The following is a 65,803-nucleotide window of genomic DNA, read 5'->3' on the forward strand; positions in this document are numbered from 1 at the left end:
AACTAAAGTAAACGACACTGCATTTGTCTCAGTGCTTTCATTAAATGCATCAAGTCTGAAAGCCTTTGGAGCTTCTTTCTAGTGTTTTTTTAATGGTTAAGATAGCTTCTGAAAAATATTATAATATTTAGCAAACGCTGTTCCCAAAGCTGCTGTCAGAAAGTTGGAATTATAATTTAAATGTTTAAAATGTTTTTGTGTTAATGCAGCATTAACATTCACCTTTACATGAACAAAGAAGCCCAAACTATAAAAAAACTTCACTGGGTTTTTACACCAGGGTGACAGAGACAGAGCTGGTCATAAATGACTACATATTTTACATATAAATTGGAAATGTGTAAATCGGAAACTCTGCATTTTGGTTCTGATGTGCCATCTAGTGAATTTTACTTTTAAACCTTCTGCAGCTGTGAATTTTGCCGCTTACTTTTACTGCTACTATACCACAAGTCAGGGGCGTAGATTACGCGGTGGATGCAGGGGACATGTCCCCCGCACTTTTTATAAAAAGTTAATTCGTCCCCCTCACTTTTTTAGTGGAGGAAAAAAAAACAGGTAACACTACACATTTCGTCCCCCCACTTTTGAAATGATGGCTACGCCCCTGCCACAAGTGTAAGTTCCTAGATCTATGCAAATTCCTGTACTTTACATCCTGCTGCTTATCACATCATTGCTTTTATTCGTTTTGCAATAAAAATACAACATGGACAATATGGTCTTTAGTCACTTATATTAGACACGTATAATAAAACATGACTAAAGGCAGTTTCACAGCACAGAAACCTGATTTACCTAAAGCTGAAATCAAATAACTTTAAACCTTCTTTCGGCTTCTCCCATTAGGGGGCGCCACAGCGGATTACTAGTATTCATGATCTGCATGTTTGATTTGGCACATTTTTTATGCTGGATGTACTTCCTAACACAACCCTTCCCATTTAAACGGGCTTGGGACCGGCCCTAAGAGTGCACTGGCTTGTGCAACCCTACAAATTGTGAATGTTGTACAAATACACACACACACACACACACACACACACAGTCAGATGTGTGCAGTGCAGAGGTGGGAAGTAACGGAGTACAAATACTTTGTTACTGTAATTAAGTAGATTTTTTTGGTATCAGTATTTTACTCCACTATTTATTTTTCAGACAACTTTTTACTTTTACTCATTACATTTTTACACAAATATCTGTACTTTTTACTTCTTACATTTGCAAAACCGGCTCGGCACAAAAACAATATATATATATATTTATTTATTTATTTGTCAAAATTTAAATTATTGTAAACGGCACTAAATTTTATTAACGCTATCAAATCAGCGCGCATTTCTGTTTTTACCATTTTGAAAAAAAGTATAAATACATAAATAAATAACTAAATATAAAAGAGGCGAAATTAAAACCTCCAGCAAAACATACACTTATTCAGAAATAAAGAAAATAAATAAATAAACTCCACCAAAATTATTTTTAATCAGTAAACTTTTGTTTTATTTCTGCGCCAAGTCTCAAATCAAACACCAAATCCGCCATGTTTTACACAATTTACCCTCTAGGAGGCGTTTTGTGGGTTTTTCCCTCATAATGGCGACACAAACTTAAATTACTGTCTTTATTGATCGTACAGATAAAAACAATACATCATTTAAATCTGTAAAATGTCTATAATTATATATAAAAGCTTCTTGACTTGAAGAGGTGCAGTCTCTCCGGTATAACCTCATTAACTGTCCGTGTGGAAACATAGCAAAGGCTCTTAATGATGTCCACACGTCTCTGCACTGTTATAGCCTTTATATTTAATCACTGTACATATGCTTACATACATATCACATGCTGTAAATATGCTAGATATTTATCTGCACTATTTGCATGAGTGCTACTTTTTGCACTTCTGGTAGATGCCAAACTGCATTTCGTTGATGTACCTGTACAATGCAATGACAATGTTCTATCTATCTATCTATCTATCTATCTATCTATCTATCTATCTATCTATCTATCTATCTATCTATCTATCTATCTATCTATCTATCTATCTATCTATCTATCATCTATCTATCTAATATTAATATGATGTAAGGTCCAGTTAACAGCTAAAACGGGTAGAAGTAATAACTTCTTTTTACTTAAGTACATGTCAGAGCCAAAACTTCTTTACTTTCAGTTAAGTAAAGTATAAAGTATAAAGTAAGTATAATCAGTACTTCAACTTTTACCCGAATATTTTAAAACATGAGGATCTGTACTTCTACTTAAGTAATAGATTTGTGTACTTTTGCCACCTCTGGTGCAATGGGGGTCATCAGTACACCCGCATGCTCACAGCTGTGTGATTGTCTCCATTCAGCTTCTCCTCTTAACTTTCCGTGGTGCCTGATCATCATGTTCTTCTGTTTTGCATTTTCTATGATGTTCAAAATACACTCAAAGCAAAGCTGTGAAGTCACACAGAGAAATGGTGACAGAAGAAGTGAGAAACAATAATAGGAGCAGTAAAAACCAGTAAGGAGCTTGCAGGAAAAGTGAGGAGAAGTGAAGGGAGCAGTGAAGAGAAGTGAGGGGAGCAGTGAGGAGAAGTGAGGGGAGCAGTGAGGAGAAGTGAGAGGAGCAGTAAAGAGCAGCAAGGAGAAGTTAGAGGAGCAAAGAGGAGCAGTGAGGAGAAGTGAGTGAGTGTGTGGGTGGGTGTGATCTGATGGATGTTCATGTCTCTGTGAAACTCTAACTCAAAATAACATTACATCATTAAAGTGTATTATTTTTATGTCATAACAAAGTGTGTTGTGGAACAGTGTAGACACGCACACATACATAAACACACACACACACACACACACACACACACACACACACACACACACACACACACACATGTTTTCCACACTAACAGATGTTTAATCAATCAAACCTCCATAACCTTCTTTTACAGAGAAACAATCCTCTGGTGTTTTTCGGTTCAGGTTTGTGTGACATGTTGTGTGTCGAGTCACAGTGTGTTGTGTCATATCCAGTCCAGTGTTCTGGTGTTATGATGATGTGAAACTCTGATGCAGAAAGAACCTTGTTAAGCTGAACAGTGAAGTTAAACAGTGTTTATTGTACACAAAGTTGACTTCAATAAACATGACAATGAGCAGAGAAGCGCATAAAAAAATCTCAATCTCAAAAATCATTTTATTTTAGCACCTCATATATCAGTCCTCATATCTCTCTCAAATCTCTCTCAAATATTTACTGCTATTTCTCCTCATATCTCTCTCAAATCTTTACTGCTATCTCTCCTCATATCTCTCCTCATATCTCCCTCAAATCTCTCTCAATTCTTTACTCCTATCTATCCTCATATCTCTCCTCATATATATCTCAAATCTCTCTCAAATCTTTACTCCTATCTATCCTCATATCTCTCTCATATCTCTCAAATCTTTACTCCTATCTCTCCTCATATCTCTCTCATATCTCTCTCAAATCTTTACTGCTCTCTCCTCATATCTCTTTCGAATCTCTCTCAAATCTTTACTCCTATCTCTCCTCATATCTCTCTCATATCTCTCTCAAATCTTTACTGCTATCTCTCCTCATATCTCTCTCAAATCTCTCTCAAATCTTTACTCCTATCTCTCCTCATATCTCTATCATATCTCTCTCAAATCTTTACTCCTATCTCTCCTCATATCTCTATCATATCTCTCTCAAATCTTTACTCCTATCTCTCCTCATATTTCTCTCAAATCTTTACTCCTATCTCTCCTCATATCTCTCTCAAATCTTTACTCCTATCTCTCCTCATATTTTTCTCAAATCTTTACTGCTATCTCTCCTCATATCTCTCCTCATATCTCTCTCAAATCTTTACTCCTATCTCTCCTCATATCTCTATCATATCTCTCTCATATCTTTACTCCTATCTCTCCTCATATCTCTCTCATATCTCTCTCAAATCTTTACTCCTATCTCTCCTCATATCTCTCTCATATCTCTCTCAAATCATTACTCCTATCTTTCCTCATATCTCTATCAAATCTTTATTCCTATCATCTCATATATTTCTTTCAAAACTTTGCTTATATCACTCATATATCTCCTCATATCTCTCACATATCTGTACTTATATCTCTCTTACAGTGGGGCAAAAAAGTATTTAGTCAGCCACCAATTGTGCAGGTTCTCCCACTTAAAAAGATGAGAGAGGCCTGTAATTCATCATAGGTACACTTAAACTATGAGAGACAAAATGAGAAAAAAATCTAGAAAATCACTGTCTGATTTTTAAAGAATTTATTTGCTAATTATGGTGGAAAATAAGTATTTGGTCAGTAACAAAAGTTCATCTAAATACTTTGTTATATACCCTTTTGTTGGCAATGACAGAGATCAAACGTTTTCTGTGAGTCTCCACAAGGTTTCTACACACTGTTGCTGGTAGTTTGGCCCATTCCTCGATGCAGTGATGTTTTGGGGCTGTCGCTGGGCAACACAGATTTTCAGCTCCCGCCAAAGATTTTCTATGGGGTTGAGATCTGGAGACTGGCTAGGCCATTCCAGGACCTTAAAATGCTTCTTATGAAACCACTTCTTGGTTGCCCAGGCGGTGTGTATGGGATCATTGTCATGCTGGAAGACCCAGCCACGTTTCATCTTCAATGCCCTTGCTGATGGAAGGAGGTTTTCACTCAAAATCTCACGAAACATGGCCCCATTCATTCTTTCCTTTACACGGATCAGTCGTCCTGGTCCCTTTGCCGAAAAACAGCCCCAAAGCACGATGTGTCCACCCCCATGCTTCACAGTAGGTAGGGTGTTCTTTAGATGCAACTCAGCATTATTTCTCCTCCAAACACGACAAGTTGAGTTTTTCCCAAAAGGTTTTATTTTGGTTTTATCTGACCATATGACATTCTCCCAATCCTCTTCTGGGTCATCCAAATGCACTCTAGCTAACTTCAGACAGGCCCAGACATGTACTGTCTTAAACAGGGGGACAAATTTGGCACTGCAGGATTTGAGTCCCTGGCGGCGTAGTGTGTTACTGATGGTAGCCTTTGTTACTTTGGTCCCAGCTCTCTGCAGGTCATTCACCAGGTCCCCCCGTGTGGTTCTGGGATTTTTGCTCACCGTTCTTGTAATCATTTTGACCCCACGGGGTGAGATCTTGTGTGGAGCCCCAGATCGAGGGAGATTATCAGTGGTCTTGTATGTCTTCCATTTTCTACTAATTGCTCCCACAGTTGATTTGCTCACACCAAGCTGCTTACCTACTGCAGATTCAGTCTCCCAGCCTGGTGCAGGTCTACAGTTTTGTTTCTGGTGTCCTTTGACAGCTCTTTGGTCTTGGCCATAGTGGAGTTTGGAGTCTGATTGTTTGAGGTTGTGGACAGGTTTCTTTTATACTGATAACCAGTTCAAACAGGTGCCATTAATAGAGGAAACAAGTGGAGGACAGAGGCGCCTCTTAAAGAAGAAGTTACAGGTCAGTGAGAGCCAGAAATCTTGCTTTTTTTGTAGGTGATCAAATACTTATTTTCCACCATAATTTGCAAATACATTCTTTAATCAGACAATGTGATTTTCGGGATTTTTTTTCTGTTTTTGTCTCTCAGAGTTGAAGTGTACTGTTGGGTTATGTTCTCATCAGTTATGTTATATTATGTTGCTTAATAATATTATGATTTTTCTATTATGTTAGATTATGATACCGACTGTTGTATACCAAAAAAAAAAAAAAGAAAAAAAAAAAAAATGTGCAAGAGTTCATTGTGCGCATGTGTGAATTGACGGGACTTTTATTTTGACTAAATATATAGAAGAGAGAAAAAATATAACCTGTTTGCTGTTCCTTCGTGCACTGATGTTATGCCAATGCATTGAGATGTAAATGGAAAATAAAACAATACTAAGTAATTATATTTGTAGTAATCTTTAATGGACGACAACAACATATTGCACATAGGCATGATGGAGAGAAATGAAACCTTAACAGGTTATGGGCCCAGGCGTGCCAATGCTAACGTTACAGGAGGAAGATGGCAGAGGCTAGTCTTTGACGGAGACGAAAATAACTACAAACTATGGGAAGTAAAATTTCTTGGTCATTTGAGATTAATGGGTTTAAAAGAAACAATACTGTCTACAGGGGATATAGAAGAGGAAAAGAATGAGGAGTGCTATGCTGAACTAATCCAGTTTCTCGACAATAAAAGCTTGTCACTGGTGATGCGAGAGGTGACTGATGATGGCAGGAAAGCTCTGGAAATACTTCGAAGTCACTACGCCAGTCAGGGTAAGCCGAGAATTATCGCCCTATACACTGAACTAACTTCGTTAAAGAAGGAATCTGATGAGACGATAACAGACTACATTATTCGAGCTGAGAAAGCGGTGACTTCCCTAAGAAACGCAAAAGAAGTAATAAGTGACGGACTGATAATAGCTATGATCCTAAAAGGCCTGCCAGATTCCTACAAACCTTTCGCTATCCATACTACACAGAGTAGTGAAGAATTGACTTTCACCCAGTTCAAAAGCAAACTAAGAAGCTATGAAGAGACAGAAAAATTTGATGATAAACCCAAAACTGACAATGTGATGAAAGTAAACATAGCATCCGTAACCTGCTATGCATGTGGAAACCGCGGTTATGTTGCACGTGATTGCCGCCAAAAAGGCGTACCTAAGTGGTGCAGCTACCATAGAAGCTCAACTCACAGTGATGAGACATGTCGCCGGAGAAAAGACGGGCACAAAGACGGGCACAAAGACGAAGCGAAACAGGCTGCAGAAAAACAAGAGGAGCATGAGAAAGAACAAACATTTGTTTTCAAAGTCAGTCAAACTTTCCTTCCAGATAATATTAAGAAAAATGGACTAATGGTAGACTGTGGAGCAACATCCCACATCTTAACAGAGAAGAACAATTTCACGAAATTTGATGAGAGTTTCGACCCAAAGTCACACTACATGGAGCTGGCGAATGGGGCCAGGATGAACAACGTGGCATTAAAGCGGGGCGACGCAGAGGTGTTACTGCTGGATGTGGAAGGGAAATGCGTCAGGATTACTCTAAAGAAGGCCTTGTTCATACCATCATATCCACAGAGCATCATCTCTGTTCAAGCTGCTACAACAGATGGTGCCAAGGTGATCTTCCAGGATGGACAGAATGAACTGATAAGCAAGGATGGAGCTGTGTTCCGCATAAAAGAGCATGAGAGACTGTACTATCTGAAAACGGTAAATGACAACAAACACTGTGTTGATACATCAGTTACTGATATGATGTCCAGGGACAAAGTGAATCTAACTTGTGATGTTAAAACATGGCATGAGATCATGGGACATTGTAATGTTAGTGATGTGTTAAAATTACCTGAAATGGTAGAGGGTATGAAAATCACAGGTAACACCAAACTAGAATGTAACGTTTGTGTTGAAGGAAAGTTCATCAACAGCAGAAATAGGAAAACTGACACAAAAGCTGGCGAGGCCCTAGAATTAGTACACACTGACTTAGCAGGTCCCATTGAACCAATTTCTCAAGATGGACATAAGTATGCAATTTCATTTACAGATGATTTTTCAGGGGCAATATCTGTTTACTTCCTTAAGAACAAGAGTGACGCTACTCTAGCGACAGAGAAGTTCCTTGCAGACTGTGCACCATACGGTAGAGTCAAATGCATAAGATCAGACAATGGTACAGAATACACAGGCAATGCATTTCAGTCACTTTTACGAGAAAAGGGTATAAGACATGATACGTCATCCCCGTACTCTCCTCATCAAAATGGTACAGCTGAGAGACAATGGCGAACCATCTTTGAAATGGGAAGGTGTCTATTAATAGAGAAGGGATTACCAAAGGTTCTGTGGCCTTATGCTGTCCAAACTGCTACTCATATCCGAAACAGATGCTATAACGACAGAATTAAGAATACTCCATATTTCATGTTGACAGGAAGAAAGCCAGACCTTTCTAAAATGTGGGTTTTCGGATCAGAATGCTATGCGTACAAGCACAATCAAAAGAAATTGGACCCTAGATGTGAGAAGGGAATATTTGTGGGGTATAGTAAAAATAGCCCAGCTTATCTGGTATACAATCCACAGACAGGAAATGTGTCAAAACATAGATTGGTGAAATTCATTAGGAAGAGCAGTGTTGAACAACAGACACAAACAGATGAAGATTACTTAGAAATCCAAAGCTACAGAGACAGGACACAGGATAGTGAGAACAGCGGCGATGCCCCACAAAGTAAGGAAAGCACAGAGAACCAGCTCCTAGATGAGAAAATTGAGAGTGTAGATACAGACAACACAGAGGTGTCAGAACATAATGGAACTATGGAAAAGTAGACACAGAAAACAATACAGGTCCAACAGACACGGCTAGTCAAAAACATTACCACTCGACAAGAGAAAAGAGAGCCCCAAAGTATTTACAGGATTACTTGACAGACTTTAATGACGATGCAACCAATGTGAATGTTGATTATTGTTTCAGAGCAGTGTGTGGAGTTCCCCAAACCTATAAAGAAGCCCTTATATCACCTGATGCTCCCGGATGGGAACGTGCTATGAAGGAAGAGATGGACTCACTTAAAGAAAATGACACATTTGAATTGACAACTCTACCTGAGGGCAGAAAGACAGTAGGGGGAAGATGGGTATATGCCCTTAAAGAAAATGCAGAAAGGAGAAAAATCTTCAAGGCTAGGTATGTTGCAAAAGGATACAACCAAACTGAAGGCATAGACTACCATGAGACATTTGCTCCTACAGCAAATCTCACCTCTGTACGGGCATTAATGCAGATAGCCGCTCAGAATGATTTTTTTGTTCATCAGATGGATGTCAAAACAGCATATCTGCATGCTCCAATAGAGGAAGACATATACTTAGAACAACCAGAGGGTTTTGAAGAAACATCCAACATAGAAGACAAGTTAGTATACAAGTTAAAAAAATCTCTGTATGGTTTAAAACAGTCTGGAAGGAACTGGTACAAATTATTAAATGATCATCTTGAACAAAACAACTTTGAAAGAAATCAGTCTGATCACTGTGTGTATAGAAAGCAGATCGAAAATGAGACAATCACAGTGATCATCTGGGTAGATGATTTGATAATTACAGCAAGCAGTGAAGATCAGCTCAACAATTTTAAAGAAAAAATGAAGTCCAAATTTAACATGAAGGATCTGGGAAGATATCTTATTTTTGGGGATTCAGTTTGAGCAAAAAAGGGGAGAAATTAAAATGAATCAGAAAAGGTACATTCTCAAAATGCTTGAAAGGTTTGGAATGTCAAACTGTAAACCAAAAGCTACCCCAAGTGAATTAAAAGTGGAATGTGATAAGAATAAGGGAGAAAACAACCATGAGATTGAGAACCCCAAAGAATACCGTGAACTTGTTGGAAGCTTGATCTATGCAATGACCTGTACCAGACCAGACATTAGCTGGATAGTCAGTAAACTGTCACAAACCCTTGCAAAACCTAAAACACATGACTTAGTAGCTGCTAAACATGTCCTGAGATACCTAAAAAGTACAGCTGACTACGAGCTTTGTTTCCAGAAAACAGACAAGACTTTAAGTCTAATAGCATTCAGTGATTCTAACTGGGCATCTTCTGAAGAAGATAGGCGTAGCACTTCAGGATACTGTTTCAGCCTGACAGAACAAGGCCCTGTTATTTCATGGAAGTCTAAGAAACAGCCAACAGTGGCACTGTCGACCTGCGAAGCTGAATACATTGGTCTAGCAAACACTACTCAGGAAAGCATGTACTTAACTCAACTGCTTAATGGCATGGACAGTAGTGTTTACACTTGCACCACGATATATGGTGATAATCAGGGGGCCATTGCACTGAGTAGAAATCCAGTGAATAGATCTAGATCTAAGCACATTGATGTGAAATATCACTTTATCCGTGATGCTGTCAGTGAAAGAAAAATACAAATTGTGTACTGCCCAACAGAAGACATGGTGGCAGACGTTTTGACAAAATCTGTATCAAAAATTAAAATTCTAAAGTTCAAATGTTTTCTGTTTGGGAACTAAATATTTGTGATGTCATTATACATGGCTTAAGATGATGAGAACAAGTGGGGGTGTTGGGTTATGTTCTCATCAGTTATGTTATATTATGTTGCTTAATAATATTATGATTTTTTCTATTATGTTAGATTATGATACTGACTGTTGTATACCAAAAAAAAAAAAAAAAAAAAAAAAAAAGGTGCAAGAGTTCATTGTGCGCATGTGTGAATTGACGGGACTTTTATTTTGACTAAATATATAGAAGAGAGAAAAAATATAACCTGTTTGCTGTTCCCTCGTGCACTGATGTTATGCCAATGCATTGAGATGTAAATGGAAAATAAAACATAATTATATTTGTAGTAATCTTTAATGGACGACAACAACATATTGCACATAGGCATGATGGAGAGAAATGAAACCTTAACATGTACCGATGAAAATTACAGGCCTCTCATCTTTTTAAGTGGGAGAACCTGCACAATTGGTGGCTGACTAAATACCTGTTTGCCCCAATGTATATCACCCATATCACTACTCATATCTCTCTTAAATCTTTACTCATATCTCTCCTCATATCACCCCTTATATCTCTCAAATCCTTACTCATATCTCTCTCATACCTCTGATATCTCTACTCTTATCTCTCTCCTGTCTCTACTCATATCTCTTATACCATTACTTATATCTCTCTCATACCTTTACTCAAATCTCTTCCCATATCTCTCCCATATCACTCCTCATAGCTTTCTAATATCTCCTCATATCTCTCATATCTCTACACATCTCTTTTATATTTCTCCTCATACATCTACTCATATCTCTTCTGAAATCTCTCTCATATCTCTCCTAAAACCTTTACTCGTATCACTTCTCATATCTCTCATATCTTTCTCATATCTCTCTTAAATCTTTCCACATATCTCTCTCATATTACTCATATCTCTCTCATACCTTTACTCATATCTCTTCCTGTGTCTCTTAAGTTATAACTTTAGAAATTATCCCATGTGAAAATTAAATCATTTAAACAATATAGTATCACACACACACACACACACACACACACACTGACCTGTGTAATGCTGAAGACAATCTGATGATATAAACATTAAAAATTTAAATTTAATATTTTCACATTTTTGTTTTTTAGTAAATCTCTTTGTTTTTTTAAGTCAAAACCTTTCTGTGTTATTATAACTATCATCGCAAAGAAACGCAAAGAAACACACACACACACACACACACACACACACACACACACACACACACACACACACAGTAACGACAATCAGTTTTCACGCCTCATTAATGGACAATCACTGCATGCTGGGGGCGGGGTTTCACGGTGGTCATATAGTGGGTTCACCAAATTTCAGCCAATCACATAGCAGAGACTTTTACCTCGCCATGAACAGCCTTCCCTAGCGCGAGCGCGCGCGTGCGCGCGCACACATCTACAGTTTTGCTGATCAGTTTCTCACCCTCGATTACTGTAAATTATTGTGTGTGTGTGTGTGTGTGTGTGTGTGTGTGTGTGTGTGTGTTTTTGTCAATATTCTAATACATCTCTTAAACAAACACACACACACACACACACACACACACACACACACACACACATTAGTTTCAGTTTCATTAAATGCATTATCTTATACAATCCTTATAACGAGATGAATGATAGAGCTGCATACACACCTTTACCTTTTGCACGTTTCCCCACTACTTTATTCTCTTACATATATCTTGTACATAAATTATATTACATGCTACATACATACTGCATACATTCTATAACATTCTATTACATTACATACTATCAAGTCACGCTGAACCGGTCAGGGTTTGTAAAAAAATTTTTTAAACTCTTTTAGAACTTTTCATGAACTTTTAGAAATCCAGATTGGTAAAATAATGTGATGATGATGATGATGATGATGATGAAGATGGTGTTTGTGCAGATTTAAAGAGCGCAGCCGCTTTCAAGTTCATGTCACTCGAGAGAAATTTGTGGTGGGCCTATAGCTCCCTCCAGTGGTGATTGGGGAAAACACTCTACTGGTACGCCATGAAATGTAATAATTACAAAGCGCTGTGGATGTCATTAGATTAGATAAGATTAGTTTAGATTAGACTAAACTTTATTGTCATTGTACATGTACGAAGCCAATAAAATGCAGTTAGCATCTAGCCAGAAGTTAGAGGGAAGTGCTGTACAATACTATGTAATAAGTACAAACACTTCGTTACTGCTCTTAAGTAGATTTTTCTGGTATCAGTATTTTACTTCACTATCTATTTTATCTTCACTTTTTATTTTCACTCATTACATTTTTACACAAATATCTGTACTTTTATTTCTTACATTTTTAGAAAACAGACTCGTTACTTTAGTTTTAATCCATTAATTTGGTGAAATGTAAATGTTTTCCTTATTGTGCACCGTTTTCAGACAATTAACCAGTTTCCTGTCATTGTGCTGCTTTTTTTCTCCCACTGGTGGATCATCTCCTGTCTCTCACACCACAGATGTAAACTGGTTTCTGAAGCTCACAATGAGAAGGCAGAAGACAGTAAGAAGTCTGGGGTTAATGTGGATGAGACAGAGGGAGTCAGGGATGAGAACATGACTGAGAACAGAGACATTCCTGATCATCATCATATTTTCTCTGCTTGTGTTCTATATGTGGATCTTCGGATACATTATTTAGAGAACAACATTTGTAATTCGTTAGGGTTAGAAAAATTAATTTAAAATGAATTACTATTATTATTGTTGTTGTTGTTGTTGTTGTTGTTATTATTATTATTATTATTATTATTATTAGGGCTGTCAAAATTCAAACGCAAATTCATTTTAATGACAAAATTTTATTAACGCGCAAATAATGTATTTTTGTTTGATTATTTTTATAAAGAAATCTATAAATACATAAATAAATGAATAAATAAAGAAATATAAAAGAAGCACAATTAGAACCTTCAGCAACAACATCCTTTGAGATATTAAATAAATAAATAAGCTCTACCCAAAAATATTTTTATGATGATAAAAACTATGTTCACAATTTCCCCTCTGAGGGTCAACAAATTCGTCCGCGAGTTTTGTGGCATTTTTGCTCATAACAGCAAAAACGAACTGAAATTACATTTTTTTTTCATTATAAATGAATTACACTCATAATAACAAAACGCTGTTTTTGTAAAATAAAGAAAACAGACAGGGGGCGCTATTTGCCGTCTCTGATATCTCTATTCACAGACACACAAATAAAACAACCTGAATCTCAGTGATTATTTGCCTCACAGAAATAATAAATATAGGTTTAAAAAACTTGAAATGTCTTTTACATAAACCAATTCACATCAAATATGTAAATGATGTAACTCCGTGTTGTGTATGTAGCTTTGTGTTGTGTGATGTAACTCCGTGTTGTGTTTGTAGCTTTATGTTGTGTGATGTAACTCCGTGTTGTGTATGTAGCTTTGTGTTGTGTGATGTAACTCGTGTTGTGTATGTAGCTCTGTGTTGTGTGTGTAACTCTGTGTTGTGTGATGTAACTCTGTGTTGTGTATGTAGCTTTTGTTGTGTGATGTAACTCCGTGTTGTGTATGTAGCTTTTGTTGTGTGATGTAACTCTGTGTTGTGTGTAGCTCTGTGTTGTGTGATGTAACTCCGTGTTGTGTATGTAGCTTTTGTTGTGTGATGTAACTCTGTGTTGTGTATGTAGCTTTGTGTTGTGTGATGTAACTCCGTGTTGTGTATGCAGCTTTGTGTTGTGTGATGTAACTCTGTGTTGTGTGTGTAACTCTGTGTTGTGTATGTAGCTTTGTGTTGTGTGATGTAACTCTGTGTTGTGTATGTAGCTTTTGTTGTGTGATGTAACTCTGTGTTGTGTATGTAGCTTTTGTTGTGTGATGTAACTCTGTGTTGTGTATGTAGCTTTTGTTGTGTGATGTAACTCCGTGTTGTGTATGTAGCTTTGTGTTGTGTGATGTAACTCCGTGTTGTGTATGTAGCTTTGTGTTGTGTGATGTAACTCCGTGTTGTGTATGTAGCTTTGTGTTGTGTGATGTAACTCTGTGTTGTGTTTGTAGCTTTATGTTGTGTGATGTAACTCGTGTTGTGTATGTAGCTTTGTGTTGTGTGATGTAACTCCGTGTTGTGTATGTAGCTTTGTGTTGTGTGATGTAACTCTGTGTTGTGTGATGTAACTCTGTGTTGTGTATGTAGCTTTTTGTTGTGTGATGTAACTCCGTGTTGTGTATGTAGCTTTTTGTTGTGTGATGTAACTCTGTGTTGTGTATGTAGCTTTGTGTTGTGTGATGTAACTCCGTGTTGTGTATGCAGCTTTGTGTTGTGTGATGTAACTCTGTGTTGTGTGATGTAACTCTGTGTTGTGTATGTAGCTTTGTGTTGTGTGATGTAACTGTGTTGTGTATGTAGCTCTGTGTTGTGTGATGTAACTCTGTGTTGTGTATGTAGCTCTTTGTTGTGTGATGTAACTCTGTGTTGTGTGTAGCTTTGTGTTGTGATGTAACTCTGTGTTGTGTATGTAGCTTTTGTTGTGTGATGTAACTCTGTGTTGTGTGATGTAACTCCGTGTTGTGTATGTAGCTTTTGTTGTGTGATGTAACTCTGTGTTGTGTATGTAGCTTTGTGTTGTGTGATGTAACTGTTGTGTATGTAACTCTGTGTTGTGTGATGTAACTCTGTGTTGTGTATGTAGCTCTGTGTTGTGTGATGTAGCTCTGTGTTGTGTATGTAGCTCTGTGTTGTGTGATGTAACTCTGTGTTGTGTGATGTAACTCGTGTTGTGTATGTAGCTTTTGTTGTGTGATGTAACTCTGTGTTGTGTATGTAGCTTTTGTTGTGTGATGTAACTCCGTGTTGTGTATGTAGCTTTGTGTTGTGTGATGTAACTGTGTTGTGTATGTAACTCTGTGTTGTGTGATGTAACTCTGTGTTGTGTATGTAGCTTTTGTTGTGTGATGTAACTCTGTGTTGTGTGTGTAGCTTTGTGTTGTGTGATGTAACTGTGTTGTGTATGTAACTCTGTGTTGTGTATGTAGCTTTTGTTGTGTGATGTAACTCCGTGTTGTGTATGTAGCTTTGTGTTGTGTGATGTAACTCTGTGTTGTGTTTGTAGCTTTATGTTGTGTGATGTAACTCTGTGTTGTGTATGTAGCTCTGTGTTGTGTGATGTAACTCTGTGTTGTGTATGTAGCTTTGTGTTGTGTGATGTAACTCTGTGTTGTGTATGTAACTCTGTGTTGTGTATGTAGCTTTGTGTTGTGTGATGTAACTCTGTGTTGTGTATGTAGCTTTTGTTGTGTGATGTAACTGTGTTGTGTATGTAGCTCTGTGTTGTGTGTGTAGCTCTGTGTTGTGTATGTAGCTTTTGTTGTGTGATGTAACTCTGTGTTGTGTATGTAGCTTTGTGTTGTGTGATGTAACTCTGTGTTGTGTATGTAGCTCTGTGTTGTGTGATGTAACTCCGTGTTGTGTATGTAGCTTTTGTTGTGTGATGTAACTCGTGTTGTGTATGTAGCTTTTGTTGTGTGATGTAACTCTGTGTTGTGTGATGTAACTCCGTGTTGTGTATGTAGCTTTTGTTGTGTGATGTAACTTCGTGTTGTGTATGTAGCTTTTGTTGTGTGATGTAACTCTGTGTTGTGTGATGTAACTCCGTGTTGTGTATGTAGCTTTTGTTGTGTGATGTAACTGTGTTGTGTATGTAGCTTTTGTTGTGTGATGTAACTCTGTGTTGTGTGATGTAACTCTGTTGTGTATGTAGCTTTTGTTGTGTGATGTAACTCCGTGTTGTGTATGTAGCTTTTGTTGTGTGATGTAACTCCGTGTTGTGTGATGTAACTCCGTGTTGTGTATGTAGCTTTTGTTGTGTGATGTAACTGTGTTGTGTGATGTAACTCCGTGTTGTGTATGTAGCTTTTGTTGTGTGATGTAACTCTGTGTTGTGTATGTAGCTTTTTGTTGTGTGATGTAACTCCGTGTTGTGTGATGTAACTCCGTGTTGTGTGATGTAACTCCGTGTTGTGTATGTAGCTTTTTGTTGTGTGATGTAACTCCGTGTTGTGTATGTAGCTTTTTGTTGTGTGATGTAACTCCGTGTTGTGTATGTAGCTTTTGTTGTGTGATGTAACTCCGTGTTGTGTGATGTAACTCCGTGTTGTGTATGTAGCTTTTTGTTGTGTGATGTAACTCCGTGTTGTGTTTGTAGCACCAGGGTTCAGGAGAAACTTTGTTTCATGTTACTGTGTACTGCGGTAAATATGGTAGAAATGACAATAAAACCTTCTTGACTTGACTTGAATGTGTATTTGTGCCTCATACTAAGTGTTTCTGAGATAAACTCTGAATCATCTGTAACCCTGATGAAGATCTTAATGTGAATGAAAGTTTTAGAGTGAAAAGTAACATCAATCTCATAGATCGAGTTCTGCAGCAACAAAGACACAGAAACCAAAAACTAAATCTATGTGCTTAAAGGCAATTACATGAGGGGAGGAGTTTGAATATTGTGTGTGTGTGTGTGTGTGTGTGTGTATGTGTGCTGACTTTAAGTGACTATGAGCTGTGAAACAAGGCACTCAAGGCACTCAGTTGAGACAATAGTGTGTGTGTGAGTGTGTTTTTGTGTGTTTCTGTGCATGACAGAACAATGACACTGAAGATAACACTGTCCATGTTGCTGATGATTTTTAAGTTTGTGTCTTTAAAACACACCGGACTTTTCGCTCCTGGGAACATCATCATCGGAGGCCTTTTTCCGATCCACACTGCAGTGGTGCAACAAGAGAACATTTCTGATCACCAGACCAAGTGCACCATGTAAGTATCACACACACACACACACACACACACACACACACACACACACACACACACACACACACACAGTGAATGTTATAATGATAATGGTGATTTCAGATTTATTTTTTATTTCATATATTTATATATTTTTCTAGGGTTAGGGTTATTGTTGGTTTATTAAAAATATCTAATATAATGTGCTTTATGATTAAGGACATTGCTCAGTACTCACTACTCTCAGCTCCAGAATTATTAGCACTTCTAGTAAAGATTGAAAAACATCATGAGAAATAGAAGGTCAGAGGGTCAGAAGAAACAAAAATATTTAATAGCAACTCAAGGTTGTTGTGGATACTCCCGCAAAAAAGATGAATTTCGACACTCTTATGCCTGAAGGAAGAACCGTGCTGATGTGATCAGGACAAAAAGCTTGCTAGGTTGAATGAGGGTTCACCTCCCCACACCCCATGGCACTTTCTGAGAGGAAGAGATTTTCACACCATCACCCCTGGATTAACCCTAACAAATAATGATCCTCATATACATACATTTATATCCTTTTCAAGGCCACAGAAACATTGTTCTTTAACAATAGAATCAAGCTGCTGATGTCATTAGAATAAATTTACTTAAAGTTTTTGATTTAGTATATTTTAATATGGCATTAATGCTAATTAACCACGTTTTTTATCTTTTTCATGGGTGCCAATAATTGTGGTGCTGACCACAGCAGAGTTTAGATCTTGGTAGTTTATTATCTTTGTGTTCTGCAGCCTGAGTCCAGCCGGTCTGGCTCATACCCTAGCCATGATCCATGCAGTGGAAACTGCAAACATCTCACCTGAATTAACACACCTGGGCATCACTCTGGGATACCACATCCACGACACATGTTCAGATGTTACCACTGCACTCAGAGCCACCAAGGACTTTACTGCTGACTGCACATCTGGAACAAAAACTTCCCAATACACCCGTCCAGTGAAAGCAGTGATTGGAGCGTATCATTCTGAGACGTCCATCGCTGTGGCAAGAATGCTCAACCTGCAGTCCATACCTCAGGTTCACTTCCCCCACTTACATTTATATTTACAGCATTTAGCAGATGCCTTCATCCAGAGCGACGTACACAAGTCTCTATCAATGAATAAATCAACAATGACAGTTTATTTATTGAGACAATTAATATAAACTTTCTGATCTGAAGTTATTTTGTGTCCATTGTGCAGATTAGTTACGCTTCCACAGCAGATATTCTGAGTGACAAGGGTCGTTTCCCAGGGTTTCTGCGCACTGTTCCAAGTGATGTACACCAGACAAGTGCCATGGTTCAGTTTCTGAGTGGGAGAAAATGGACCTGGGTGGGTCTCCTGACCACGGATGGAGACTATGGACATGCTGCTTTAGACAGTTTTGTTTCACAGGCAACTAAAGCTGGAATTTGTGTGGCTTTTACAGAAATACTTCCTGACTCTCTAAATGATAAACAAAAGCTGGAGGTCACAATCTCTCGCACTGTTCAGACCATCTACTCAAACCCAAAGGTGAGAGTCATCGTGTCTTTCACTAAACCAGAGCACATGAAGAAAGTGTTTAGTTTACTGGTGGAGCTCCCTACAGACCGGCGTCTCTGGATTGCAAGTGATAACTGGTCCACAGCTGGAGATGTGCTCAGTCCTCAGCATCTGGAACGTGTTGGATGGGTTCTGGGATTTTCATTCAAAAACAAAAACATCACAGACTTTGAGGAATATATAAAAAGTTTAGAACTTGACAGTGATGCTCAGAAGAACAACTCATTTCTTAAAGAGTTTCATTCCTCATTTGCAAACTTAGTGAATGCAGGTCCAGCTAAAATTTCCACCGCTTCAGATGTGCTGATAACAAGGGCTCAGGTAGGCGTGGTGTTCAGTGTTCAGATGGCGGTGAACGCAGTCGCTCAGGTGGTGGCGTCCATCTGCAAAAACACAGACTGCATGGCTTCAGGGGCTGTAAAATGGCATGAGGTAAATCAGAGTTTAAATTTCACCAATTGTTTTATTTTTGAACTTGTTACTGAACATCAGATAACTTACTGCTCACTACTGTAATACTCAAGTTAAACTAACTAGCCAGCTGGCTAACATCAGTGCAGTGTGCTGACATTATTAGTATTGTCCTGAATACCATGGTAATGTTGCAGCTGCTGTCCACCTTAAAGAACAGAAGGTTCGAGTTGGATGATGTCTCATATGAGTTTAATAAGGATGGAGACATTAACCTCGGCTATGACGTTTCTCTGTGGAATGCTGAAGGAGTAAAAGTGGAGCTGCTGAACATTGTATCTCACTATCAGCCATCAGACAGCAGTCTGAACACCACCACAGTAACACTGGTCATTATTCACACTAAAACCTGTCTATCTATCTGTCTGTGTCTCTGTCTGTCTCTGATTCTGTCTTACTTTAATTTCTTGCTGTGTTTTTAGAGTTTGGTGTCTAAATGCTCAAACAGCTGTGAACCGGGACAGTTTAAAAAAAGTGTTGAAGGTCAGCACACTTGCTGTTATGAGTGTATCGACTGTGCAGAGAACCAATACACCAACAACACAGGTAAAACACACACACACACACAGATCTTTTACCCTGTATTTGTTCCAATGAAATTTCCCTCTAATCTGTGTGTGTGTGGTCCAGATATGGATCAGTGCTACAGTTGTGATGTGAGCAGCGAGTGGGCAGAGGCAGGCAGTTCGGTGTGCAGGATAAAGCTGGTGGATTATTTCTCCTGGACTGACCCCTTGGCAGTGGTGTTGGTTTCTCTCGCGGTTCTTGGTGTGCTTGTGGTTTTTGCTGTATCAGCTCTTTTTTTGCAACACAGAGGTTCTCCGGTGGTGAAGGCGGCTGGTGGGTCCTTGTGTCAGCTCATCCTCATGTCTCTGAGTGGAAGTTTTGCGAGTGCCATACTGTTTGTAGGAAAGCCGACAGCCATGCAGTGTAAAGTGCGTCAGGTTCTTTATGGCCTCAGTTTCACTGTCTGTGTTTCCTGCATCCTGGTAAAGTCTCTGAAGATCCTGCTGGCATTCCACATGAACCTGATGGTAAAGCAGCAACTGCGTCGTCTCTATAAGCCATATGCAATTGTAAGCATGTGTGTGGCGTTGCAGGTTGTGACCTGTTCATGCTGGTTAGTCCTCAAAAGCCCTACAACCTCATCATCTGTGTTTCTCAGGAGTGTCCTAGAGGAGTGTGATGAGGGATCATATGTAGCGTTTGGAGTGATGCTAAGCTACATTGCTCTAATGGCATTAGTCTGTTTTGCCTTTGCTTTTCAAGGACGAAAACTTCCACAGAAATACAATGAGGCAAAATTCATCACCTTTGGTATGTTGATCTACCTCATCGCATGGATCATTTTCATCCCCACATATGTCAACACAAAGGGGAAATACCTTCCGGCCGTGGAAATGATCGTCATCCTGATCTCCAGCTACACTGTCCTGAGCTGCCAATTTCTCCCAAAATGTTACATCATCATATTCAGGAAGACTCAGAACACCAGAGATGCCTTTGTTAGGAGCATTTATGAATATTCCAAAAGGACTGTGGAAAACTTTTGTCCATCACAAAGAGAGAAACAAACGGCACCTCATGCCTCGTCTAACCCGAGCTTTGTTCCTGAGAACCTGACGTAGAATATACAAAATCAAGTTCAAACACCATAAAATAAAAGCTAAAGTAGGTGTATTTTATTCTAAAATTAACTTTAAATACATTTTACTGCTATTGAATAAAAAAAAAAAACAATATTTAAATCAGGCAAAGCAATGAGAATTTATACAGGATCATTTCAGCTCATTCATTCTGAACTTATATGTTTGCTCTAAAATGTCATGTCACATCTTTAAATTATTAATAACAAACACCGGAAAAGTAAAATAGGGAAAGCAACAAATGAGAAAAATGCAAAGTAAAACTTTAACCCCAAATTACAAAATTCTCACAGTGAAACTCCAGATATTACAGCTACAGATCAAACACTGATTATTATAAATCTGTTGTGTGTGAAACTGGATGTTCATGAAGAGCGAGAGGGAAAATCCTGTAACACAATGATCTTCACTGATGAGGTCATGATGATGTTTTAGCTGGAGGCTAAATTCCATTTAATCTCTCAGATTTCAAGCCTCTGACATTGAACATTTCGGAATGTTTTAAAGAGCAGACATTTTATTTTATGCCGAATATAAAAATGAGGGAAAAAAAAAAAAAAAAAAAAAAAAAACACTGGAAAAAGTAAAACCAGAAATCTATTCATTTTATTCCTTGTATTTTGTTACAATTATTTATTTCTCATTGACAATTAAAATAAATATAATAAACACATTTTTTTATATATCAAAGCACTTTTATCTACACATTTCTTTCTATGCATTTAGGATTTAAATGACTATCGTTCTTCACTTTACTTTTGTAGAAGTGCAGGAGGAACCACAACAGGAGAAGAAAAGTTGCTTTCATGCGTTATGAAACGTCATTAGGTCTAGCCTAAAGGGCGTCTCTGGGGGTTTTGGTGATGAATATTTTGTGCTGCTGTTTTTAAGAATGTAACATGACATTTTAGGACAAATCACAGTGATTACTCACTGTCTGGTCTCCAGCAGGTGTTTACCTGGAAATCTCGGAGAAAATCACTGATGTGTTTAGAACAATCGCGCATTCCTCTCTGTACAGAGAGAAGAGTATAGAATTCTCAGAACAAGAAACAATGAATAAAGTGATTTCTAAAAAAAACTAAAAAATATATATATTATCATAAAACTATTAGAATACTAAAAGCTAATTTCTATAAACAAATAATTTCTTGCTGTTACTCAGATTTTAAATATTTATTTGGTACAGTTTTTCCCTGGATGGACAATTCTGCAGTAATAAACAGCACTTTTAAACAAAGCAACCAGAACATTTTATTAGTTCTCATTTTGTACAACATCAACATTCTGATGCCCTTTACACTGCACATCAGTACAGACACCAACTTTATTCAACATGAAAATCATCGTACAAACCATGAGAAATATTTCAGCATTTTACTGCATGTGCTTCTGTAACACTCTCTTCAACTGGACTTGCCTCCATTTCGCCAAATCAAAGAAATTCAATATCATTAATAAGCCACAGATCATGCTGAAGAAACTCGTATAAGGGGAAAAGATTCCACAGCAAAAGAACAAAAAACTCAATTTCTCCGTTAGCATGCTTTCTAAAAAGTCCAGCATTAGTATTCTATAGTGTGGAGAAACTTCATAGTTTATGAATTATTTATTCTGATCCATTTTTCTGGAAACCCACACCGTTAAATCGGGCTGTGTTCCAATGACATTATTAAACGTACGTGTGTCCACTTTCCTCCGCAGCTATGAGACAGCCTGTCCCATCACATTGTCCCGACTGAACAGTATTTAAAATGTTCATTAGCTGTGGAATGGAGTCTTCTCGGTAGAGGCTCTGTAGCTGCACCAGCTCTTTACCAACCCGAGCGTTCAGCAGTGACTTGTGCACGCTTATGGGAAGCGTTGAAGTGGACAAGCGAGTCACAGATGGGAAAAACTATAAAAGCTTAAAGGAACATTATAAACTGCAATCACATCAGCCCTAATAAATACCACTGCAATATAGTGACATTCTGTCTCTTGATCTGATCTTACCATAAACCTCACACACCTACAAACACACTTTCTGATGTAAATCTGATTACTGAAGGAAAATGAACTTTTTCACCTCACTGAATGTGTGATATTTACCTCTTTAAAATCCAGCAATTCAGAAATAAATAAAAGGACAGACGTTTAAAGAGAAAATTAGTGTAAAACAAAACAGCAATAATCTGGGCGTGTCTGACACGGGTGTGTCCCACATGGGTGTGTCCTGTACAGCTGATTGGCTGATGAGAGCAGTTTGTATTTCAGAGAGAGAACTCAAGTGCATTCTGCTGATCAGTACAGGGTTAGAGAGGTAGCTTCACATTATAGAAGGGATGCAAAGTTTTAGGGTCACCAGTGCCAATGTGTTAGAAAATATAATAATAATAATAATAATAATAATAATAATAATAATAATAGATAGGCTTGAAAAAGTCTGTGAAAGTCTGAGCTCAGAACTCAAGAAATCAAGCGACATTTTCTCCTCTGTGTACAAGGATGGAAATAAAGGAAGAGATGGAGAGATGGTGGGGTGGAGATACTTATAGCTGGAAACGGTCCATGGGCCCATGGTGCTGTTGAAAAATGTACTGGTCCTGGTTCTGGTCCACTTGAGGGGCGATGTTGGCATCCTCCTCCTCCACACCAAAGTAATGCTCAATTAAATCAAATGCTTTCTGATAAATCTCCTGATTCTCGTGGCTCTGCAGGAACTCGATCTTATCCAAACCTGCAGCACAAATAACTTTCAAATATATAGTAACCAAAACAGACTATATAGCAATGTGTGTGTGTGTGTGTGTGTGAGTGTGTGTGCGTATACCATAGGCCTCCTCAATGAGTGCACAGTATGGATTGATGCCTGTGCCGTTTTGTTTGGATTCCTGCTCCCCCAGCCGCAGGATATTTTCCAGACCATTCAGAGAAACTTGAACAATTTTTGAATCCATCACAGTCAGCAGGTCACACATCGGCTTAATGCAATTTAGAGACACCAAGTACCTGTCTCACACACACACACACACACACACACACACACACACACACACACACACCCCAAAATCTATTATATTACTTGACGTACACATCGGTGTATTGATGTTAATCAGAGCTGTGATAAACCTGATTTGCTCTGGTGTTCCCCCACTGGTGGCATTAGTGATGGCCCATGCTGCTTCCTTCCTGGTGCGGAATTCTGCTTTTTGTAAGATCTCGATCAGCACAGGAAAAATGTTTGCATCGATCACCGTCTGCATAAAGAAACACAATGAACACATATCAGAACCAAGTACCTTGGAGAACTAAGCACATATCTTCTTTGGATGTAGGCTCCTCAAATCCTTTTGTCTTTTCATGTGTTCCCAGTAAGACACTTTGTTGTTTTTGATTGTGAGAGATTTACCTGGATCTGCGCTCGGTTCCCTGCTGTGATGTTTGAAACGGTCCAACATGCTTCCTTCTTTATTGATTCTTTAGGACTGCTGAGCAGGTGAAGGAGACAGGGTAATGCTGAACAGTTCAGGATCACCTAACACACACAAACACACACACATACATTACTAATGAATCTTTAAATGCACAATGAACAATAACTCTAATCATGTTCAGCACTCGTGACTTGCAGAAGCCAAATCTGAGAATAAGAGAACGAAGAAGTAAGAAACTCGGTTGTGCACCTGAGTCTGAATATCATCTCCAGTCACGATGTTCCCCACAGCCCGCAGTGCAGGAGACACCACTTTATAATCACCGTGCCTGAGGAACCCATAAAGAACTGTGTTGCTGGGGTTTAGAGTTACACTTAGATGTATGTGTGTGTGTGTGTGTGTCTTACATGAGCAGCTCCACTAATCTGCGACACACTCCAGAGTCAATCACAGCCTGGATTTTCTCATTTGGACCATCAGACAGATAGGACAGTGCCCAGCATGCATCTGCTAAAACATCTGGATCACTGCTGAACAGCAGTCTGGAAAGGACACTGAGACATGGAGACACCTGTGAAAACAACACACACACTGCTTTAACTAGAAACACACACACAAACTTTTCTAAGCATTAAATATTATATATTATATAGAAACCATTGCTTATTTTTTATTACATCCTTTGAAAAGAAGTGTGAATTATTCTTTCATTTTTGTTTATTTTGATATTATGCATGTAATGTAGATCAGTAGGTCAGAGGTCAGGCTCCAGACAAACCCCGTCTCAGCCAAGTCTTTACTCGCCCCAGGGGGTGTATGTGCCTTTAGTATAGATGTTGTGTTTTGGGACATTGTGTTAGTACCATGTCTTTTTTTCAGTACATTGAGCCTCTATTACCTCACACGAGTTACATCACCAGCACAGCATGACGATTATTCTTCACATTTCACTCTCTCTTTTTAGATTTGAGATCTCTCTCTAGTGCTTAGTCACCCAATAGTTCTGCTGTCATCATCCACACTACACATGATTTTTAGAACACTAATTAATAATGCTGTTTGCTAGAGGAAACATCAGTGTGTGTACCAGTGTGTGTACCTTGCTGAACTCTGGTGGAGGGTTTTTACCTCTGCACAGGTTGGATAAAGCCCACACAGCATTCCGAGTGGTGGTAAGACGATTTGATTTTGCAAGTAACCTGCAGAAACACACACACACACACACACACACACACACACACACACACACACACACACACAGGCAAATAATTTGTGATGTAATCAGTTCTTTTTAACAGCGTTATAGCCTGTATAATTTAGAGATGAAGATTAAGAAGAAGGTGATCTAAAGTGATGGTGTGTTGAAGTAATGATGGTGGTGATAATGATGGCTGTGTCCCTAATCACACTCACTGCTGTAGTGAAGGAAGTATTCCACAGTTCAGGACAAAATCTCTACACTCTGCATTATCTCCAGCAATGTTTCCGAGCGCCCACACAGCCTGCGCACACACACACACACACACACACACACACAACATACACTGTGGTGCATGATCTTTAAACTTTTAAGCACCTACCTAGTTACCAACTCAATAACTAGTTTCCTTTGTTTTTCTTTTCCCACTTTTTAAACTCAGTTTTCTTTTTTTTTTTACACTTAGTTCTTACACACTCAGTACGATTTCAACAAGTTTTACACATTTTTTATGGTCCTTCTGCTGCTCTTGGCACTTTTTGTGAGAAGTGGAACTCAGTGGAGTGGTGCTGTGTTTAAGTACACTCGCGATCAGCTGCTTGCACTCTCCAAACCAGCGCTTCTTTCTGGATTTCCTGGAGATTAGGAGGAGACGCCGCGGGTGCAGAACCGGTGAGAAGGTCAGAGTGGAGCGGAGGAGATTGAAACCTCCGATCCCGTCTGTCATCATGGGGAACGCACTTTGTGTAATAAGATGGATGAACTGTGCATGCTGAGTTGGACCCAGAATGAATACAGAGAGCATCTTCACGTCCTTTACAGAGACGTGGCTGCATACTTCCTGGATCATAGCGCCTCCATAACCAGTTTTAAACTTATTCGTGTGGACAGAGTCGCAATGCTCAGTGGTAAAAAGAAGGGTGGTAAAATTGTTGTGTATGTGAATGAGGGATGGTGTACCACACACTTTACCAGGAAGGAACATCTTTGCTCTCCGTATATTGAACTTTTATCTGCGAGTATACGCCCATAATATTTACCGAGGACATTCTCCTCTGCCATTTTAATTGGTGCTTACTGTTATTAACTTCTGCCACAACACCTGTATCCCTCAATCATCCCAACAAAAAGCCTTGAATCATTAGCCACCTGAAAGAACTTAAACAAAAAGGAGAGAGCTTTTAGTTCAGGTGATTACAATGAACTGAAGAGGATACAGTGAGAACAGAGGGTGAGACTGAGGAAGTGCAACTGACTCGTATCGACAAAAGCTGGAGAATAAACTTCATCAAAACATCATTAGAGATGTGTGGATGGGAATGAAGCAGATCACCAGCTTCAACATTGAAGACCGTCAGCAGGAGGATTATTGTTGTTTCTGATTGCACTTGAACCCAAAGTGGGTTATAATCCCAGAAGGGTAAATAAACTTTATTTAACAAAGTTAAAACTTTTAAAGGGAAAAATCGATTTAAATCGCAAATCTGATTTTTTGTGAAAAAATCTGGGATTTTTTTTGGGCCATATCGCCCAGCCCAAGATCATGTTTATTTCATTTCTTCAGTGCCTTTAATACAATACAACCATTTCTTCTGAGTGAGGAACTACTCAGGATGGGTTTCAGCACGTCCATTGTGTCCTGGATAACTGACTATCTGTTAGATAAGCCCAGTTTGTAAGGTTGGGGAATTCCCTGTATGATGTGGTGGTCAGTAACACAGGAGCACCTCAGGGGACTGTCTTTTCTCCATTACTGCTCACTCTGTACACCTCAGATTTCCAATACATCTCAGAGTCCTGCCCCCTGCAAAAGTTCTCCGATGGCTCTGCAGTGGTGGGGTGTATAAGGGATGGTCAGGAGTCAAAGTAAACAATACTTTTGGACAGCTTTGTGGAGCAGTGCACCAGGATTTATCTGCTCCTGAACAGTGTTAAAACCAAGGAGATGATAGTGAACTTTAGGTGGGTAAAACTGTGATTAAACACGTTACCATCATGGGTTGTGGACAACTACAAATACTTGGGTGTTCACTTTCACTGCAGATTGGACTGGAGGACCGACACTGACGCTGTGTATAAGAAGAGGTTAAGGAGACTTTATTTCCTGAGAAAACTATGATCCTTTAATGTATTCAGCAGGATGCTGGAAATCGTTTATCAGTCTGTTGTAGCAGGTGCCCTTTATAATACTGTGGTCTGCTGGGGAGCAGCATCAGTGCCAGGGATGCAGGTAAGATAAAAAAAAAAATCATCCACAAGGCCAAATACATGATCAGACACAAACTGAACAGATTAGAGAGAGTGAGAGAGGACAGGTCACTGAACAAACTCCTGTCAATCATGAAATCTCAATCACACCCACTACATGATCCCATACAGGGGCAGTGGAGTTCATTCTCCCACAGACTGATTCAGATTCACTGTTACAAAGAACGAGTCAGCAAATCATTCCTAATGTATGCCATTGCATTGTAAAAAGACTCACATGATTACACGTGATAACATACTGTATATATATATGTGTACATTAAATAATAATGTACAGGCCCTCTGGCCTGCTGAAAGATTGTAAAATTAAATATGTTCTTTCATAAAAACAAAGTGCATTCAGAACAAGTGCAACTGCTTAAAGATACAATACAACACTATCACTGTTAAACTTCCTGCCTTTTAAAAACGTCCCCCACAGACGGAGTGCGCGTGCTCAGAGGGGTTTTGCTTTTCTGTGCCGTGTTCCTCTGATATTCAGCATAGCGATCGGGATGTTTGGATTTCAGGTGATAAATTAAACCCGATGTGAAGAAAGTCTTTGCAGACAAAATTTCGGCATTACATGTTTTGTAAATCGCTCTCCGTGGGTCTTTCTCAGATATACTGAAATACGTCCACACCGCAGACATGTTGTTTTAGACATGCACGTGCAGGACGCGGTTTCTGTTTGCGTCATCACAACAAACTGTTTCGGCCGTGTTTTTTCGGTGATCAACGTCTTTTGGACGAAAACCGAAAATGCACTTTTGGGCCATTTTCGGCCGAACATTTTCGGTGGCCGAATATTCGGTGCATCCCTAATATATATATATATTTATTATTTACGGTCACTTTATATACACACACACACACACAGAATTTGCACACTTCAATCTTTTCTTTTTCTTTCTTTCTGAAATGCCAGTTCTGTTTTTTATGTAGCATTATCTTCCAACATTATATTTATTTATATATTTATAAATAAATGTATCCACTTATTTTTAAGTTGAATTAATTTAATTGTATTTAAATATCTTATTTTATTTGTATTTTACCCCAATCCATATAAACTAAACACCATTCAAACAGTCCACATTACTCGTGCCTAACCCTAGGGGGAAATAGGAGTGATTCATTAAACTGTCAGTAGTCCATTAGTCCAGAACTAGCGCCTGCTGAACTTGCAATGTTGATGCTCACCTGCTCCTGTACATCTTCATACTCAGAGTTGAGTAGCTCGATGAATATAGGAACAGCTCCTGTTTCAATTACCACTTTAGTGTGCAGGAACGTTCCGGAGGCTATGTTAGTCAGAGCCCAGGCTGCTTCAAACTATGCCAAGAGAAAGCACACAAATAAAAGCAATTTATTCATTTTCATCACATGTACTGTGCAGGTCTGTGTGCAGGTCTGTGTGCAGTGTCGATGTTTCTTACCTGCAGAGTGCAGTTATCACTCCTCCTCAGAAACTCTACAAACCTGCTCACTACACCAGGCGTGGCAATGACCTCATCAATGGGCGGATTCGGCTCTGTTCAAAGAGTTTATTTCAATTAATAAACAAACTATGTACTTGAATTGGAAAAGGGAAAAGCGGACGTTTGAGGGTTAAATATGATAAAGGGGTTAAAGTTTTTGTGGTAGTGCATTGGTTAAGGTGTTGAACTTCTGATTAGTAGGTTGGTATTTAAAATCCCACCACCAAGTTACCACTGCTGGGCCCTTGAAGAAGGCCCTTAACCCTTTGTCAAATGCTTTAAATCCTGGTTGTCTACATTTTTAATTGGTCTGAATCAAAGTCTAAAAATGTAATGGTCTATTGGAGCTACAGTCTTAAACAAGCTGTTTTTAAATATTTCGATCCTGTTTCTCTCTCCACCCTTTCAGACATTGTTTCTTTCTTAATGCCAACATCATCTCCGAGATGTAGTACTGACCAAAGTACTAAAATAGGATTTCAGTTTCATGGGCCCCTGCCTTGTAGCCTTTTTTAATGATTGTCTTAGGTCAGGGTATGTGCCAGATGTTTTTATTTAAAAAAAAAAAATAAAATAAAAAATCTTGACCCATCTGTATTAGCTCATTTCAGAACCGTTGCACACTTACCCTTCCTTTCTAAAAAAAAATAAAATAAAAAAATAAATGAAAAAAGACCCACTTATTCACCAAAGCCTTTGCTGTGTAGTAGCCGGTGTGCAGTCTCCTGTTTCTTAACCTTAATTTTACTTGTGTTTTAATGCTTAATTTATTTTTCTTCTGTTTCTGTATTCTTATGATTTACTTCTTTATTTTATGATATTGTTTTTTTATGTTAGCTCTAATTGCATTAATATTTTGCACATTGACTTTTGCACTGTGTTCAGCACCTAGGTTCTACCTACTAGTTTTTAGGTGCTCTATAAATAAAGATTGGTTTAAATTGAACATGGCAGCGTCTCCACAAAGCAAGCAATCGAAGAAAACATTTGCTCAGGGTCACCAGAAATGGCGGAACCAAAGAGATGCAAGATCGCAAGTGAGTGTAGAAAATTTCAGACTTCATGGAAACCAAGGGAAAGCCATCGTAAGAACCAATCGGAGGCTGAGAGAATGACCTGCCAACCAGTCAGTAGAAAATAAAGTGAGAATCTACTAATGGAGACTGTGATGGAGGCTTTTTTCCTTCAAACATGTTCAATTATTAAATCTAATTTACCTGCAAATGATTGATTTTACCAATATTAATGCATCACGTGTAGCGAGAGGCCCAGTCCTTCGTATATTTTTCTGTATGTCGCCCTCAGGAAAAAGATTTGGACACCCCTGTAATAATTGTTAAATATGAATGCAAATTTAGTACCTTTTGAGAGTAATTTCCTGAATTTCTGTGTGGCAAGGAGCTGCTGGTCTGCATCTTCAGAAAAAATCATCTGAACCATGTCTGGTGTTATAACTGCATCCTGCAGGAAACAAAAAAGGCCACCATTTCCACACCTGTGTCTCTGTGACGGGGTGTGGAACCCCACCCCCCCATACGCTCACAATACAGGGAGTATTATGAAGTTTGTGGAACAGGAGCTGAAAGCCACTTACTGAGGACATTGGCACGGTGGAGCTGATGTCTGGGTCCTGGATGGGACACTCGAGCATAGACTCATCACATGATGGTGCACACACATTCCTCCTCTTAAACAGCTGGACACAAGAAAGAACAATTCATCAACATCTGGGCTGTATAAAATATCCCTCAGTGTCATCACATCGTTAATCTTATATTCCATCTCCATTATATAACTCATATCTTATATTTAATCAGGCTGTGTGTCAATAAATATGAGAAATTAGATAACATTTCATTTCAGTCAGTAATTTCTAAATCAGTGCATCACTAGTTGCTGTAGCTGTAGTGTAAAAGTCTTCCTGTATGATAATGATGAACATTGTACAGTGAATGAGGTGTGTACAAAAGGGAGCTGGTAGCTCAGTGTTTAAAGCTCTAGGTTACTGATCAGAAGGTTTGGGGTTCAAGCCCTGGAAATGTCAAGCTTGACACTCTCTGGGCCCTTGCGCACGGCCCTTAACCCTCTGTGGCTCAAGAGGCACTTTATCATGGCCTACACTCTGACCCCAGCTTTCTAAAATCACTGGGATATGTGAAGAAAATAATTTCACTGGGCTGTAATGAACATGTGACAAGTAAAGGCTCTACTTCCACAAAAGAAAAGGGTGGGATTAACATGTTACCACTTCCTGGAGGGGAACAAATAAATCAGCAGCACGATTCAGTGTTTACTCATATTATTAGTGCCTATTGTGTGTGTGTGTTGATGAGAATGATCCACCTGCTCTTCTCTTTTCTGTTTGCGAAGCTGAATGCCCTCCTCCTCTCTGCGCCGTCGCATCTCCTGTGGGTTCAGAGCTTTGTTCTTGTAGCTCTTCATCCGATAATTCTCTTTTCCTGGACTCGCCATCGCACCTTCTAACATCAAACAGTAAACACTATCAGATCCGTCCTTTCATACTGAGACTTATGTGTTTATCTGAAATATTTTCATATTTTTCATATGTTTATATAGAACACACACTAAAAATTAAATTAATGAAGCATTCATTTAATTATTTGCTTCTAATTTGTAGACTGGCAGTATGTTTTTATTAAACTAATAAAGCAAACTCAGTATTTCAGTTGAGAACAGCACATGAATCAAACTCGTGTTTTGTAATGAAAATCTCTATTAGTTATGAAGTGTTTACATTCTATTTAAACTAATCCAACTTTTAACATACAACCGAAACTCCATTAATTTATTAACTCAGTAACTGTTCAATCCACCCCACAACCCTAACCCTAACCCAACCCTAACCCTACCCTAACCTCAACCCTACCCCTAACCTCAACCCCAAACCCAACCCTAACCCCAAACCCAACCCTAACCCCAAACCCAACCCTAACCACAACCTAACCCTACCCCCAACCCAACCCTACCCTACCCCAACCCTAACCCCTGTGACACCCCCCCAAGCAGGTGAATCAGGCAGGAACCCCTGAGTGAATCCCTGAGTGAATCCCTGAGTGAACCCCTGAGTGAACCCCTGAGTGAACCCCTGAGTGAACCCCTGAGTGAACCCCTGAGTGAACCCCTGAGTGAACCCCTGAGTGAACCTCATTAATATCCGCCCGAGTGCTCAACACCCACCGCTAACACTGCTAATGCTAATAAACTGAAGCTAATGAACTAGCCGTGTTAGCTTTAAAACTCCGCCCGAAACCAACACTTCCGATATTTTACTTTCTTCAGATTTAAAGCGGATTTAATTCCTGGACCATAAAAAGTAAATAAACACTCAGCGATTCTCACCCATTTACTGTCAAAAACAAGCCGTATTTAATGTCCTCTCAGACTTCCTCCTGCACTCAGCACAGCAATATGGCGGCCAAAACCCTGACGTTTCCGCTACCTCACTTCCTGTTCTACTTCCGACCTTACTCCCGTTTTTATACTCCACCTGTATTCCGGTCAGCCCAAGACAATTATATTTTTTATACATTGATTTGTATATGCATGTCCATACTTATTTATTAATTCATTAATGTATGTATTTCTCTTCTACCGTTCTACACCGCTCTGCTGTTCTATACTGCTCTATGCTTCTCTGTGCTGCTCGGTGTACTTCTTAGCAGCTGTATCTCACTGTGATATTATTCTTTTTTGTACTGTGTTGTGTAGCATCTCAGTCCTGGAGGAACATTGTGTCATTTCACATTGTGACATTTCATTATTGTACCAACTGTTTTGTATTGTTTTGTATTGTAACCCTAACCCTAGATGTGTTACTTATTTTTTGCCAACATTCTCCACTTAAAGTCATACATGCAGTTAATAAAAGGTTCGCATAAACATCATGTTGATAAGAAACGGTTGCTTCTGTTTAGATCACTCCTCTGACCAATCGTGCTGTGGACTGAGCTTAGGACCGCCCACTTATTTACATACGGACAGAGAAGTACAGAAATAAATGAAGAAATGCCCAGAGGTGGCAAAAATACACACATCCTCCACTTAAGTAGAAGTGCAGATACTCATGTATTAAAATACTCGGGTAAAAGTTAAAATACTGTCTATACTTTTTAACTCAAGTTAAAGTAAAAAGGTTTGGGCTCTGACATGTACTTAAGTAAAAAGTAGCCTTTATTACTATCTGTTTCAGTGTCACACTGGTAACTGGACGTCACATCATATTAACATTCAGGGCTGTCAATCGATTAAAATATTTAACCACAACTTAATCGCACATTTCAGTTTTCTAAATGCACCATATATTAATACTTTGTTTTTAATTCTTTAATCAACATGGGCATGGAGATATATTGATGCTTTATGCAAATGTATGTTTATTATTAGTGAAACCAAACTCATCATAGAGCATGAAGACTAAATATTCTTGTAAATGTTGTAAAGTTATTATGGTGTTTTAAATTACGCAAATCATCAGGACACCAAACGGAACTTTTGCTGTGTTTCCACACGGACGGTTAATGAGGTGAAACCGGAGCACCTCTTCTAACTTTTATAGCGATTTCAGAGCTTTACAGATTAAAATTATGTATTGCTTTTATCTGTACAATAAAAAAAACAACAACAGTAATTTAAGGTTATTTTAGCGTTATGAAAAAAATGCCACAAAACCGTCGACCTTCAGAGGGTAAATTGTGAACATCATGGCAGATTTTGGTGCTGATTTCAGACTCGGCACATTAATTAAACAAATGTTTAAAAATATTTTTTGGTAGAGTTTCCTTATTTGTTTTATATCTGAAAGGACATCGTGAATAAATGTATGATGCGCTGAAGGTTTTATTTGCGCCTCTTTTATATTTAGTTATTTATTAATGTATTTATATTTTTTATCAAAAATGGTCAAACAAATGCACAGTGCTTTAATCGTGCATTTATATATATATATATATATATATATATATATATATATATATATATATATATATATATATATATATATATATATATATATATATATATATATATATATATATATATATATATATATATTAATACAAAACAAATGTAAAATGTTGTTCTCTAATGAATGTATTCTGGCTGAAGATCCACCATATAGAACACAAGCAGAGAAAAGATGATGATCAGGAATGTCTCTGTTCTCAGTCATGTTCTCATCAGTGACTTCCTCTGTCTCATCCACATTAACCCCAGACTTCTTACTGTCTTCTGCCTGCTTATTGTGAGCTTCAGAAATTAGTCTACATCTGTGGTGTGAGAGAGACAGGAGATGATCCACCAGTGGGAGAAAAAAAGCAGCACAATGACAGGAAGGATAAAAATGAATAAGTTCTTTATAAGTGTAAGTTTGTCCCAGATGAACAAGTCGGTGGAGACTGTGGTGAAGGAAAAACTCCCTGAGATGCAGAAGGAAGAAACCTTGAGAGGAACCAGACTTAAAAGGGAACCTAATCCTCATCTGGGTTCCACCGAATGTCTATTTATTACAGATAAACGATGTTGAGGTGCAGTGATGGAGATCAGAGCAAACTGTAGTCCTGAGTCAGTGTAGCAGACTGTAGATATTAACTACAGTCCAAATCCAAAGTGTTAAGGAGAAACCTTGGATAATGGGCTGAAAATGGTGCAATGAGAAGATAAAAGATTGACATTTCACCAAATGAATAGATTAAAACTAAAGTAACGAGTCTGTTTTGAAGATGTAGAAAGTACAGATATTAGTGTAAAAACGTAATGATAAAGTAAAAAGTGAAGTAAAGAACTGATACCAGAAAAATCTACTCAAGAACAGTAACAAAGTATTTGTACTTGCACTTTCCTCCTCTGGAAATAAATAAATAAGTTAAACATTCAGAAATAAAATAAATGTAGAAATATATTAAATTCATTCATTTAATTAAGTTAAAAAATTGACCAAAAATCTATTTATTTGTTTATAGACATCATTTGGGCCAGTGGTGTGTGAGTAATCAAATATATACAGAACAGAAAACGATGTGACTTTAATGAGTGTAAAATTAAATACACAAATGATAAACAGAAAAAAACTGTCTTTTAAATGACTGGTGAAAATCTGCTCTGTGTTCATCTCAGGACCTTCTCATCACTCCTGAGCTCCACCTGAGAAACCAGAAGAGAGAAAACCTTAGGCGACACACACACACACACACACACACACACACACACACACACACACACACACACACACACAGAGTGAGAGAGAGAGAGAGAGAGAGAGAGAGGGGGTGGTTAGTCTGTTAGCCTGTTAGCCTGTTAGCTGGATCTAAACGGAAGTAGATGAGTGATAAAATTGCAGCTCCGCAAATTCGGAAATTACGTCATGATGAAAGCCAGCCGCGGCACGATCTCTGAGTCAAAGCGGAACTTTTATTTTCATTTGTAAAGAAACGCAAAGAGACAAATAGTAACAACATTAATAATATCAGTCTCTGGATGAACGGACCAATCAAATGCGACTTCCTGTGTTTCAGTTCTCCAATCACATACACAGTTTCAGCGCGAGTAAGGACTAAAACTAAAACCGAAATTGTGTGTGTTTTCTCCCTCAGTCATGCCAGTGTGTGATATCTGCAGTGAGGAGCTAAGTTGTGACTCGGAGCTGAAGACTCACCTGCTCCTGACTCACCTGGAGAATGAGGTCACGTGTCCTCTCTGCTCGCTCTCAGGTGTCACTTACTCCGAGCTGAACTTCCACATTTCCACAGCACACAGTGAGATGGGCAGTGAAAACTCACCTGTTACAACAGAACTACAGCATCCAGAGTGTGATTTGGAGACAGGAGCATCTGTGTCCTGGTCCCCAGAATGTAATATTGGAGCAAAAAAGCGGAATTTTAGACCTGCAGGAAAAACCAGCAACCTTGATGGAACACATGAAAAGACACAAGAAGACAAGATGGAGCCCTTCCACAGACACCTAAACTCCCTGAGCAGAGGTGAGCTGCAGAGGAGACTTTAGTGTTTAAATAAAATCCCAGTGTATCTATAATGTGTGTGTGTGTGTGTGTGTGTGTGTGTGTGTGTGTGTGTTTTACAGGCAGGACGTTCTCTTGTCCACTGTGTAATCTGGTCTGCTCCGACTGCTTAATGCTGCAGGAACATGTGGAGCTCCATTTTCAGGACCATGCTGTTTCTGATGGTGTGTAGATTCTGATCCTGAATAGCAGCAGCACCATCACACCTCATGTCCCAAATGCCACAGCTGAGCTAATGTAATGAAGATGTCCACCAAAAGCCCCTCCTAAAACTTCTCCACAAAACACAGGAACTTTCAATCTGATGAAGTGCAGGATCAATTAATTTTCTTAGGAGCTTTGGTGTGTGTGTGTGTGTGTGTGTGTGTGTGTGTGTGTGTGTGTGTGTGTGGCAGGAGCTGTTTTTGTGTGTCCCATGTGTGAGGTGGTGTGTGATGACAGCTGGTCTTTGCAGGAACATGTGGAGCTTCACCTGCAATGTAGTCATGCAGGTACACACACACATACACACACAGTTGATAGCCCCCTGTGCTCCTACCTAAGGTGAATGTTCTTGGGCTGTTTGTGGTTTTAGATATTGATGGAGATCTACAATTTGCTCAGAAGCTGCAGGAGGAAGAGGAGCATCAGAGAAAGCAGGAAGAGGCTAAACGTGAGGCCGAGGAGTTCACACAGCTGCAGGTCAGATGTTTGCACATCATTTACATCAGTATTTATACACAGTTGAACAAGAACCTGAAATTGAGTTTCACTAACCATGAAAACAGAGTGTAATGTGGAGGTGATTTTGATTTTTTTTATTAGGATTGCATTATAGCTTTATCATTTAAAGTTCGTGTTTAATGCAGAGAAGACCAAAGTAATGGTCTTTTCAAACTCAAGGAAAAAAAGAGTTAGACCTGAATATTGTTACTGACCAGGGTAAAACAATTGAGGTAGTTTCATCTTATAAATATTTATGATTTTTAATTGATCAGCACCTTTCTTTTGAGCTCCATATATAGAAATTAGTAAAAAAGTTGAAATTGAAGCTAGGTTTTTTCTTTAAGAACAAATCTTGTTTTACTTTTTCTTCTAGAAAAAGGCTAGTTGATGCCACATTTCTCTCTATTATTGATTATGGTGATCTGTTGTATATGAATGCCCCATCAAAGTGTCTTCAGATGTTGGATGCTGTGTTTCATAGAGCTTTAAGGTTAATTTCAAATTGCAGACCTCTCACGCATCATTGTACACTTTACTCCAAAGTGAATTTGCCCTCTCTGTCAAATCGCCGGCTTACTCACCTTTATATTTTTATATATAAGGGTATTACAGGCAGGCAGGCAGGCTACATATCCAAACTTCTTTCTTTTGTACAGAGTACTTATGGATTACGGTCCCAGAAAATTCTCTCATTAAATGTTCCTCAAGCTAGGACAGAGTTGTTCAAAAAGGCTTTTATGTTTTTTGCACCTTCAACTTGGAATGATCTACAGAAATCACTAAAGCTACAGTGTCTAATTTCCTTAAATGATTTTAAAGATCATGTTAAATCTATAGAACATGAGTCCATCCACACGTGCAAATGTTTTAATTAATGGCACTTTTATTTAAATTGAAATGCACTTGAGTTGTCTTTTGCGTTTTTGTTTGTTATGTGATTGTGTGATTTAATTTTGTTCTGCTATTTTGGCCAGGTCTCTCTTGAAAAAGAGATTCTATATCTCATTGAGACTAACCTGGTTAAATAAAGGTTAAATAAATAAAAAAAATAAATAAAAAATAGTGTAAAGTATTCAGGCTTCGGTGTGTGTGTGTGCGTGTGTGTGTGCGTGTGTGTGTGCGTGTGTGCGTGTGTGTGTGCGTGTGTGTGCGTGTGTGTGCGTGTGTGTGTGCGTGTGTGTGCGTGCGTGTGTGCGTGTGTGCGTGCGTGTGTGCGTGTGTGTGCGTGTGTGCGTGCGTGCGTGCGTGCGTGCGTGCGTGCGTGTGTGTGTGTGTTTAGAGGCAGTTTGGGCTGGATAATGGTGGTGGATATCATAAGCAGATGGAGAGGAGCCTGGAGCGAGCTGTGTCCCGAGGTCACATGAGTCCAGCTGAGTTTCACATGAAGCGAGTGGAGATGATGGAGACTCTGGGCTCAGGATTGGATGAAGGCCAGACTCGAACCACAGGTTCTAAAACCTCGAATAAACTTCAGCTGAAAAGTTTGGTCTAAACTTAATAAAACCTTCACCATGTTTGTGTATGATGCACCATTACACACACTGTACACAGTTTCGCTGTTCTGCTGTAATGAGCTACATAAGGTTTTTTTTTAACCATTTTTGTTTGTTTGTGTGTGTGTGTGTGTGTGTGTGTGTGTTTAAGGTTTGCTGTCAGCGATGTATAATTTTTACCAGCGTGGGATTCAGGAAGGGGCCCGTGTCTGGCTGTGTTCTGAATCAGAACACTTTTCCTCTTCAGATGGAGACCGAGGCTGGGGCTGCGGCTACAGAAACTTCCAAATGCTTCTGTCTTCATTACAGAGATTGGAACAGTACTCCATTCTACACACCTTGCCAGGTAACTAACACACACACAAGCTTACCTTTTTCAGTGTTAAGTATGTGCAATGTATATGAATTTATTATTATTATTATTATTATTATTATTATTATTATTATTATTTTGAACACCAGTGTGTTTTGCTTTAACTTGTAATAAAATAATGTATGTGTATCCTGGTTTATGCTACATATAATTAATAAAGCTCAGTGTGTTATATGAAGTGTGTGTATTAGTGAAAATATTTGTGTAAAACCCTGTCAAAAATAACAAAATGCTACATGTGCATGGCGTGTGTGATTTACCTCCTGCAGTCATTTAAGAGGGAAATTACTTCCTCAGTGCAATTAAAATGCCCATGGGTTTAAAAATGGAGTGAAAACACCTCGTTCTTATACTTTTGCTGCAGTGTTCTGACCTGAGTAGAGTTTCCATTCAAGCAGAATAAGGTGTTTTGTATAAAGTCCTTTTCACTTGACATTATAAACATTTCTGTGTGAAATTGATTATTTGGGTTTGGCCCTAATAATAATCATATCTATAACCAGCAGCTGTACTCTTCTTAACGTTTTCCTGTGCTTTAGACTCATTTCCCAGCATCCCACGGGTGCAGGCTCTCATTGAAGCAGCATGGGCAGAAGGCATTGATCCACAGGGTGCATCTCAATTTAACGGGAGACTGAGGGGCACTCGTGCCTGGATAGGGGCTACAGAGATCTATTCTGTACTCACCTCCCTCCAACTGAGGTGTGTGCATGTTTGTAAACCTGATGTGTGTTGAATTTTCCGTCATTATCAGGATTCATTGTTATTCCTTTGTGTACAATGGGATTATATAATTGGGGTTTCCTGTGTCTAGTTTTTCCCTCAAACAGGTCATGCAGCAAACTGATGCTGAATGTCTCAGGAGTGTATTTATTTAATTCTTCCTAATATTTTGGTTTATAATTAAGACCCTAAAAACGTAGGTAAGCCGAAAGAAGAAGAATTAAGACCCTTAAAAGCTTAATATTATATCCTTTGTGGTTTGCGTTTTTTTTTTTTTTTTTTTGGGCGCACAGAAGTGTAGTCGTCTTCTTCTTTTAGCTTCTCCCATTAGGGGCCTTCACAGCGGATCATCCGTCTCCATACACTCCGTCCTCTTCATCTGCCTCTTCACACCAACTACCTGCATGTCTTCCCTCACCACATCCATAAACCTCCTCCTTGGTCTTCCTCTTTTCCTCCTTCCTGGTGTCTCCATCCTCAGCATTCTCCTACTGATATACCCCATGTCCCTCCTCTGCACATGTCCAAACCATCTCAATCTCACCTCCCTCACCTTGTCTCCAAAACGTCCTACATGCGCTGTCCCTCTAATAAACTCATTTCTAATCCTGTCCATCGTCGTCACTCCCAACGAACATCTCAACATCTTCAGCTCTGATACCTCCAGCTCCACCTCCTGTCTTTTACTCAATGCCACTGTCTCTAATCCATACAACATCTCAGGTCTCACCACAGTCCTATAAACTTTCCCTTTCACTCTCACAGATACTCTTCTATCACAAATCACTCCTGCTATCACTCTTCTCCACCCACTCCACCCTGCCTGCACTCTTTTCTTCACTTCTCTAACACACTCTCCATTACTCTGCACTGTTGACCCCAGGTACCTGAACTCCTCCACCTTCTCCACCTCTTCTTCCTGCAACCGCACCTCTCCACTGCCCTCCCTCTCATTCACACACATGTACTCTGTCTTACTCCTACTGACTTTCATTCCCCTTCTCTCCAGCGTGTACCTCCACCTCTCCAGGATCTTCTCCACCTGCTCCTTACTCTCAACACAAATAACAATATTATCCGCAAACATCATAGTCCACGGAGACTCCTGTCTAACCTTGTCCTCCACCCTGTCCATCACCACTGCAAACAGGAAAGGGCTCAGAGCCGATCCTTGATGCAGTCCAACATCCACCCTGAACCAGTCTGTCGTTCTTACTGCACACTTCACTGCTGTCACACTGTCCTCTTACATGTCCTGCACCACCCTCACATACTTCACAGACACACCAGACACCACACTCCTGCCCACTTTTCTCATCACTCTGTCGATCCCAATTCTGTTTCTCCAACCTCTTTCTCCTTTGGCTCTCCTGCACTTCCTCATTCCACCACCATGTCTCTTTGTCTTCCTTTCAATTTCCAGATGTTACACAAAGTACCTTTCTATCTGTCTCCCTTTTTACTTCTGCAGTAGTTCCACAATCATCCAGCACCTCTTCACCACCACCGAGCCCCTGTCTGACCTCTTCACTGAATCTCACAATACAGTCTTCCACCTTCAGTTTCCATCATCTTATTCTGTTTTTCACTCTTTCCTCCTCTTCTTCTTCAACTCCAAAACCATCCTACAGACCACCATCCGATGCTGTCTAGCTACACTGTCCCCCGCCAACACCTTACAGTCTCCAATCTCCTTCAGGTTGCATCTCCTACATAGAACATAATCCACCTGTGTGCACCTTCCTCCACTCTTGTACATCACCCTATGATCCTTCTTCTTCTTAAAATACGTGTTCACCACTGCCATTTCCATCCTTTTAGCAAAATCTACCACCATCTGCCCTTCCACATTCCTCTCCTTAAAACCATACCTACCATCACCTCCTCATCTCCTCTGTTACCTTCACCTAGATGCCCATTAAAGTCTTTCCCAATCACCAATCTTTCATTCCTAGGTTCACTCTTCAACAATTCATCTAACTCACTACAGAATGTTTCCTTCTCCTCCTTCTCACTACCCACTTGTGGAGCATAAACACTGATGACATTTATCATCATCCCTTCAACTTCCACCTTCACGTTCATCACCCTATCAGAAGCTCTCTTCACCTCCACTACACTCTTACTGTACTCTTCCTTCAGAATCACCCCTACACCATTTCTCTTTCCATCCACACCATGATAGAACAGTTTAAATCCACCTCCAATGTTCCTGCTCTTACTCCCTTTCCACTTGATCTCCTGAACACACATCTCTACCTTTCTCCTCTCCATCATATCAGCTCCCTCTCTCCCATTACCAGTCATAGTACCAACATTTAAAGTACCAACCTGAACCTCCACTTCTCCTCCACTCTCCTCCACTTCTCCTTTCCCTGCTGTCTCTGTAGACATCTTCCTCCTCTCCTTCTCCTCCTTCAGACAACAGTAGCACAATTTACACTGAGTGCACTGACTTGTGTAACTATAATGGCTACGTTTTTTTGCACAGAAGTGTATTACAGCAAATACACTCTTACACTGTACACAGCATCTATTTGAAGATGAGGATTTACAGATGATTAGGTAAAATCTCAATCAGTATAAACAACATCTTTGCTCTCTCCCTTAGGGCACGCATCATAGACTTCCACCAGCCCACCGGTCCAGGTGACACCCACCCTCGACTGTTCCAGTGGGTAAAGAATTATTTCTCCTTTTTGACTACCACAGGTGGCAGAGTTCCACCCAAAGTAGTAAAAACGAACCTGCCACCGATCTACCTTCAACATCAAGGTGCCCTTCATCACTCTCTAACACACCTCTCTTGTGCTTTATCTGTTCCAGGCCTTGTTTGAATCCACAAAATGCAACACTCCTCTGTAAATAGTTTGTGTGTGTGTGTGTACACAGGTCACAGTCGATCCATAGTTGGTCTGGAGGAGAGGAGGAATGGCAGTATATGTATGCTATTGTTTGATCCAGGATGCTCTCCAGCTGACATGAGAAAAATTCTAGGTCCAAACACAAGTTCCAACCACCTTAATAGGCTGCGAAAATTCCCAACCCACCTCAAACACCAACAATACCAAGTAGTGGTGGTGGAAGGAGTGCTGTCCAAAGAGGAGAAACAGGTAAACTCAGTCTGGCATGGCATGCTCTGTTTGGCCAAGAGCAGTATACTGTGCTGTAATTGGTTGAAAGCAACAGGTGTGACTATACATGTAATTTAATAATTATTATTTTAATGCTTTAATAAAACTGATGGGTGGTTTTTAATAAAAATGTATAGAATGTGTAACTTAATCTGAACAAAAAACAACTGTTTTATGTAGCACCGGGGTTCTGGAGAAATTTCTCATTTCACAGTGTACTGCATCAGCTGTATATAGTTGAAACGACAATAAAAGCTTCTTGACTCTTGAAAAACATGAAGTTATATTAAATAGTTATATAATTGTTTATTTGCTTTTTGATTCCAAAGTTGACATGGGATATGCCATTTTCAAATCTAAATTCATGATGCAGTTTTACCTTCCTAATATGCAGAACAAAATCTCAGACCCTGAATACACCCACTGTTTCTCAGTTATATTTTTAATATAATATCATCAGACTCTTGTATGTGACTTTGCAAAACCTTACCCATGTTTACACACGAACATATTTTTCCTTGTGTTTCAGGAGCGTGTTGTTAGTTCAAGGACATTTCATGCTGAAAGAATTCCCTGATGTCTCTGTACAAATAAGTGTGTTTAAATGAACCATTGTGAACTTTGTGTGTTTGTGTGAGTTAATTAGATAAGATAATAAACTTAAACTTTTTTAACATTAGTATTTTTTTTTGTTTTACTTTTTAACAAATATTATTAGAGCGCCACATATAAATCATGGAGCTCTTTAGTGCAGAAATAACAAACAATTCAAAGATGTTTTTGTTAATCTCCTGTTATTTTATATATGGAGAATATCTGTATATTGGGGTGTAACGGTTCACGTCTTCGTAGTGAAATATTCTACCAGATGTTGGAGTATGGTTGTGGGGATTTGGTCTAAACACAGCCCAAATTAGCTGTGGCATGATGAAACAAACCAATTTTTGCTTTTAATGTAAAACATTTTATTATTTGGTTAATCATCATCACTGCCCAAATGCAAGGGGTCAAAATCAGGATCTTCTTCATCCAGCTCCAAATCATCCATGTCCTGGAATAAAGATTCGTCTACTTCCACACTGTTTCCTGCTGAAAAAGACAAAAATTCTTTGTTATGTAAAGGACTCAAGTGAAAAATAAATCCCATTGTAAATATACTGTTCTAAACCACTTCAGCCTCAGATACGTTACATCACTAATGAACTGAGCATGAGGTGGACATGGTACAACCTTTTTCTACTGCAGACACTGTAGCTAATTCAGAACAAAAATTTGTTTTGATATCAAAAGACTTCAGTTCAAAAAAAATATATAATATATATATATATAATATAATAATATATATAATAAAATAAAATTGCTGTTGATTTTAGCCCAATGTGTCAACTGAGAAAACTTGTGGGTGAAAAGTAACTTTTTATTTTTATATATATATATATATATATAAATTATGCTCACATACAATTTGGTGGTACGACACAAAAGCTTTGATGTTTTAAATGTGATGGGGAAAAAAATAAAAGTCTTAAATTAACAGAAGAAACAGAACAGTAGTTTTGTAGCTGTAGTATATAAACAAACTTTACAAGCTGAAAACTTCACATTTTTAACTAAACCATCACCAATTTAAATTACAAAAGTGAACCATAAGACAATGAATAGCAAATGGCACTAAATTAAAATGTACTTTAATACAAATTTAAATGAATACTTAAAATTAGCACTATGCTAACCCTTTCCAAGACAGTTTTTAGACTCATAATAGAAGTAATCTTTCACCTAGTGAACATTGATACCAGGATGTTTATTGAGGGACACGATCGCACTCCTGTAAGTCGCTCTGCATAAAAGACATCTGCAAAAATGTATATGTAAAACTTCTCACCATCCTCCAAGAACTGAATATCTGATGTGTCCAGGTTACGGTCCGTTTCAAACAACTGCTTTCCTGGTATAAATAATAACAAATAAAATATATATAAATATATTGATCTTTAGGATCTTTCACAGATACTGGGTCAGACAGTCAAAAGAAAATCTATAATTTTTTATACTTTTCCTCCACCACTACTCATAAAAAACGAGAAGGTTTGTTTTATTCAAATATGTTTTTTCATTTCCTTTAAACCCAGACAATGATCAGCTAATAATATGATTTATAGCTGTAATATTTTGTTATATTATAGTGCAGGTTTATATCAACACACGTTCTGATATGGTTTCTATAGTAACGTTTCGTTCAAAGGGATGTGTACAGCGTTCCACTCCATGTAAAAGGGTTACAAATGTGGTGAAGTTCTCTATAAGGTGAAATGTGATTAAGTGTCATGTATGGACATCATCTCCAGTGTCAGCACACTGGAACAGTCAGAGGGAACACTAAGATTTCTCACATCTTCATGACAGAAGAATTGTATTATCTTTATCAGAGGGAGAATAAAGAGACCTGGTGAGAGGAGTGTTTATAGCCACTATAATGTAAGTGACGACAGAAAAAGGTAACACTATATTATTATATTATAATATATTTATAATATTACTCCATAATTATCAATGCAAGTAAACTTGTCCATGGCGATTAAAAAAATATCAAAATCGTCTGTTTAGGTATAAGAGCATTTAAACTCAGGTCAGGTGTGTTTGACTATAAATATCTGTCCTTATTATCTTCAAACACTTACCCGTGAGTTTGGTTTTTCCCGCCTGCTCATCCTCTTTCTGTTTTTTCCTCCTCAGCTCAGCCATCTCTCGCTCAAACTGTGCTTTCCATGCCAGGAAGTTCTCAATCGTAACTACAGTTCCCTGGAATGCTTTCTGCAGAACATATGTAGCAAAATAGACTCAAACTCACGACACCATTATTCATTATAAACACTGCTTTTACTTTCCTTTACAAAAACCCTGCAAGTGGAACTGTGACTTTTACTGACGTATCATTTTTTTCTTTATGTGAAATGAAGCTACAGCTTTAGCTTAACATTATAGTCCAATATGTTTCATATGAAGTATGTGAGTTTTATACAGACAATAAAAATCCCTGCTACATCACACACGTTTGTTACCTTCTCAGCCTCTTCAGCTTCTCTTTCTTGTCTCTTCTGTTCTTCTTCTCTTCTGATCTTCATCTGATCTATGATTTCATTTAGTTTTTCCTGCACAGCTGTCACTAATGTGAAGATCATCACCATGCCTAGGTTCTCCTCTGCCTGTACACACACAAATACAAAACTGACTATGCCAAATATTCATTTTCTTTCGCTTACAATACTGTGTTTTATTTCTACATTTAATTCTTTGTACTACTCCAACATAATCAAACAATTTAGAAATTATGACTGTTGAATTAATATTTATGACAAAATAAGCGTGAGCATGGGGAAGACCCCATAGAGACAACATCTAGGACGCTGTATTATCTAAACACCAAATCCAATAAGGGAAGCAGAAAAAAAGGAAAAAGAACATGTCTGACAGCCAAGCAGTAAAAAGTCTAAACAGTATCGCATGACTGAAAATGTGCTGTTTTTGTATTCCCTCAGAAAGAGACCCTCCGAGGAGTTGTACTTTTATCCTTTTTTTTTATTTTGATCTTTAAAATTGACCTTTACAGTGATCCTGAGTGTGAACAAAACTATTTATCTATTTATCTAACTGTTTGTGACCAATAAAAATCTGGAATCTTGCAGTATGATGTCACACTCCAGCAGCGTGATGTCACACTCCAGCAGCGTGATGTCACCCTCCAGCAGCGTGATGTCACACTCCAGCAGCGTGTCCCTCTCTATTAAAACTGATGTCATCCCAGACCTGCTGGTGTAACAGAGAGAGGATGTCTTCAGTGTCTCTGTCTTCCAGGTTTTCCTGGGATTGAATCTCCCACAGCGGCGCCTCGTCTGGGTAATTCTGCACGTAGGTGAACTTCAGTGTCACCTGCACCACTGGGAGAAAGACAGTTTTCACTGGAATGTAGTTGTATGGAGTGTTTTACTGTAATCTGGACTTTTATATAACTTACTCTCATCACTCTCTCCAGCATCTGAGGAAACTGTGATGGTGAAACTTATCGGCTCTTCACACAAAACTGCAAATATTTAATTCATGAAAAATAAAGATGAGAAACGTATTTCAGCCTTTTCTTTACTTTAAATTAATACAGAGGACGAATCTGTGAGTTTAAACTCTATATGTTTCATACTTCTATAAAGTTCTGCAAGGTTCTGTAGGGTAATGTAGGGTTCTGTAGGGTAATGTAATGTTCTGTATGGTAATGTAGAGTTATGTATGGTAATGAAAGGTTCTGTAGGGTAACCTAGGGTTCTGTATAGTTCTGTACGGTAATGTAGAATTATGTAGTGTAATGTAAGGTTATGTAGGGTAATGAAAGGTTCTGTAGGGTAATTTATGGTTCTGAAAGGTTCTGTAGGGTAATGTAAGGTTCTGTAATGTTCTGTAGGGTAATGTAAGGTTCTGTAAGGTTCTGTAGGGTAATGTAAGGTTCTGTAGGGTACTGTAAGGTTCTGTAGTGTAATGTAAGGTTCTGTAATGTTCTGTAGGGTAATGTAATGCTCTGTAGGGTAACGTAAGGTTCTGTAGGGTAATGTAAGGTTCTGTAAGGTTCTGTAGGGTAATGTAAGATTCTGTAGGGTAATGTAAGGTTCTGTAATGTTCTGTAGTGTAATGTAAGGTTCTGTAATGCTCTGTAGTGTAATGTAAGGTTCTGTAGGGTAATGTAAGGTTCTGTAATGTTCTGTAGGGTAATGTAAGGTTCTGTAGGGTAATGTAAGGTTCTGTAAGGTTCTATAGTGTAATGTAAGGTTCTGTAATGCTCTGTAGGGTAATGTAAGGTTCTGTAGTGTAATGTAAGGTTCTGTAATGCTCTGTAGGGTAATGTAAGGTTCTGTAGGGTAATGTAAGGTTCTGTAAGGTTCTGTAGGGTAATGTAAGGTTCTGTAATGTTCTGTAGTGTAATGTAAGGTTCTGTAATGCTCTGTAGTGTAATGTAAGGTTCTGTAATGTTCTGTAGGGTAATGTAAGGTTCTGTAGGGTAATGTAAGGTTCTGTTAGGTTCTATAGTGTAATGTAAGGTTCTGTAATGCTCTGTAGGGTAATGTAAGGTTCTGTAGGGTAATGTAAGGTTCTGTAGGGTAATGTAAGGTTCTGTAAGAATCTGTAGGGTAATGTAAGGTTCTGTAGGGTAATGTAAGGTTCTGTAAGGTTCTATAGGGTAATGTAAGGTTCTGTAATGTTCTGTAGGGTAATGTAAGATTCTGTAAGGTTCTGTAGTGTAATGTAAGGTTCTGTTTGAAAACAGTGCTATGTTGTGAGCTAAGCATGTGATAATTTGTACAATAAAATACAGCTCAGTGTAAACGACTAAATGCATTGGTGTTTTATCTGATTTTAAATTTCATCTAATGTAATGAACGCATTTAATATTTACAATGTTCATATTTCCGACTTGGAAAACAGCGTGTGATTATTAGCTTAGCATGCTAACATTACAATGCTAACTTTCCAACCTGTGAATGAATCGGGATAAATGGACTGAATCGCCTCCAGCTCATTCCGCTGTTCCTCTCCGTAATCGGTCATTTTATAATATTTTGAACACAATTATCCATTGACTAAAGTCTGGAACAGAAACCCGAAAAGCGTGTGAGAAGCTGCTGATACAGTCGATGACCGGGTTGCCAGGTTGAGACTTTTCATTATGGGTTGCCAGATTGAAGCGTTCCTGCAGCTGTTCGATGTTACTGCAGGAACGTTGCCAGTGTGGACCAAAATGTGTGCAAACACTACACATTCTCAAATAAACAGTGTTTGTACGGACTATTTAATAGTGTGTACATGAAATCATATAGCTCACATTGTATATATATTAAAAATTATCTCTTAAATAAAATAAAAACTTTTATTTTAACAAATGAAATTTTGTTAAGGTCATAGCATTCTCATGAAGACCTGTTTTAGAATATGAGGATATCCAGAGCAAAAGATCTTGTAGATTTTACTTCTTACTATAAGGTGAACTAAAACAAAGATTTAGTCCATGAGGTTGTTGTGTCTCTTCAAAAATGTTTGTCAATAACCTTTTAAAAACTCGAATATCCAGAAATCGCTGAAATCAGAAATATATTCTAAAGATCAGTTTTTTCTTTCATTTGAGGCACAGTCTCTGATGTAAAGTTTGTGGACAGAGCGACTGGTTTCCTGGTATACAGCACCCACAGCTCATGAGGGAAATTAGTTAGAAAGATTCCTGAGATAAATAATCAAGTCAAATCAAAAAACTTTTTACTAATCACTGATTGAAGAAGAAGTAAAGGTTAACTGCAGAAATAACCACCTTATAATTACGGCCTCTTGCTTCACAACTCACAGTTTTAGAATATGCTTTTATAAATATTTGTGTAAAACATGCTGTGTACTCTTGAATGAGTATTTTTAAGAGAAATTAATGTGATGTTACAAATGATATTCACACAACAAAGTTTCATCAATAGTAATGATGTGTTTTTTGTTTTATTTTCACTCTTGTGTCTGATTAAACTGTGTTTGCTCAGTGACTGTGGTTTTTTAATCCTGAAATACAGCGTAATACAAAAAGTTTGTTTTGAAAAGGCAATTTTGAGTTCAGGTCAGTTCAGGTCAAACAGTGCCATGTAACAGCATACCGTTTGGGTTTTAATTAAAATCCCAAACAGACTTCTAACAAGATGTTTTACTTATATATACGACACCAGAGGTGTTTTTGAGGTCATTGTCTTGTAGGAAAACAAATTATGGTCAAACTAATTGCAAGCCAGATAGGATGGCATGTCACTGCAAAATGCTGTCAAACGGGTCATCAGCAAAGACCATCCACACCATCACACTTCCTTCTCCATGCATCACATTGGGAACCACACATTCAGGAACCGTTTGTACTCAGTCTGGGATGATGACTGCAGGTAACCTTGCTTAACAGAGGAACACCAATGATTTCCATCACCACCCTACTTTCGAAGCTTCCAGTCTGTAATTCTACTTTTTCCACCCAGTAACAACTGATGTTTTAATTAACTTGAATGAATTACCTATTTGTTTATTTGTAGCTGTTTTGAGAGTATGAAATTTATCTTCAATAGGGAATATTGTTAATAGAGGTTAATGAACACACAACACACACACACCGTAGCCACCTGCTAACCTGACACCAAGGCGTTCTGAGAAAACTTCAGTGTCTGAGGTAAATAACTTGAAACTTTTACATGTTGTTAATTGTATATTTTTTTTACATTTACTGCATTCTATAAAGCTGACTATCAGGAATGGCGTATGTGTCCCCTTGTGATCCGGTTATTTGTACCTCAAAAATATTATTGTTAATGCGTTATAGGTAGGGGGTCATTATTATTGCACCACACTGCCATCAAATGTTCGATTATTTCTACATGTATATTGTGTGATCTATTGTGACATTACTCTCATTAAACAGAGCTCCTCAGAGTTAAAGCATAACACACACACTAGGGTATATGTTCCTGTTTACTGTTATACAGGTTTAAAAAATGATATATGTAATAAAGGTACTATTGGGTATCAGCATTCTGTGAAAAGCCTTATGTAGTGCAGTTCTGAGTAAAGACTGTGAATTAACACGACTCAATCGTACTGCTGCGTATTATTCTTCTGTCAGCATACACAACAATATATATCAGTATAACAACTGAATTATTCAGATTATTTTTATTTCAAACTATATTGCATTTTAGAAGATATTTATATATTGTTTATTTTAAGCTTGTTGAATGTTTAACTAAAGTGCCCAATCCAAGGTTAAGTTTAGGGTCAAGGTAGTATTACTAGTGTTACTAACCCTAACCCTAACACTAACCCTAACCCTAACCGTAGCTCTAACCCTAACCCTAACCGTAACCCTAACCCTAGCTCTGACCCTAACAATAGCTCTAACCCTAACCCTACCCCCAACCCTAGCTCTAACCCTAACAATAGCTCTAACCCCAACCCTAGCTCTGACCCTAACAATAGCTCTAACCCTAACCCTAACCCTAACCCTAGCTCTAACCCTAACAATAGCTCTAACCCTAACCCTAACAATAGCTCTAACCCTAACCCTAACAATAGCTCTAACCCTAACCCTAACCCTAACCCTAACAATAGCTCTAACCCCAACCCTACCTCTAACCCTAGCTCTAACCCTAACAATAGCTCTAACCCCAACCCTAACAATGGCTCTAACCCTAACCCCAACCCTAACCTAGCCCTAACCCTACCTAACAATAGCTCTAACCCCAACCCTACCTCTAACCCTAGCTCTAACCCTAACAATAGCTCTAACCCTAACCCTAACAATAGCTCTAACCTCAACCCTAACCCTAACCCTGGCCTTAACCCTAACAATAGCTCTAACCCCAACCCCAACAATAGCTCTAACCTAACAATAGCTCTAACCTACCCCTAACCCTAGCTCTAACCCTAACAATAGCTCTAACCTAACAATATCTCTAACCCTAACCCTAACCCTAACTCTATTGCATTTTAGAAGATATTTATATACCCCTAACCCTAACCCTAGCCCTAACCCTACCCCTAACAATAGCTCTAACCCCAACCCTACCTCTAACCCTAGCTCTAACCCTAACAATAGCTCTAACCCTAACCCTAACAATAGCTCTAACCCTCTAACCCTAACAATAGCTCTAACCCTAACCCTAACAATAGCTCTAACCCTAACCCTAACCCTAACCCTAACCCTGGCCTTAACCCTAACAATAGCTCTAACCCTAACCCTAACAATAGCTCTAACCCTAACAATAGCTCTAACCCTACCCCTAACCCTAGCTCTAACCCTAACAATAGCTCTAACCCTAACAATATCTCTAACCCTAACCCTAACCCTAACTCTATTGCATTTTAGAAGATATTTATATATTTTTTATTTTAAGCTTGTTGAATGTGTAACTAAAGTGCCCAATTCAAGGTTAAGTTTAGGGTCAAGGTAGAGTTACTAGTGTTACTAACCCTAACCCTAACCCTAACCCTAACCGTAGCTCTAACCCTAACCCTAACAGTAACCCTAACACTAGCTCTAACCCTAACAATAGCTCTAACCCTAACCCTAACCCTAACCCTAGCTTTAACCCTAACAATAGCTCTAACCCTAACCCTAACAATAGCTCTAACCCTAACCCTAACAGTAACCCTAAGACTAGATCTAACCCTAACACTAACCCTAACCTAACCCTAACTGTAGCTCTAACCCTAATAGCTCTAACCCCAACCTAACAATAGCTCTAACCCCAACCCTAACCCTAACCCTAACAATAGCTCAACCCTAACCTAACCCCAACCCTAACAATAGCTCTAACCCCAACCCTAACCCTAACCCTAGCTCTAACCCCAACCCCAACCCTAACCTAACCCCAACCCTAACCCTAACCCTACCCCTAACCCTAACCCTAACCCTAACCTAGCTCTAACCCTAACCCCAACAATAGCTCTAACCCTAACCTAACAGTAACCCTAACCCTAACCTAGCTCTAACCCTAACAATGGCTCTAACCCTAATAGCTCTAACCCTAACCTGGCCTTAACCTAACAATGGCTCTAACCCCAACCCTAGCTCTAACCCTAACAATAGCTCTAACCCCAACCCTAACCCTAACCCTAGCTCTAACCCTAACAATAGCTCTAACCCTAACCCTAACCCTAATCCTAACCGTAGCTCTAACCCTAACCCTAACCCTAGCTCTAACCCTAATAGCTCTAACCTAACCCTAACCCCAACCTAACCCTAGCCTAACCCTAACCCTAACCCTAACCCTTTTCCAACTGATGGAACACGACTTTAACACGACTCAATCGTACTGCTGCGTATTATTCTTCTGTCAGCATACACAACAATATATATCAGTATAACAACTGAATTATTCAGATTATTTTTATTTCAAACTATATTGCATTTTAGAAGATATTTATATATTTTTTATTTTAAGCTTGTTGAATGTTTAACTAAAGTGCCCAATCCAAGGTTAAGTTTAGGGTCAAGGTAGTGTTACTAGTGTTACTAACCCTAACCCTAACCCTAACCCTAACCCTAACCCTAACTGTAGCTCTAACCCTAACCCTAACCGTAACCCTAACCCTAGCTCTAACACTAGAGTTACTAGTGTTACTAACCCTAACCCTAACCCTAACCCTAACCGTAGCTCTAACCCTAACCCTAACAGTAACCCTAACACTAGCTCTAACCTAACAATAGCTCTAACCTCTAACCCTAACACTACCCCTAACCCTAACCGTAGCTCTAACCCTAACCCTAACCGTAACCCTAACCCTGGCTCTAACCCTAACAATAGCTCTAACCTAACCTAACCCCAACCCTAGCTCTGACCCTAACAATAGCTCTAACCCTAACCCTAACAGTAACCCTAACCCTAGCTCTGACCCTAACAATAGCTCTAACCCTAACACTACCCCTAACCCTAGCTTTAACCCTAACAATAGCTCTAACCCTAACCCTAACAATAGCTCTAACCCTAACCTAACAATGGCTCTAACCCTAACCCTAACCCTAACAATAGCTCTAACCCCAACCCTACCTCTAACCCTGGCTCTAACCTAACAATAGCTCTAACCTAACCTAACAATAGCTCAACCCTAACCTAACCCTGGCCTAACCCTAACCCTACCCCTAACAATGGCTCTAACCCCAACCCTACCTCTAACCTGGCTCTAACCTAACAATAGCTCTAACCCTAACCTAACAATGGCTCTAACCTAACAATATCTCTAACCCTAACCTAACCCTAACTCTATTGCATTTTAGAAGATATTTATATATTTTTATTTTAAGCTTGTTGAATGTGTAACTAAAGTGCCCAATTCAAGGTTAAGTTTAGGGTCAAGGTAGAGTTACTAGTGTTACTAACCTAACCTAACCTAACCCTAACCGTAGCTCTAACACTAACCCTAACAGTAACCTAACACTAGCTCTAACCCTAACAATGGCTCTAACCCTAACACTACCCCTAACCCTGGCTCTAACCTAACAATGGCTCTAACCTAACCTAACAATGGCTCTAACCTCTAACCCTAACCCTAACCTAAACCTGGCTCTAACCTAACAATGGCTCTAACCTAACCTAACAATGGCTCTAACCCCTAACTCTAACCCTAACCCCAACAATAGCTCTAACCCCAACCCTACCTCTAACCCTAGCTCTAACCCTAACAATAGCTCAACCCTAACCCTAACCCTAACCCCAACAATAGCTCTAACCCTAACCCTAACCCTAGCTCTAACCCTAACAATAGCTCTAACCCGAACCCTACCCCTAACCCTAGCTCTAACCCTAACCCTAACCCTAACCCTAACCCTAGATATTTATATATTTTTATTTTAAGCTTGTTGAATGTTTAACTAAAGTGCCCAATCCAAGGTTAAGTTTAGGGTCAAGGTAGTGTTACTAGTGTTACTAACCCTAACCCTAACCCTCAACCCTAACCCTAACAACCCTAACCCCAACCCCAACCCTAACCGTAGCTCTAACCCCAACCCTAACCCCAACCCTAACCTAGCTCTAACCCTAACAATAGCTCTAACCCTAACCCTACCCCTAACCCTAGCTCTAACCCTAACAATAGCTTTAACCCTAAGCCTAACCCTAACCCTAACTGTAGCTCTAACCCTAACCCTAACCGTAACCCTAACCCTAACTCTAACCCTAACAATAGTTTAACCCCAACCCTACCCCTAACCCTAGCTCTAACCCTAACAATAGCTCTAACCCTAACAATAGCTCTAACCCCAACCCTAACAATAGCTCTAACCCTAACCCTAACCCCAATAATAGCTCTAACCCCAACCCTACATCTAACCCTTGCTCCAACCCTAACAATAGTTTAACCCCAACCCTAACAATAGCTCTAACCCTCTAAATCTAACCCTAACCCCAACCCTAACCCTAGCTCTAACCCTAACAATAGCTCTAACCTAACCCTAACCCTAACAGTAACCCCTAACCCTACCCCTAACCCTAGCTCTAACCCTAACCCTAACTAACCCTAACCCCAACCCTAGATATTTATATATTTTTATTTTAAGCTTGTTGAATGTTTAACTAAAGTGCCCAATTCAAGGTTAAGTTTAGGTCAAGGAAGTGTCACTAGTGTTACTAACCCTAACCCCAACAGTAACCCCTAACCCTATCTCTAACCCTAACAATAGCTTTAACCCTAACCCTACCCCTAACCCTAGCTCTAACCCCAACAATAGCTCTAACCCTAACAATAGCTCTAACCCCAACCCTAACAATAGTTTAACCCCAACCCCAACCCTAACAATAGTTCTAACCCCAACCCCAACAATAGCTCTAACCCTAATAGCTCTAACCCTAACAATAGTTTAACCCCAACCCTAACAATAGCTCTAACCCTCTAAATCTAACCCTAACCCTAACCCTAACCCTAGCTCTAACCCTAACAATAGCTCTAACCCTAACCCTAACCCTAACAATAGCTCTAACCCTAACCCTACCCCTAACCCTAGCTCTAACCCTAACCCTAACTCTAACCCTAACCCTAGATATTTATATATTTTTATTTTAAGCTTGTTGAATGTTTAACTAAAGTGCCCAATTCAAGGTTAAGTTTAGGGTCAAGGTAGTGTCACTAGTGTTACTAACCCTAACCCTAACCATAACCCTAACCCTAGCTCTAACCTTAACAATAGCTCTAACCCTAACCCTTCCCCTAACCCTAGCTCTAACCCTAACAATAGCTCTAACCCTAACAATAGCTCTAACCCTAACCCTAACAATAGCTCTAACCCTAACAATAGCTCTAACCCTAACCCTAACAATAGCTCTAACCCTAACCCTAACAATAGCTCTAACCCTCTAAACCTAACCCTAACATAGCTCTAACCCTAACCCCAACAGCTCTAACCCTCTAACCTAACCTAACCCCAACCTAACCCTAACCCTAGCTCTAACCTAACAATAGCTCTAACCCTAACAATAGCTCTAACCCCAACCCTAACATAGCTCTAACCTAACCTAACAATAGCTCTAACCCTAACCCTAACAGTAACCCCTAACCCTAGCCTTAACCCTAACCTCAACCCTAACTCTAACCTAACCCTAACAATATCTCTAACCTAACCCTAACCCTAACAATAGCTTTAACCCTAACAATAGTTCTAACCCTAACCTAACCTAACCTAACCTAACCTAACAATGGCTCTAACCCCAACAATAGCTCTAACCTAACACTACCCCTAACCCTAACTCTAACCCTAACCCTAGCTCTAACCCTAACAATACCTCTAACCATAACCCTAACCCTAGCTTTAACCCCAATAGCTCTAACCCTAACCTAACCCTAACCCTAACCCTAACAATAGCTCTAACCCTAACCCTAACCTAACCCTAGCTTTAACCCTAACAATAGCTCTAACTAACCCTAACCCTAACTGTAGCTCTAACCCTAACAGTAACCCTAACACTAGCTTTAACCCTAACCCTAGCTCTAACCCTAACAATAGCTCTAACCCTAACCCTACCCCTAACCCTAGCTCTAACCCTAACAATAGCTCTAACCCTAACCCTAACCCTAACTGAAGCTCTGTTTAACTAAAGTGCCCAATCCAAGGTTAAGTTTAGGGTCAAGGTAGTATTACTAGTGTTACTAACCCTAACCCCAACCCCAACCCTAGCTCTAACCCCAACCCTAACTAACCCTAACCCTAGCTCTAACACTAACAATAGCTCCAACCCTAACCCTACCCCTAACCCTAGCTCTAACCCTAACAATAGCTCTAACTCTAACCCTAACAATAGCTCTAACCCCAACCCTAACAATAGTTTCAACCCCAACCCTAACCCTAACTCTAACCCTAACCCTAACCCCAACAATAGCTCTAATCCTAACCCTACCCCTAACCCTAGCTCTAACACTAACAATAGCTCTAATCCTAACCCTACCCCTAACCCTAGCTTTAACCTCAACAATAGCTCTAACTCTAACCCTAACAATAGCTCTAACCCCAACCCTAACAATAGTTTCAACCCTAACCCTAACCCTAACTCTAACCCTAACCCTAACCCCAACAATAGCTCTAATCCCAAGTCTACCTCTAACCCTAGCTCTAACACTAACAATAGCGATAACCCTAACCCTAATAGCTCTAACCTCAACCCTAACCCTAACCCTAGCCTAACCCTAACCTAGCTCTAACCCTAACCCTAACAATAGCTCTAACCCCTAACTCTAACCTAACCCTAATAGCTCTAACCCCAACCCTAACCTCTAACCCTAACATAGCTCTAACCCCAACCTAACCCTAACTCTAACCCCAACCCTAACAATAGTTTAACCCTAACCCCAACCCTAACCCTAGTTCTAACCCTAACCCTAGCTCTAACTCCTAACCCTAACAATAGCTCTAATCCTAACAATATCTCTAACCTAACCCCAACCCTAGCTTTAACCCTAACAATGGCTCTAACCCCTAACTAACCCTAACCTCTAACCCTAACCCTAATAGCTCTAACCCTAACCATAACAATATCTCTAACCCTAACAATAGCTCTAACCCCAACCCCAACCCTAGCTCTACCCCTAACCCTAGCGCTAACCCTAACAATATCTCTAACCCCTAACTAACCTAACCCTAACCCTAGCTTTAACCCCAACAATAGCTCTAACCCTAACCCAACCCTAACCCTAGCTCTAACCCTAACAATATCTCTAACCTAACCCTAACCCTAACCCTAACCCTAGCTTTAACCCCAACAATAGCTCAACCCCAACCCCAACCCCTAACTGTAGCTCTAAACATAACCCTAACCCTAACCAACCCTAACCCTAACAATAGTTTCAACCCCAACCCTAACCCTAACCCTAACCCTAGTTCTAACCCTAACCCTAACCCTAACCCGAGCTCTAACTCTGAAGCTAACCCTAACTCTGTTCCAACTGATGGAACACGACTTTAACACGACTCAATCGTACTGCTGCGTATTATTCTTCTGTCAGCATACGCAACAATATATATCAGTATAACAACTGAATTATTCAGATGATTTTTATTTCAAACTATATTGCATTTTAGAAGATTTTGATATATTTTTTATTTGAAGCTTGTTGAATGTTTAACTAAAGTGCTCAATCCAAGGTTAAGATTAGTGTCAAGGTAGTGTTACTAGTGTTACTAACCCCAACCCCAACCTCAACCCTAACAATAGTTTCAACCCTAACCCCTAACGGTAACCCTAACCCTTGCTCTAACCCTAACAATAGCTCTAACCCTAACCCTACCCCTAACCCTAGCTCTAACCCTAACAATAGCTCTAACCCTAACCCTAACTCTAACCTAACCCCAACCCCTAACTGAAGCTCTGTTTAACTAAAGTGCCCAATCCAAGGTTAAGTTTAGGTCAAGGTAGTATTACTAGTGTTACTAACCCTAACCCTAACCCTAACCCCAACAATAGCTCTAACCCCTAACCTAACCCTAACCCTAGCTCTAACACTAACAATAGCTCCAACCCTAACCCTACCCCTAACCCTAGCCTAACCCTAACAATATCTCTAACCCTAACCCCAACAATAGTTTAACCCCAACCCTAACAATAGCTCTAACCCTAACCTAACCCTAACCCTAACCCTAACCCCAACAATAGCTCTAATCCCAAGTCTACCTCTAACCCTAGCCTAACCCTAACAATATCTCTAACCCTAACCCTAACAATAGTTTCAACCCTAACCCTAGTTCTAACCCTAACCCTAACCCTAGCTCTAACCTAACAATAGTTTCAACCCTAACCCTAATAGCTCTAACTCTAACCCCAACCCCAACCCTAACAATAGTTTAACCCCAACCCTACCTCTAACCTAGCTCTAACCCCAACAATAGTTTAACCCCAACCCCAACAATAGTTTAACCCCAACCCCAACCCTAACCCTAGTTCTAACCCTAACCCTAGCTCTAACCCTCAATAGCTCTAATCCCAAGTCTACCTCTAACCCTAACCCTAACCCCAGCTCTAACCCTAACCTAACTCTAACCTAACCCTAACCCTAACCCTAGCTCTAACCTCTAACCCCAACAATAGCTCTAACCCTAACCCTAACAATATCTCTAACCCCAACAATAGTTTAACCCCAACCTAACCCTAGCTTTAACCCCAACCCCAACAATAGCGCTAACCCTAACAATATCTCTAACCCTAACCCTAACCCTAACCCTAGCTTTAACCCTAACAATAGCTCTAACCCTAAACCTAACCCTAACCCTAGCTCTAACCCTAACAATAGCTCTAACCCTAACCCTAACCCTAACCCTAACCCTAGCTTTAACCCTAACAATAGCTCTATCCCTAACCCTAACACTAACTGTAGCTCTAAACCTAACCGTAACCCTAACCCTAACCCTAACCCTAACTGTAGCTCCAAACCTAACCCTAACCCTAACCCTAACCCTAACCCTAACCCTAACCCTAACCCTAGTTCTAACCCTAACCCTAGTTCTAACCCTAACCCTAACTCTGTTCCAACTGATGGAACACGACTTTAACACGACTCAATCGTACTGCTGCGTATTATTCTTCTGTCAGCATACGCAACAATATATATCAGTATAACAACTGAATTATTCAGATGATTTTTATTTCAAACTATATTGCATTTTAGAAGATTTTGATATATTTTTTATTTGAAGCTTGTTGAATGTTTAACTAAAGTGCTCAATCCAAGGTTAAGATTAGTGTCAAGGTAGTGTTACTAGTGTTACTAACCCTAACCCTAACCCTAGCTCTAACCTAACAATAGCTCTAACCCCAACCCCAATAGTTTAACCCCAACCCTAACCTAACCCTAACCCTAACCCTAACCCTAACAATAGTTCTAACCCTAACCTAACCCTAGCTTTAACCCCTAACCCTAACAATAGTTTCAACCCTAACCCTAACAATGGCTCTAACCCTAACAATAGCTCTAACCCCAACTCTAACCCCAACCCTAACAATAGCTCTAACCTAACCCTAACAATAGCTCTAACCCTAACCCTAGCTCTAACCTAACCCTAACAATGGCTCTAACCCCAACCCTAACAATAGCTCTAATCCCAAGTCTACCTCTAACCCCTAACTGTAGCTCTAACCCTCAATAGTTTAACCCCAACCCTAACTCTAACCCTAACCCTAACCCCAACCCCAACCCTAGCTCTAACCTAACCCTAACCCTAACCCTAGCTCTAACCCCAACAATAGTTTAACCCCAACCCTAACCCTAGTTCTAACCCTAACCTAACCCTAACCCTAGTTCTAACCCTAACCCTAGCTCTAACCCTAACCCTAGTTCTAACCCTAACCCTAACAATATCTCTAACCCTAACCCTAACCCTAGCTTTAACCCCAACAATAGTTTCAACCCTAACCTAACCCTAACCCTAACCTAACCCTAACAATGGCTCTAACCCCAACCCTAACAATATCTCTAACCCTAACCCTAGTTCTAACCCTAACCTAACCCTAACAATAGTTTCAACCCCAACCCTAGCTCTAACCCCAACAATATCTCTAACCCTAACCTCAACCCTAACCCTAGCTTTAACCCCTAACAATAGCTCTAACCCCAACTCTAACCCTAACCTAACCCTAACCCTAACAATAGTTTCAACCCTAACCCTAGCTTTAACCCCTAACCCTTGCTCTAACCCTAACCTAACCCTAACTGTAGCTCTAACCCTAACCCTAACCCTAACCCTAACCCTAACAATAGTTTCTAACCCCAACCCTAACCTAACCCTAACCCTTGCTCTAACCCTAACAATAGCTCTAACCCCTAACTCTAACCCTAACCTAACCCTAACCCTAACTCTGTTCCAACTGATGGAACACGACTTTAACACGACTCAATCGTGCTGCTGCGTATTATTCTTCTGTCAGCATACGCAACAATATATATCAGTATAACAACTGAATTATTCAGATGATTTTTATTTCAAACTATATTGCATTTTAGAAGATATTTAAATATTTTTATTTTTAGCTTGTTGAATGTTTAACTAAAGTGCCCAATCCAAGGTTAAGTTTAGGGTCAGGGTAGTATTACTAGATTAACCCTAACCCTAACAATAGCTCTAACCCCAACAATAGTTTCAACCCTAACCCTAACAATAGTTTAACCCCAACCCTACCTCTAACCCTAGCTCTAACCCTAATAGTTTAACCCTAACCCTAATAGTTTAACCCTAACCCTAACCTAACCCTAACCCTAACCCTAGCTCTAACCCTCAATAGTTTAACCCCAACCCTAACCTAACCCCAACCCCAACCCCAACCCTAACCCCAACCCTAACCTAACCCAACCCTAACCTAACCCCAACCCTAACCCCAACCCTAATATCTCTAACCCCAACAATAGCTCTAACCCCAACCCTAACCCTAGTTTAACCCTAACCCTAGCTCTAACCCTAACTCAACCCTAACTCAACCCTAACCCTAGCTTTAACCCTAACAATAGCTCTAACCCTAACCCAACCCTAACCCTAGCTCTAACCCTAACAATAGTTCTAACCCTAACCTAGCTTTAACCCTAATAGTTTAACCCCAACCCTAACCCTAACCCTAACCCTAGTTTAACCCTAACCCTAACCCTAACCTAACCCTAACCCCAGCTCTAACCCCAACCCCAACCCCAACCCTAACTCTAACCCTAACCCTAGCTTTAACCCTAACCCTAACCCTAACCCTAACTCTGTTCCAACTGATGAAACTCGACTTTAACACGACTCAATCGTGCTGCTGCGTATTATTCTTCTGTCAGCATACACAACAATATATATCAGTATAACAACTGAATTATTCAGATTATTTTTATTTCAAACTATATTGCATTTTAGAAGATATTTAAATATTTTTTATTTTTAGCTTGTTGAATGTTTAACTAAAGTGCCCAATCCAAGGTTAAGTTTAGGGTCAGGGTAGTATTACTATTAACCCTAACCCAACCCTAACCCTAACCCCAGCTCTAACCCTAACCTAACCCTAACCCCAACCCTAGTTTAACCCTAACCCTAACTCTAACCCTAACTCTAACCCTAACAATAGCTCTAACCCTAACCCTAACAATAGCTCTAACCCTCTAACCCTAGCTCTAACCCCTAACCCTAGCTCTAACCCTAACAATAGCTCTAACCCTAACCCTAACTCAACCCAACCCTAACCCTAACCCTAGCTCTAACCCCAACCCTAACAATAGCTCTAACCCTAACCTAACCCTAACTCAACCCTAACCCTAGCTCTAACCCCAACCCCAACCCTAACCCTAACCCTAGCTCTAACCCTAACCCTAGCTCTAACCCTAACAATAGCTCTAACCCCAACCCTAACCCTAGCTTTAACCCTAACCCTAACTCAACCCTAACCCTAGCTCTAACCCTAACCCTAGTTTAACCCTAACCCAACCCTAACCCTAGCTTTAACCCTAACAAAAGCTCTAACCCTAACCCTAACCCTAGTTTAACCCTAACCCTAACCTAACCCTAACCCTAACCCTAGCTCAACCCTAACCCTAACCCTAGTTTAACCCTAACCTAACCCTAACCCTAACCCTAGTTTAACCCTAACCCTAACCCTAACCCTTTTCCAACTGATGGAACACGACTAACACGACTCAATCTAGGGTTAGGGTTATTATTCTGTCAGCATACACAACAATATATATCAGTATAACAACTGAATTATTCAGATTATTTTATTTCAAACCATATTGCATTTTAGAAGATATTTGTATATTGTTTATTTTAAGCTTGTTGAATGTTTAACTAAAGTGCCCAATCCAAGGTTAAGTTTAGGTCAGGGTAGTATTACTATTAACCCAACCTAACCTATTTAACTGGCCTATTAACCCTAACCCTAGCTCTAACCCTAACCCTAGCTCTAACCCTAACCCTAACCCTAACCCTAACCCTAGCTCTAACCCTAACCCTAGCTCTAACCCTAACCCTAGCTCTAACCCTAACCCAACCCTAACCCTAGCTCTAACCCTAACCCTAGCTCTAACCCTAACCCTAGCTCTAACCCTAACCCAACCCTAACCCTAACCCTAGCTCTAACCCTAACCCAACCCTAACCCTAGCTCTAACCCTAACCCAACCCTAACCCTAGCTCTAACCCTAACCCTAACCCAACCCTAACCCTAACCCTAACCCTAGCTCTAACCCTAACCCTAACCCTAGCTCTAACCCTAACCCTAACCCTAGCTCTAACCCTAACCCTAGCTCTAACCCTAACCCTAACCCTAACCCTAGCTCTAACCCTAACACTAGCTCTAACCCTAACCCTAACCCCAACCCTAACCCTAAATCTAACCCTAACCCTAACCCTAGTTCTAACCCTAACCCTAACCCTAGCTCTAACCCTAACCCTAACCCTAACCCTAACCTAACCCTAACCCTAGCTCTAACCCTAACCCTAGCTCTAACCCTAACCCTAACCCTAGCTCTAACCCTAACCCAACCCTAACCCTAACCCTAGCTCTAACCCTAACCCTAACCTAACCCTAACCTAACCCTAACCCTAACCTAACCCTAACCCCAACCCTAACCCTAACCCTAGCTCTAACCCTAACCCTAACCTAACCCTAACCCTAACCCTAACCTAACCCTAACCCTAACCCTAACCCTAGCTCTAACCCTAACCCTAACCCTAACCCTAACCCTAGCTCTAACCCTAACCCTTTTCCAACTGATGGAACAATTTTAGTAATTCAAATATTTTTTTAACCAGGGCTCTGAATTTCTCTTTCTGTGCATCAATAGTCTGTTTATTATGAATCCCCCTGTTTTTATTGAATTGTTTTTAATTTTTTGTTGTTGTTTACCCTGCTTTCGTTGGGGTCTTTTGTTTTTCTGATTATTATTTTTCGTGGTGTCCCGCATTTTTCCACCAGTTGAATGTGGCTGTTGTTGAGGACGTTTTGGAGCACTTTTCACTGTCTCCAGGATGTGTCATAATCCCTCCATTTTGGGGCATGACTTTGGTAATGCTGGATGAACCCGTGGTAAAGTTCAGTGCTCCTATAGTAGCTTCTTTTTTGGGGGATATTATATCCCAAGTAATTGGAATCATATTGATTCCACTTATCAGGATGGAGATGTCTTTTCTCCCACCAGCAATTATTGTGTTGGGGGTATCATCTCCCCCACCCTGGATAGAATGGACCGCGGTAAGACATGTTTTAAATGAGAGGCAAGTCTGTCTCTAGAGAGCCTTCATCAGGAATAGACTTGCCAAAAAAATATTAAAAAGGAAGTGAGAAAAACGAAAAGATGGAAAACAGTGGATACAGAAGAGGAAAAAATAATTTCCAGCTAATAATGATATTAATGAGATATTAAAGGAAAGGATTGTGGAAAATATGGTAAAGATATAGAGACTTTTTTTAGGAAGAATTTAAGATGGGATAAATAAGGGGAGAAAGACAGAAACCTTTTACACACCTTTAACCAACTCTAAACTAAATTTTCTCCAGAAAGCTCTAAAAACAGCACCAAATCCACAATGTTGCTCCTGTAGCTCTGACTCGATTAGAGAGGCTGCCTGCAGGTGCGCTCTCACACACACACACACACACAAACAACCATCAAGCTCCGCCCCCTGCCCTAGTTTTCAGAGAGACACACAGAGAGAGGATTTTTCCACTCCTTGGAAAATCCGCAATATATTTCTATGTGGACTTAATTCTAATTTTCTCTCAATTCATTTTTTTCCTTTTTCCTCCAAAAATATTCTTAAAAAACTTCTTGCATCCAAAGTTATTTAATTAAATAATCATCCTACTTTTTTCTGTTTTCTCCTTCAAATAATATTTTTGGAATGCTGAAAGGGTTCAGGTAAGTGTTATCAGTTAAGTATCAGTTGATAAAATGGTTTGAATTGTTTTTTTTCATTGTGCCAAACTAATAAGATTCCACTATAAGTGGATTTCCTCATTAAATATTCTTTGTTTTTGCAGATCCCATGGATGATTCTGAGATTCCAAGTAGCTCAGTGGTTGGGGGTGGCACTGGCTAGGTTAGGTTAGGGGAATGACCACAACACCAGAATCTGTTTGGTTCCCCATGAGGTTAGGTTAGGGTTATAGGTTGATTAGGGTGGTCAGGGTTAGGGGTTTGAGTTAGGGGTTAGGTGTTAGGGTTGGGGTTAGGAGGTTGGGTTAGGGTTGGGGTTAGGTTAGGTTAGGGTTGAGTTAGGGTTAGGGTTAGAGTTAGAGTTAGGAGCTAGGGTTAGAGTTAGGTTAGGTTTAGGGATAGGGTTAGAGGTTAGGGATGAAGTTTAGGATTAGGGTTAAATTAGGGTTGGGGTTAGGATGAGATTGGGGTTAGGATTTGGGGTTAGGGTAGATATGGTTAGCTCGGTTAGGGAGGTTAGAGTTAGTGTTATGTTAGGGTTGGGTTTAGGGGGTGGGAATTAGGGTTAAGGTTAGGTTGAGTGGTTAGTTTTGGATTTAAGGTTGGGATATGGACGTTAGATTTTAGTTGGTTGTGGGGTTAGCATTTAGGGTTGGACTAGGGTTGAGGTTGAGATTGATTAGGGTTAGGATTAGGGTTAAGGTTAGCTGTTAGGATTTAGGGTTAGGGATTATTGTTAGGTTTTAGGGTTAGGGTTAGGGTCAGGGTTGGGGTTGGGGTTGAGTTAGGGGTTAGGTTAGGGGTTAGTGGTTGTTTAGGGTTAGGGTTAGGTTAGTCGGTAGGTGCTAACCTGTTTGCACAGGCCATTAATGCCCCTAATAAGACTGTATTCACCTCTTGTTGAGGCCTTGGGGATAAACAGTACCTAGTTTCTGAATCCAAATTCCCTCTGCTCTTTTCCTCAGGGGCACAGACCGTTAGGACCATGACCCTGAGGGATTCCCATCCATGTTCCTGGAAGTGTTTAACCAGATAAGTATCCATTTGTTTTTCTTTAAGAGGTTGTGTTTAGGGTTAGGTTAGGGGTAGGGTTAGGGTTAGAGGATGAGGGTTAATTAGAGTTGGGGTTAGGGGGAATTTGGAGTTAGGTTAGAGTAGGTGGGGTTAGGGTTGGGGTTAGGTTAGGGTTAGAGTGACTCTAATACCAGCTGGGGTAGCTGTGGCTCCTCGAGCAAAATGTGGATGCAGAATTCAACGCCCTTATTGAAGCAAAAACAAGGTTTCCCATACCGGGAGTCGAACCCGGGCCGCCTGGGTGAAAACCAGGAATCCTAACCGCTAGACCATATGGGAAACAGACGTCGAAACCTGATCACAAAGGGCTGTGTCAGATGAGGACCAACTTTGAATCCATTGAAACACATCCCTTTGATATCAGTGTGTCAAACTGTGGCATCGTGCATAAGGTCAAAAGAGCCGAGCCAGCCAGAGT

At 39.6% G+C, this 65,803-nt stretch overlaps 4 protein-coding genes, 1 long non-coding RNA gene and 1 other non-coding gene across 10 annotated transcripts; 2 read left to right on the top strand and 4 right to left on the bottom strand.

Moving 5' to 3' along the window:
- The first annotated feature begins 16,727 nt into the window (after nt 1–16,727).
- On the top strand, nt 16,728–20,567 carry gprc6a (G protein-coupled receptor, class C, group 6, member A). The gene is made up of 6 exons (XM_046877139.1): nt 16,728–16,912; nt 17,668–17,956; nt 18,124–18,900; nt 19,077–19,268; nt 19,362–19,485; nt 19,570–20,567. The coding sequence occupies exons 1-6, from the start codon at nt 16,743–16,745 to the stop codon at nt 20,565–20,567; spliced, it is 2,550 nt and encodes an 849-aa protein (XP_046733095.1). The 5' UTR covers nt 16,728–16,742.
- Nucleotides 20,568–21,814: 1,247 nt separating this feature from the next.
- Nucleotides 21,815–32,442, bottom strand: kpna5 (karyopherin alpha 5 (importin alpha 6)). 2 transcript variants are annotated; one of them, XM_046876531.1, is made up of 14 exons: nt 32,288–32,442; nt 31,271–31,407; nt 30,522–30,623; nt 30,289–30,388; nt 28,886–28,980; nt 28,650–28,781; nt 25,415–25,503; nt 25,101–25,200; nt 24,409–24,572; nt 24,251–24,329; nt 23,977–24,102; nt 23,697–23,824; nt 23,398–23,576; nt 21,815–23,304 (listed from the first exon to the last, which is right to left on the bottom strand). In XM_046876531.1, exons 1-14 carry the CDS (start codon nt 32,289–32,291, stop codon nt 23,117–23,119), a joined length of 1,623 nt encoding a protein of 540 aa, XP_046732487.1. In that variant the 5' UTR covers nt 32,292–32,442; the 3' UTR covers nt 21,815–23,116. The 2 variants fall into 2 exon arrangements, with proteins under 2 accessions (XP_046732487.1, XP_046732488.1); XM_046876532.1 differs by having other exon boundaries at nt 31,271–31,404; nt 32,288–32,389.
- Nucleotides 32,443–34,867: 2,425 nt separating this feature from the next.
- On the bottom strand, nt 34,868–35,335 carry LOC124403229. Its single transcript, XR_006928862.1, has 2 exons — nt 35,304–35,335; nt 34,868–35,110 (listed from the first exon to the last, which is right to left on the bottom strand). It is a non-coding gene; the product is annotated as an uncharacterized LOC124403229 (long non-coding RNA).
- Nucleotides 35,330–43,068, top strand: LOC124403227 (zinc finger containing ubiquitin peptidase 1). Of its 3 annotated transcripts, none has more exons than XM_046876881.1 (10): nt 35,330–35,922; nt 36,024–36,125; nt 36,357–36,452; nt 36,536–36,642; nt 37,946–38,147; nt 38,311–38,505; nt 39,072–39,234; nt 41,867–42,030; nt 42,148–42,368; nt 42,919–43,068. In XM_046876881.1, the coding sequence occupies exons 1-10, from the start codon at nt 35,538–35,540 to the stop codon at nt 42,964–42,966; spliced, it is 1,683 nt and encodes a 560-aa protein (XP_046732837.1). In that variant the 5' UTR covers nt 35,330–35,537; the 3' UTR covers nt 42,967–43,068. The 3 variants fall into 3 exon arrangements, with proteins under 3 accessions (XP_046732837.1, XP_046732839.1, XP_046732838.1); XM_046876883.1 differs by having other exon boundaries at nt 37,946–38,114; XM_046876882.1 differs by having other exon boundaries at nt 36,360–36,452.
- A 262-nt stretch (nt 43,069–43,330) lies between these two features.
- rwdd1 (RWD domain containing 1) lies at nt 43,331–48,097 on the bottom strand. 2 transcript variants are annotated; one of them, XM_046876885.1, is made up of 7 exons: nt 47,909–48,097; nt 46,405–46,470; nt 46,197–46,327; nt 45,452–45,595; nt 45,071–45,203; nt 44,275–44,337; nt 43,331–43,475 (listed from the first exon to the last, which is right to left on the bottom strand). In XM_046876885.1, exons 1-7 carry the CDS (start codon nt 47,979–47,981, stop codon nt 43,366–43,368), a joined length of 720 nt encoding a protein of 239 aa, XP_046732841.1. In that variant the 5' UTR covers nt 47,982–48,097; the 3' UTR covers nt 43,331–43,365. The 2 variants fall into 2 exon arrangements, with proteins under 2 accessions (XP_046732841.1, XP_046732840.1); XM_046876884.1 differs by having other exon boundaries at nt 43,331–43,478; nt 47,909–48,096.
- A 17,495-nt stretch (nt 48,098–65,592) lies between these two features.
- trnae-uuc lies at nt 65,593–65,664 on the bottom strand. Its single transcript has one exon. It is a non-coding gene; the product is annotated as a tRNA-Glu (tRNA).
- Between the last annotated feature and the right edge of the window lie 139 nt (nt 65,665–65,803).

Source organism: Silurus meridionalis, chromosome 20 (genome assembly GCF_014805685.1).
Source record: "Silurus meridionalis isolate SWU-2019-XX chromosome 20, ASM1480568v1, whole genome shotgun sequence".
Taxonomy (NCBI): Eukaryota; Metazoa; Chordata; class Actinopteri; order Siluriformes; family Siluridae; genus Silurus; species Silurus meridionalis.

Excerpts from the sequence above, each read along its gene's own strand:
- gprc6a (XM_046877139.1), top strand. The coding sequence starts at position 16,743 with ATGACACTGAAGATAACACTGTCCATGTTGCTGATGATTTTTAAGTTT. Across the intron at positions 16,913-17,667 it reads CACCAGACCAAGTGCACCAT|CCTGAGTCCAGCCGGTCTGG; the intron begins GTAAGTATCACA and ends TGTGTTCTGCAG. Across the intron at positions 19,269-19,361 it reads ACACCACCACAGTAACACTG|AGTTTGGTGTCTAAATGCTC; the intron begins GTCATTATTCAC and ends CTGTGTTTTTAG.
- kpna5 (XM_046876531.1), bottom strand. Across the intron at positions 28,981-30,288 it reads CAGGAAATTACTCTCAAAAG|AGCCGAATCCGCCCATTGAT; the intron begins GTACTAAATTTG and ends CTCTTTGAACAG. Across the intron at positions 24,330-24,408 it reads AGATTAGTGGAGCTGCTCAT|GCACGGTGATTATAAAGTGG; the intron begins GTAAGACACACA and ends TGGGTTCCTCAG.
- LOC124403227 (XM_046876881.1), top strand. The coding sequence starts at position 35,538 with ATGCCAGTGTGTGATATCTGCAGTGAGGAGCTAAGTTGTGACTCGGAG. Across the intron at positions 35,923-36,023 it reads CCTAAACTCCCTGAGCAGAG|GCAGGACGTTCTCTTGTCCA; the intron begins GTGAGCTGCAGA and ends TGTGTTTTACAG. Across the intron at positions 39,235-41,866 it reads CTCACCTCCCTCCAACTGAG|GGCACGCATCATAGACTTCC; the intron begins GTGTGTGCATGT and ends TCTCTCCCTTAG.
- rwdd1 (XM_046876884.1), bottom strand. The coding sequence starts at position 47,981 with ATGACCGATTACGGAGAGGAACAGCGGAATGAGCTGGAGGCGATTCAG. Across the intron at positions 46,471-47,908 it reads TTATCCCGATTCATTCACAG|TTTTGTGTGAAGAGCCGATA; the intron begins GTTGGAAAGTTA and ends AAATATTTGCAG. Across the intron at positions 45,204-45,451 it reads AAGCTGAAGAGGCTGAGAAG|AAAGCATTCCAGGGAACTGT; the intron begins GTAACAAACGTG and ends TATGTTCTGCAG.